This window comes from Vulpes vulpes, chromosome 8 (genome assembly GCF_048418805.1).
Source record: "Vulpes vulpes isolate BD-2025 chromosome 8, VulVul3, whole genome shotgun sequence".
In the NCBI taxonomy this organism is placed as follows: domain Eukaryota; kingdom Metazoa; phylum Chordata; class Mammalia; order Carnivora; family Canidae; genus Vulpes; species Vulpes vulpes.
The window spans coordinates 58,060,486-58,121,433 of NC_132787.1; the positions used below are offsets into that span (position 1 = coordinate 58,060,486).

Genomic DNA, 60,948 nt, shown 5'->3' on the forward strand with positions numbered 1-60,948 from the left:
ACTGAGCCACCCAGGTGCCCTGTGATTTGGACTCTCATCATAAAAAAGCCATTGCTTTTTTACAAATAAGGCACATGAAACGCAGAGAGAATAAATCATTTGCCTAAGGTCACACCACTCTCAGGTGGGAGAACCGGGGTTCGAGTCCAGATCCATCAGCTCTGAATGCCATGCCCATTCTTCTGTACCTGTATATTTTTTTTTTTTAGATTTCATTTATTTATTCATTAGAGACACAGGCAGAGGGAGAAGCAGGCTTCTCACAGGGAGCCTGATGTGGGACTCGATCCCGGAGCCTCCAGGATCATGCCCTGAGCCAAAGGCAGATGCTCAACTGCTGAGCCACCCAGGTGTCCCTGTACCTCTATGTTCTAAACTAAGGTCTCTGCCCCTCTGTGACACCAACAGAGAAAATGGTTCATTCATTTACCAAATGTTGATTAAGCATCTGTTGTGATGGAGGCAATGTTGTAGATCAAGGGTTGTCAAACTTTCCTAGAAAAGACCAGAGGGTAAATATTGATGGCTTCATGGGCTATATGGTCACTTGTGATGATTCAACTCGGCCATTGTCGTGTGAAAGCAGTTGTTGACAATACATGGCTATATTCCAATAAGACCTTGTTTACAAAAACAGGCTAAGGCCAGACTGAGCTCATGAGCTGTGCCCCAGTGCTGGGCACGGGCTTACAGTGCCGAAAAAGGAAACCGGCAAAAATCCTTGTCTGTGTGAACCTTACATTCTAGAAAGGGGTAACACTTGTGTTTCCTGGCCTGTTTATCATGTAAAAACTGTCTCGAAGGTCCTGAGACCTTAGGGGGAACGTCACCCAGTGCTGTCCTCATGGGCAGCTCGCCTTGCACCTCTCCTGGCAGATGGTCCTATTTTCTGTCTGAGTGCATCCGGGGCCAGGGGAGCCCACCCTTCCCTGCTCCCTGTCCCTTGCAGAGACCCTCCTATTTGCCTCCTGTCAGTCTGATCCCTTCATTCCTTTAGGTGAAACCCTCATGGGCCCTCTAACAGCTCCACACAGGAGAAATAACTTACAGGTGACATGAGAAGCTCTGTCCCCACCACTCAGGTAGAATCACTAGGACACAGTGCTGGCAGCTACCAAGATGGTCACCGCAGTCATACACGAACAATGAGAAACTGTGAAACCATTTCTGAAAGCCACAGAGAGAGAGCCAGTCAGGTGCCGAGACTGTGGGAGGTAGAAGACAGGGCAATTGAGACAGCAGTTGGGAAGGCTGGTTCTAGTCTCTCTTCCACTACGTGACCTCAGGCGAGTCACTTCTCCTGGGTCTCAGCTTCCTCATCTGCAATATGGAACCTGGCTGAGGTCCTCTGAGTAGTGGTGATTCTAGAATTCTTGAACAGATAGCTCTCAGTAGACATCCTTACCACCTCACTCCTGGGTCTATCCTAGAAGGCCACTAACCCAGATGGCACTTCTCTTCCAGCAGTCTGCAAGATCTGCCCTTATGTCCACTCTATGTTTGACTCTATTATTCTCTCTCAAGAGCTGCTTTGCATTCCCTGAGCACGTGTTAAAGTCTATGTTACCTACGACCACCAATGGCTTCCACCAATTACACTTTTCTGTTTTGCTCCACATCTGTGAGCAGAATGTTGTTTTGGGGTCTCAGATCAGCAGTTTGTAAACTCATGATACTAAACCAGACCTCTCTCCTTCTGTCCCCACCACTTGGCTCTCAAGAGGTAACTAACTCTATTGGCTTCCAGACCTTCTACAGGGACCAATGGGCCTCCAGGGCCACCCAACGTGGCTTGAGACTCCCCTTCTATCCCAGGGTCCCAGGTTCAGACAAGAACTCCCTGGTTCCTGGCACCCAGACCTTTGGAAGTTAAATTGTCATCTGTCCTGTTGTCTGATCAAGCAGCTCAGCAGCCCTTGACTTTATTTTTTTTAATAAATTTATTTTTTATTGGTGTTCAATTTGCCAACATACAGAATAACACCCAGTGCTCATCCTGCCCTTGACTTTAAACAACAACCACAAAACAAAACTGAGGCCTCTTGGTCAGGTTTCTTGAGCTCAGCAGGTGATATGCAAATTCTGGGAAATATTGTGAAATGGGTCCATTTCCCTTCCTGTGAAAAGCTGCTTATAACAATCTGCATAAAGAAAATGAATATGGTGTCTGGCATTTGGGTAAACAAACCTGCCAGATGGGCAGGCCATCCAGCCATTGTCACGAGTTGTGTGACAGCAATCAGGTGAGCAGCCGAGTTAGGGGCTGCTGGTGGGAAGCTCCAGTCTGCCTGGAAAACAAACCTGGTGAGGGAAGAGGGAACAGTGCTTAGAGCAGTAGCATATTTGTTGTGTCAGTTCATGGAACAATTATTTATTCTTCTTAAGCCTCTTATAATTATTTCCAGAAGAGTCAGTAAATCCTAGTAAAGTGCTCAGGTTCTGGAGTCGGACCACTGTGGGTTTTTCTTTTGGCCCTGCTGTTTATTCATGGTATGCCCTGGGCCAGGACTCTTAATCTCCTAAAGCTTCTGTTTTCTTCTATAGAGATGGGGATGATGATACCTACTTCCCTGGAACTGATGTAACAGAATAGTGTCCAACATATGGCTATTAATATTACTATTTTCACTGGTTGTTCCAAAATATTAACCCAGCTGCTTAACATATAACAAGCCTTTAATAAATGTCATATGATTAAGTCATAACCTATGGGTGAGATGGTCCAGTTATTGCTTACAAAATCCCTGGTGGGAGATGAAAGATGTTATTTGCTGAATTTCCATCACTCAGCAAACCTTTATGCTCTCTGGGTTACCTCCAACGCTTCTGGAAGTTCAGAGTGTCGGAAAACATGTCATGTTTAGAATTCGGTAGAGAATATTCACACAGAAGGAGTCTCAGAGACAGTTTTTTGAGTTAACCCAAAGTCACACGGCAGGTGAATGGTAGAGCTGGGATCAGGGGCCATTGGACTTATTTCCTTTAGGGAACACGCTTTCACTGTTGCTGTACACCTCACCTCACTGAGTACCTGGGCCACATGACTAATCCACTCAGGCTGTTGGTGCCAAAGCCACAGTGACCTTTGTTTAGAAGTCAGGGCTAGAACAGAGCTAGGAGGGAGCTGGGGCAAGATGGCACATTGTTCAAGAAAATGGGAGAGACAGGTCCATAGGCCTTTCTCAACTTGACCTCCTCACCCCATTCCCCACACGCTACCCTTGGTCCCCCCTCCTCCTACAGCACCTGCTTCTATGTACAGATGTCTGGGGACCTCAGAATCCTGAGTCGTCCAATCCATATGCTGTAGACTTTCCCTTCATGGAAGAACAAAGTCCTATGAAATTGCCAGGGAATCGCTTTAAGGGCAGCTTTGAAAATTTAACTAACTCTATTATTTTTGCACCTTTGGCCTTAAACATTTTCCACTCTATCGTAACCAGCTGTCCCTTCTCCCTCTCTTGAGTGGTTATCCTCCCTGGAAATCCATTTGTACCTAGGGATTCTTTGCCAGCATCATCCAGTTCTCGGGGCAGCTTCTAACCTCCCCCAGCTCCTCCTGGGTGGTACCACTGGGTAGGGGTTTTGTCACTAGGTAACTGCTGTAGGACAAATAAACTACAGACGCCTTTTCTCCTCTAAGACTCAGCAACCTTGCTAGGGCCGTCCTGGATGGGCCTGTGGACAGAAGCAAGAACAGCCCAACAGAAGCAAAGGAGACCCAGAAAGACACTACTCAATTTGGGGGTCAGTTTTCTAGCACTGGGATCAATTATTCCTGACAGGGCACCTGGGTGGCTCAGTGGTTGGGTGTCTGCCTTTGGCTCAGGGTGTGATTCCAGGGCCCTGGGATCGAGTCCCACATCGGGCTCCCTGCATGGAGCCTGCTTCTCCCTCTGCCTATGTCTCTGTCTCTCTCTCTGTGTTCTCTCATGGAAAAAGAAAAAGAAAAAGAAAATTATTCCTGACAAAGAGCTACTATTGGAGAAGCAGGTCTCTTTGGTTGAATATCCAGCTTTGTAAGCAGTGCTGTCCTCTTCTTATGTATGAACTCTAGTGTTAGTCATTAAAAGGCTTAAGAGGATTTTTTCCACAATTTTCCAGACCAGACTCTTCCCCCCAGTATGCATCTTTCCAACATGGATTGAAAGCCTTACATGTAAGGAGCACCGTGCTGAGAGCAGAGGCCAGAGACAGTGAAGTATGGTTTGGTCCTGATGATCTCTTCCAACTGCTCCCTCCCAAACAGATGAATTTCAAGGCAGTGGAGAAGTACAGGGATAGATGTGTGCATGAGGCACTGTGCAGGACCCCAGAAGGGCACTAGACTCACCTGGGAATGGGGTATGGGGGTAATGCCCTAAAGAGCACGGTAAGTGGAGGAAGGGGAACACAGGAGGCAGAGGGGCCTGCTAGCCCGTGGAGGATGTGCAGGGAGTGGCCTGGGCGCAGCAGTGCTGGAGCAGGAGGCTGGAGCGGGAGGCCGGGAGGAGGCTGACAGACAAGGCAGGTCTTAGAGAGTCCTGTCAGCTACTTTGAGACAAAAGGCACACTCGTTGATTTATCCTGTAATTTATTATAATTTAAATATTTATATTTAAAAATATTTATTTTGGGGCACCTGGGTGTCTCAGTCAGTGAAGCATCTGCCTTCAACTCAAGTCATGATCCCAAGGTCCTGGATCCAGCCCCTCAGGATCGGGCTCCCTGCTGAACCGGGGGTCCGCTTCTCCCTCTCCCTCTGCCCCTCCCTCTGCTTGTGCTCTCTCTCTCTGTCAAATAAATAAATAAAATCTTAAAATTGATTTATTAGAATAATTTATAATATCTATGCAGCGAAAGACAGAATACATTTCTTTCTCTCTCTTTTTTTTTAAGAGTTTGAGCATGCATGCGTGCACATACATGCATGTGCAAGGTGGGCTGTAGGCAGATGGAGAGAGAAAGAATCTGAATCCGGCTCCAGATTCTGTGCTGAGTGGGGAGTGTGATTCAGGGTCCAATCTCATGACCCCGAGATGATGACCTGAGCTGAATCAAAAGTCAGATACCCAACCAACTGAGCCACCCAAATATAAAGATGTAGAATGAATCTAAAATTCTCTCTCCTTTCCCACCTCCCTGTGCCTGATCCTTCTCCACAAAGGAATTAAAAACGGATTACAAGGTATCTTTCCAAGGAAAACAATGCATACACTATAATATTTGAATATATATATATATGCGTACACTTTCTCATTAACACCAATGATTTTGTACAATGTTTATTGTTCTGCACTTTGATTCTTTTTTAAAAATATTTATTTATTTATTTGAGAGAAAGATGGAGAGAGAGCATGAGGAAGGGGAGAGGCAGGAGGAGAAGGAGAAGCAGGCTCCCCACGGAGCAGAGAGCTCCATGCGAGGCTGGATCCCAGGACCCTGAGATCATGACCTGAACTGAAGGCAGATGCTTCACCAACAGAGCCCCCCAGGCACCCCTGCACTTTGATGTTTTTAGGTGTTTTTTTTTTTTTCATCTTATATCTTAGCAACCTCCCTGAATCCAGATATGCAGCTGTAAGACATTGGCTTTACCAGCTGTAGATTTCTCCAATCATGTACTTAAAGTCCACTCTGCTGGCAGAGTTGCATTGTTTTTGTCTATCACAAACATTGCTATAATGAACATTTTGGTTGTGTCCATTCCACAAATACTTATTGAGCATTTCTGTACGCTAGGCACAGTTCTAGGAACCCAGGATATGCTAGTGACAGACGTGGGTGTTCTTTGTTCCCAAAGTCAATGGGAAAATTGCTGGACTAAAGTAAATGTGCAGTTTTAGTTTTGATAAATATTTTCAGAATGTCTGCTAAAATTGCTGCAGGGGCACCTGCGTGGCTCTGTGGGTTAAGTATCTGACTCTTGGTTTTGGCTCAGGTCATGATCTCAGGGTTATGAGTTTGAGCCCCCTGTCAGGCTCCTTGCTCAGAGAAGAGTCTGTTGGAGATTCTCTCTCCCTCTGCCCGTTCCCTCACTCATTCTCTCTGTCTCTCTGTCTCTCTGTCTCACTGTCTCTCTCTCTCTCTCTCTAATGAATCAATAAATTGTTATAAATAAATAAATGAATAAAATGGTTGCAGAAATCAATATGCCGTCTCAAACCTATGCAAATTGTCAGCTTTTCCACCTTGGCTGACATGGACTGAATGTTCTCAAACTTTAAAAATGTTGTCAATCTGATGTGTGAAAAATGCCTTGCACGTGAGGAGTGAAACCAAGCATTTTTTTCTTGCTTACTGACCACTTGTATATTTTTTTCTGTGACCCACACACTCCTGTTTATTGGGCGTTTCTTCCATGGAATGATGATCTACAGATTTGTACTTGTTCCTTGGAAACTAAGGACCTTTGTCCCTCATCGTGTGTTTCAAGTATCTTTTCCAGGCAATCTTTTGTCTTTGGGGTATTTTTTGCAACACTTCCTGGTGGAGTTCAAGTTGAGTCTTGAAGGATGAGTAATAATAATCACTGACTACTCATGTCCAGGGCTCAAGTGCCAAGCATGCTTCAAAGTGTTTACTATGTATCAACTCATTTAATTTTTACAGGTGAGATTATTATGATATAGAAGCACAGAATTCAGTCTGTCCAGGTCCTCAGAGCTGCTGAGGGGCACAGACAGGACGAAGAGCTGTTTGCCAGGCACCCTAGGAGAGGCTGCAAAGGCATGGAGCTGTGAGAGAATCCAAACTATCAGGGGAAGTCCAAGGAAATATGTTTTGTATACAGATAGGCTGTTTGTGAAGAATAGGGGAGATAAAACTGGAGCAGCCCCCGGGCACACTGCATGCCTTCCTGACAGCTATGCTGCCCTCTGTTCTCTACCTGGGGTGGAGGCTCCTTGAACTCAGGAGCCATGTGCAGACCGTGTCCAGGCAGATGGGAGCCAATGCAGATGCCCATCATTGTGCCTGTTACAGGGTGGTGTGAGGTGAGGTATTTTACAGGCCAAAAGGTCACAGGCTCCCTCCAAAAGTAGATACAAGTGATTTTGGATGATCTGTCCTCCTGTCATTAACATACTTACGCCCTTCCACCATGGAGGCAACACTGAGCCCTATGGGATGGGTAGAAGATTCTGGAATAACCACATATGCATTCGGTTCCTTTCTAACAGTGCTCAGCTCACTTCCAACTTGGCATGGCTTGACAGCCTTCCCATAGGCTTCTTGTTGTTGGGGCAGGAACTGTAGAAATATTGGCTTCAGAAGCAGTATAGTAAGGGAGAAAGCATCCTGGATAAGGAGCCTAATGTTGCAAAATTGCAACATCTTCCAGTCCTGAGGATGGCGGGCCCTGCCCTCCTGCCCCTCTGCTCATGGCAGACGTGGTTAATCAATCATGCACTCTTGCCTTCTGAACTCGGATATAGCCTCAGACTCCTCAAAATGGTGGCCCCCGGGAGCCTGCCCTGTTAATTGTGCTTGGTTCCTCAAATGTAACATATTCATTATCCTCAACCTGATGGTTTAAAGCAGCCTATCTCGAGTCAGACATGCCTGGGTTTAAATTCTGGCTATGTGACCCTGAGCAGCTGCCTCTGCCTCTCTCAGCCACCGCTCCACCCTCATGACATTCCCCACAGAGTGTGTAAAAAGTCAAATATGGATAGTATGCCTTGAGAGCTCCTTGAAAAATGCAAAAATCCAGGTCTAGTGTCAAATCTGAGAAGTGACTTAAAATCTCTGGACCACTTCTAGTTTCCTTCCAAGAGAAATCAGAGGAAAAGATTAGACCATCTCTGGAGTTGCTTCCAATTCACTTAGTGGGACTGGGCTATTTTCCCCTCACCCATTCACTGATTCCTTCGGAGACTTTTTCCTGAGTGCTACGTTGGGTTGGGCAGGCACTGTTCTAGGCTCTGAGGCAGAGGCCTGTCTTCTAGAAGCTTATATTCTAGCCAGTGGAAGTACCATAAAGAAAATTCAGAGTGGGTGACTAGAGAGGGATTGCCTGGAGCAGATCCCTGGGCCGTGATTCTCTCGAGAAAGGAACCTGTCAAGAGAGCCAAGGCTTGGGGGTCAGCCCTTTGCCCAATGAAAACACTTGGGAAATATAAGATTGAATGGCTGCCAGTCCTTCCCCCCACCGCGCCCCTCCCCCCTCCAAGCCATCTGGGAGTCAGAACTTCTCTGGAGAGGACCTTGGGTGGCCCTATTAATTCAGAATTGGACACGACCATATCACACACATATGTCCAGCATCCTTTCCCCTTGTTAGACTCTTCTTTGAAATGGGGTAGTCTGCCTGGCTTCCAACTGTGAAGCCACGGGCTTCTGCTCACTCATGTTGCTCAGGAGCCAAAGAGGCTATGGCTCTTTGGCTGGGAAGGGGTAGAGATCCTTTAGGTTCATCCTACTGTCCCTCCCCTTAGGTGGCCAAGCATCACAATGAGCAATGGGCATGCCAAGTGCTGTCTTCTTCAGACATTGTCTCTGTGACAGCAAGGTGGTTTTCTCCCCCACCTAGCCATATCAGTAACTTAGTGCACTGTTCTAAGCTAGCAGCATGTTCTGCTACCAAGAATTAGGAGCCCATCAGAAGAGATGGAATAGAAGACAGGAGGACCCAGTCCAGAGACAGCTGGGTCATATTGCTGTGTTGCACAATGCAAGGGGTCACCATTTGTCATGTATTCTATTGAAATGGCTTCTGCTGGGGTTGGGTGTCATGACGGCCCTGGGATGGCCTTGAGAATGTGAAGGAATGAAAAGACAGGGGTGGAGAGGAAACTTCTTTGATCATATAATTACCCCAATTTTTATAAGGGGTATGCGTGTTTGTGTGGGTCCGGGAAGGGGAGTGAGGTAGGGAACTGGGGTGGGCCAATGCTCAGACCCTGAATCCATTTACATGAAAATTTGCAAGAAAAGAAATGGGAAAGAGCCTCCTGGATCCTAATATTCAGGGCTTACAGAAAACAAGGGAGAGGAGAGTTATGGTTTCCAATTTAGAAGTCTGCATGATGTGAGGCAGTCTCCTCAGGGCACTGCTGACAACAGGAGACCGCAAAGCACTTTTCTGGCTGTGGGCAGCTGTCATAAAGACTTCAGAGGGGGCCACTGCAGGCACCTGACAGGAAGGACTTCCAGCCCTGACAGGAGGCCTGGCAGGAGGGGCTTAAAAATGCCACCAAGATTATCAAACCACAAATAACCAAAGTGAGGAGAAAAGAGAAGGCACAGATTTTCATCCGAATTGGCCAAGCATCCTGAGGGAGCTTCGGATTGCTGGAGGGGAGGGTACTTGCAAGCAGTCTGTAGGCAAGCAGGGCCAAGGGACAAAATTCAAACATGAAAGGGAGTCTGATCTGGGAACCCAGAGAGAGCAAGCATTAATGGGTTCATAGCAGGACTCTTTATACTTATTGAGTATCTATCATATGCCAGGAACCATTTTAAGCAACTTAGCTTGGTTATCTCATTCAGGTTCTACATAAACTCTGTGAAGCTAGGGTCCCTGTTTTTAACAGATTAGAAAATCAAGGTGCAGGTGGGTTAAGCAACTTGCCCAGAGCTTCTCAGCTAAGCAAGAGTGAGCTCTTGCTCAATAAATACGAGATAACTGAATGGATAAAAGAATGAGAAACAGGAGCAATTGGGTGTCTCAGTTGGTTAAGCGTCTGCCTTTGGCTCAGGTCATGATCTCAGGGTCCTGAAATCAGCCCGAGTCAGGCTCCCCGCTCAGTGGGGAGTCTGTCTCCCTCTTCCTTGGGCCCTCCCCACTTCATGCTTGTTTTTCTCAAATAAATAAATAAAATCTTTAAAAAAATGAGAAACAAATTTCTCTTCCACATGAAATATTTTAAGAAGGTACTAGATCCTTGGGCATGGCTTATCAGTATTTTGTTCATCATGGTATTTGACAAAATCTTTTAAACTCTTATAAAGAAGGTAGAAACTGAAGGTGAGACAAAGTATAGTCCGTGGGATTTGTTGACCAATGAATATGTCCCTAAGAAGGCCTCCAATGGCATTCTCCTTCCATGCCTCTCTTTGGTCGAATGTTCTTTTAATTTCAGATTCAGAATGACCTTAACTGGGACAGTTGAGAGAAGTGTGGAAGGACAGAATGAGAATTCCCAGAAGTGATTGGGACAACCAATCAAACGAACTGGGTGATTGAATAAGGATGAAAGTAAAGCCCTGCCCCTGAGGCTCAATAAGTTAACTGCCCTGTTAAAATCTGGGAGTAGACTCCCCAGAGGCTTTGATGAAGCCCTGAGGATAGGAGAGGACTCCACCCTTGATCTGAATTGCCCGTAGGCCTGGCTCCTTAAGTCCTGAGGGTAATCTGGGGTTGCATGGACAAATGTACAGTAACTAAGAAGGAGATCCTGTAGTATTTCACACTGGTGGGACCCCAATGGGAGTAGGTTGGTTTTAAGCACATTTTCTGAGGGACACTGAGCATGCCCAGACAAGCGGGTTTAGGACAATCTTTGCAAACCATTTCACATTCCGAATTTACAAGGCTGCTGGGGATGCTTACCAGAGAAGCCTGAAATCTGGGGACATATGGAATATCCATCTACAGTCATTTGAAGAACTTATCCAATGAACTCCAAAAGGTCAATGGGGTAAAAATTGTAGTGGGGCAGACCTTCGTCATGTGGAGACTTACCATGAAGATTTTTGTCTTTGAAATATCTGAGTTATGCAATGGCTTTTGGTCTCAATTTCTTCTTCTGTGAAGCAGGTTCAATAATAGTAACTCTTTTAACAGGATGTTATAGAAAGAAACTGAAACGTGCATATAAAGTGCACAGCCCAGTGCCTGATACACAGGGACCATTAGAAAGCTGGTATTTATCTTACTTTATAATGATTTATACTCAGAGCTGCCCTATAGTGGAACAGAATGCTGTTAGGGCAGTGGAACACAGTCAGAGGCTGTGAGCACGCCTCTTCCCAGTGATCAGGCCTAAGTGTTCACACAGGTGGTATGCAAGGGATGCAAGGGATTCCATCACTGCACTAGTGTCGGTGGTCTCCAACGTCTCCTTTCTCCCACCTTCACTTCAAGGAACCAGTCTCATTCATCCTCAGCCTGAGTCTCAGTCTCCATGATTTGGGTAAGTCTGACCCCACCTCCCAGACCCAGAGGATGGTGTGAGATCAAGGCTTGGTCAGTGTGTCCCTTCCCTGGTCATGGTGATCTGTTCAGGGACATGCCTGTGACCCAAGCCAGCCCAACGACAGCTTCAGAACGGGGCTGAAGCTGCTGCAAGAAAGAAGGCTTCTTGCTAACCATAAGCCTGGAGATCTTGGTGGCATTATTTGAGAAAGAGATCAAGAGAGAGAAAAGGGAATTTGAGAGATGGAGAGAAACAAATTCCTAAGAACACTCTGTTAACCACATCCAGCTATTCCCAAAACCCTCTTGGATAGTTAAGGTACTTTTGTCAATAAATCCTCCTTTTCCTCCAAGTCACTGTGAGTTGAGGATTGGCCCCCTCAGGAACCATAAGAGGAATGGCCAAGCCTCTGGAGGAACCAGAGGAGGAATGGTTCCCCTCGTCCAGAGGATAGTAAGTAACCTACCAGAAACTGGGAGAGATCACAAAGTCCTTTGGGCAATTCCAGTTGAAACAACAACCCCGCTATGAGCACACCTCCATGGGACACCTCAAGTGAGAGGCACCCAGCTGCACCCCATCATTCCATAGGACCACGAGAGACAATAATGAATCATTGCAGATAGCTACACTTGGTAACTGAATCACACATCCAACGGCGGCACCTCTGGGAAAATCCTAGCAAACACTGTAAAAACCTCCAGCCAAGGTGAACTCTCACTTTGTTTCTGGGCTACTCGGCAGCTAGAGCACAGTGACTCTACCTGCAGACCTTTATAACCCTTTGTCTAGTCTTTTCCTTATCAGTGCTTAGGATGACAGCCCTTCTTAAATTCTGGAGGATTGATTTCTTTCTTGTCCCTCATCCAGTTCACCTCCCTCTTATTCACCCAATCTGTGCGCACACATACCTTCAGGGTGGCTTGTAGTAATAAGGGGTCCTATTCCAACGTCCGGTCAATTCTTTTCACCTTATTTCAGGGAGGAATTCAATCAGGAAAACTCTTTTGGCCTTTGGAGTAGCTGTTATTTACAGAAGTTACTGATTAGATAAAATCTTTAAAGTTGAAATGTATGTACCCGTGGGCTTAGGAATCCTGCTGATAAGCATTTATTCTGTGGACATTCACAAAGGATGTTAATTGGAGCATTTTTGCCACTGGGGTGGGGGGAGGGAAGAACAAATTGTCCGTCTATAGGGACTGGTTGAGTAAATTATGGTACCTCTAAGTGTGGGATCTGTGAAGTCAGATTTTTTTTTTAAGAGATAAATCTCTGTGTTGATCTGGAAAGAGCTGTGGGGTACATTACAAAGTGGAAACAACACTCCTACCACATTGCATAACTCTGGTGGGCACCATGAACGTTCTGTGCTATGGGAATGCAGTCCTTGCTCGGAGCACCCAAGAATGCAGCGGGGTTGGTGTCCCAAAGAGTTGTGCTATCTTGAGGCTCTTTGGGTGTTAAAAACATGTAAGCGCCGATGGATATGTAGTTTTGTACGGTAAACATTCTTCCCCTGAGAGAGAAGCAAAAGAAAGTTCTCAAAGTGGTTGCCTTTGGAGAGAGAAAAATAAGCAGGGGGTGGGGGCAGGTGAGAGTTTTCGCTTTTATTTTGGACCTTTTTGGACACGTATATTATCTCATCCAACGCTTGTATTCATTGATCATCTAGATGCTCCCTGAGGGTGGCAGAGAGGGGCCGATGGGCTACGTTTGTTTTAGTCTTCAAACTTCTCTATGCTAATTTTTCAAGCCCTACCATGTGTCCCTTCTCCCTGAAGACACTGCCAGGCCTGACCCTGCACCAAGCCTAGTTTTTGGAGATTATCCAACACAAGGAATCCAGCTGTCTCATGCAAAGCATAACATTGCTCCCGTGTTCTGCTTGTTTCTGCTGGAGAAAGAAGCCCCGAGATCCTCGGGTGAGCATATATTTTTGCCCCCACCTCCACCCATTGGCAGCCAGTGGGATGTGGGACTGGGGTGGCAGGTGGGCCGATGCCCCCCCACTCCTCGTCGGGTGGCCCCCATCACCAGCCATCAGGCTCCTCCTCCATGCGGCTTCCCGAATGCCAACTCCCAGGGCTGATTGGAAGAGGGAGATGAGTCAGCAGATTCGCCTGATTCCAGGCTGGCCCGGTGCCAGCGTGATGCCCTGCCCGGGCTCAACGGCCTGGCGCCAGCAACAACCAGCAAGGTGGGGTCAGAGCCTCCTCTCGGGTTCTAGAAATGAGCTCTTCTGCTTTGGTGGCCCTGGAAGCCAGACCCCCCGGGGAAGGGGAGCTGGGGGAGGGGTTCTGGTCTGGAGGAAGGGCTGCCTCCTCCCCAGCACCTCAGGGAGAGGGAAGGGACTGGGTCTATGGCCTGAGGAGCCCAGACTGCCCATCTGATGCCACCCTCCAGGCAGAGGCTGCTCTGATCTGGCCCCTGTGCAGCCTGCAGGACACAAGGGCCGCCTCTTCCCATACATCTCTCAGCAACACCCTCTGTTCTCATCCCCCTGCCTCTTCTTGGCCGAGGGCCACAGCTACCCACAAGCCCAACAACTGGAAGAATTAAACAATCACTCAGGTACATTGACGAAGTGGGAGACGTCCTTGCTGCCCGTCCTGACTCACTGTCTCTTTAAAGCTCCCTCTCCAGACAGAACATAAAGACTCCTAACTCTGGGAAACGAACTAGGGGTGGTGGAAGGGGAGGAGGGGGGGGGTGGAGGGGAATGGGTGACCGGCACTGAGGCGGACACTTGACGGGATGAGCACTGGGTGTTTCTCTGTATGTTGGTAAATTGAACACCAATAAAAATTAATTTAAAAAAAAAAATAAAGCTCCCTCTCCAGAAAGTCAGTCGGGCTGAGGCACCTGCCCTCTCAAACCCTGTCCTCAAGCCCCTAGCACCTGTCCAATTAAATGTGCTCTGCATTCTAGGCTTTTCACAAATCAGCCAGAGAAATGACTGGAAGGAATGCTCTCCATTCTGGGCATCCCTTGAGTTCAGTTCTTGGGTTCTGGCTGCCCGAGGGAAATGCTGTCTTCTCCCAATGTTCATGATCTGACCTTCCCGAGTCGTGGCAGGGGAGGTCCCCATGGCTTCCCTTGCTTTGAATTGAGGGAGGCTCTTTTTCAGAGGCAGGGAAGTGTTCTTTGTCCTTTGGGGCAAAGCCTCAAAGACTTTAGATACTGGGGATCCCCTCCGTTGACAGAACAACGTGGAACATCACAACTCCTGGGTTCGAGACAATTCACAGATTGAGTGCTCAGATAGACCGAGCTTGCCACCCCCATGGATGCAACATGACCCAGCCCTCTGGTTCACTCACAATGGGGGCTCTGTGCCAACATGGCAGAGAGATGGCGAGTCCCTACCTGCGGCACATACCAGTCCTGCCCTGATCCTAATTCCCATGAAAGCCTGTCAAATAGTATTGACAAAGGAAGCTGAATGAAGCTGCGAACCCTTTCCCAAGGCTCCAAAATTCAGGACCTTTTAGCCAAAGGCCCAGCTCAGTCGTCCCTCCCCGTGTTGGTAGACCTCACTGGAGGAAGACCACTGTCCTTGGGGGTTGCGTGGGCCCTGGACTCGGAGCCTTTCTCCACTCATGACAATATGGCTGGAGGAGCTCACGGGGGCCACTGCCCCCCTGAAACACCCTCCTCTGGGTAATGGTAGCAACAGCTGTTGCCATTTAGGAAAGCACCTTGCATGCCTGGTCCTTTGTCCCGTGGTTATGGTGATGAGGCTAGAAGGTCTCTGGGGCCCCCACTCTGGCCAAACCATTATCAAAATCAATTTTCAAATAGAGGCAACTCTCCCATTTTTCAGAGACTAATGGTTTAATCTGCACATTCTCCTCCTCCTCCTCCTCCTCAATCTTTCTCTCCCTCCTCTTCGCCCTCTGCCCTTAGGCTCTCCTCATGGATACACCCACTGGTGTGGGAAGAGGTAGAGAACTCCAGAGCTATCAGTGTCAGGGCCTGTGAGATCCCAGTAAAGAGTTTGTTTAAGCAGAAGGTTGAGCGGAATACGGATTTTAAGTAACCTTGCTAAGCTCCTTCCCACTTACTGTGGGTAAGAGACAGCTACCTAGCGTTCTTTGAGCTCCTCTGCTAAGTCTTGCCAGGAGAAGAAATAGAAGGATTGAAATTCAACCCCTTGGAGTCAGGTCCCAGGCCAAGACTGGCCAGGTTGAGAAGGCAGGTGTGCCCCATGCTGCCCCGTCTTGCAGACCCAGGACATACATGTGTATTTACCCAGAACCTGGTAGATGGGAGAAAATGGGTTTTTAAGATAAATGAAGCACTCAGTTTTCCTCTCTTGAGTGGCTTGAGTTTTATATGCCCAAATCGAATAAAATCACAAAAAAAAAAAAAAAAAAGAAAAAAGAAAAGAAAAGAAAGAAAGAAAAGAAGAGAAGAGAAGAGAAAACTCATTTTAAAAAAAGTTGAATTCGGGCAGCCCAGGTGGCTCAGCAGTTTAGCACTGCCTTCAGCCCAGGGCGTGATCCTGGAGACCCAGGATGGAGTCCCACATCGGGCTCCCTGAATGGGGCCTACTCCCTCTGCTCATGTCTGCCTCTCTCCCTCTCTCTCTCTCTCTCTCTCTCTGTGTGTGTCTCTCTCTGTCTTTCATGAATAAATAAATAAAATCTTTTAAAATTAAAAAAAAAAGTTGAATTCACATACAGTAGCAATTGCCATGTCTTTCCTAGCACACAAGAGGACTTTTAAGGCTTAGTATGCTGTGTTGCATTTCCAGAAAACCAATACCATAATTTCTCTCTCTCTTTTTTTTTTAAGATTTTATTTATTTATTCATGAGAGACACAGAGAGAGAGAGAGGCAGAGACACCGGCAGAGGAAGAAGCAGGCTCCCTGCGGGGATCCCAATGTGGGACTTGATCCCAGAACCCCGGGATCACACCCTGAGCCGAAAGCAGACGCTCAACCACTGAGTCACCCAGGCGTCCCCATAACTCCTCCTTGTATTATCAATAATAACAAGTGCTAACATCTTGATATGTAAGTGCCTGACTTTATGTCTATATGAAAATATCTTTTTAATCTTTCTAACTCCATGAGGTAGAAACTACTGTTATTCTTGCTTGCAGAAAATGAGACAAAGGTTAAGTCACTTGTTCTAGCTTGCTCAGCAGCGTAGGGACAGAAGATGTTGTCTTATTCAATTTTCAGACCCCACCGTCTTTGATCTTTAGTGTGATCCGTGCCACATGATTTAGCCTTTTCTCTGGACCGCAACTACAACAACCCCAACAGTCAAAACCCCAGTCATGAAATTGAGGATCCCCAGCGCAACTCCCACCTCTCCATTGGCCTCCTGAGTCCCAGAAGACTAGCCTGAGTGCTCCTCTCTGCTAGACCATCCCTACCATTTAGCAGTGAATTGTATGGTTTTTGGATTTGTTCTCTCAAGTATCATTAGGTCTTTATAATTTACCTTTTCTTGTGATATATTATCTCCTCAGAGTAAGAGTCTTGGGGGATGAGATGGTATCATACTCTATCCAGATTGTAATTTGTCACTGTTCCTAGATGATTCTGGGCACAGAGTAAGCCTGTAATACATACTTTCTGATTCTTTAGTTGATTGATTAAGGTGTAGAAAGCATGTGGAGTATACCTCTTGTGTATGTCTCACAGTGTTTAACACAGCCCTATGCATATAGTAGATATTCAACATTTTTGTTGACTGAGGGTCAAACTACTGGGAAGAAAGAGTGGATGAATCCCAAGGTTACCAAGCAAGATGTCATCCCCTACTTTTCACATAGCCTCAAACCTACAGCTGGTGGGTAGTTTTGTGATGGGCAAGCAAGGGTCTGAGCTCATACAGGCCAGGTCCTAGGAACAACTGAGAGCTAGGATGGGGTATCTCAGCCAGCAGCCCCCAGGAGCAGTCTGTGGAACTTAGTCCCGACGCCAGGCTCTGGCCATGTTAAGCCTTTGTCTTTGGGCAAATGACAGCAACCCCTCCAGCCCATTACTTTCCAATTGTTCCTGGACCTGAGCTGGTTCCGGTTGGATAAATCTGCCTCAGAACAGAGAGAGGGCTCCCTAGGAATCTGTGGGAATGTGGGGGAGTGGGCAAGATAAGAGAACAGCAGGATTAAAAGATTTCACAGAGAAAACACTCCTTTACACGGGACGATGCCCGTGTAAACCAGCAGGCTGGTTTTAGAGCACTGATAGATCAGGATTTCTAGAGCCCAGCAACGAGAGAGTTTATATTTACCTAAACTTCTACAAACTATTGAGGCTGCTAGTCTGCCTGTCTTGTGGGAGCCTGGGGCCATGCCAGGGTTCCCACCCATCCTGCCAGGTCTCTGCCCACAGACTCCACTGCATACCTGTTTCCATTGCAAGTTGTGAAAATCTCTATTCACAGGAAGGCTGATAGGTGAGACAGACCTCCACAAGAGGGTGGGTGGGAGGGAGCCTCAGCCCAAGTCTCACCCCATCCCAGCCCACTCCAAGGCACATGCCCTTGCACACAGCAGCATCCCTTCTGCCCACAGATGTGGGTACTATCTTTGCCTCAGTTGCAAGGCAAGGGCCACCACGTGCACTCTGCAGGCCCCTTCTTGCTCCATCTTTAGGAGCCTGGGCTCAGCACTTAGGACCTCATCTGCCCTTGTTCACCACTGCCTGCACATCACAGGTCCTCCATAAAGATGTGTCAAATAAAGGATTTAACAACATGTCTATTAAGCTGTGCAGCATCGTGGCTGGCCTGGCAGTTGTATACATCTGGTGGGCAAGGGGGAGAGTGGGGGAACACAGTAGGAAGGGAATCCACATGCTTGATGCTCATCAGTTCTCAGAGTGAGTTAGGGGTTGGCTCTCCCAGCTTCCTACCTGGGTTATAAAAAAAAAAAAAAAAAAAACTAGGCCCAGGAAGGCACTGCATGCTCAGATGCAGCCTCCACCAGCCTCTTCTTAAGCCCTGGAATTACTTCCCTTGGCACTCAAGGTCCTTCAGACCCTCGCTGACCTAACTCTCCAGGTCAAATTCCCATGCCACACAGCCTCTACACTACGTTCGGGTACTCTTTGTATTTGGTAATTCCCTCTTCCCATCTTCCTTTGACAAACTTCTCACTTTGGAGTCCAGAGTCATCACCTCTTCCGGGGAGTCTTCCCAGGATGCCCCTAGGCAGGCTTAGAGGTGACTGTCCTTGAGTCTCACAGTGCTCTGTGCTTTCCTCTGTCATGTACTTAGTGTTTGCATTTGTACCATATTTGGGTTACCTGGCTTTCTCTTCTCCTTCCCGGGTGATCTTCTAGAGGAAGGACCTTGTCCCTTACCCCTCCTACATTGCCTGCCTGCTGCAGAGCAGATGTTCCAGGAATGTTGTTGAATGATGGTCACTACTCTTTATTTAAACCTGGCACTTTGAAAAAGCTCTTTCCGGGGCACCTGGGTGGCTTGGGTGGTTTAGCCTCTGACTCTTGATTTCAGCTCAGGTTGTGATCTCAGGGTCTGAGATCGAAACCAGCGGGGGCATGGAGCCTGCTTCGTGAGAATCTCAAAGAGATTCTCTCGCTCTCCCTCTCCCTCTGCCTCGCCCCCCTGCCCAAGCACGCTCTCTTTCAAAAATAAAAGCCCTTTCCTTATATTAACTCATTTAATACTTACAACAACACTCCTGAGAAGTAGATGATTGAGATGGTTATTACTTCAAAGTATTTTTATAGTCATCATGAGTCTCCCGTTCGATAGGAGAGGTGATGTAAGCACAAACTATCGAGGGGCAGAGCCCAGCGTAGAAGGAACACGCACAGCCATCTCGCTGACCTCTTCCTGCTGGCCAGAACCTCTGTAAGCTCATTCTTGCCTCCTCAGGAATGTTCCCCTTGTCTACAGCCTTTCAAAATTACAACTGTCTCCAGACTCAGTCACATTTTCCATGACACTTCCTCTGCCCTCTGGCCCAAACGGCTCGCTTCTGATCTCCCACGGCATTAAAACCAGCATGTAACACATACTCTGATTTCTCTTATTGTGCCGTAAACTTGCATTCTCCCCGACACGGAGGACACTATGTGCTCCTTTGGGCCAGCCTCTGAGTCTTATACTCTCATTTTCCCTCCCCTGTGCTCCGCAGATTGTTAGGAGCTCGGGAGGTGCTGAGCCCGAGAAGTGCTAGGCGGATAGAGGTGCAGGGGGATACTTTCTGACACCTTAAATGACGGAACACCTAGGAGTTCCATCTCTTCTTGGCAGATGATTGTTGCCACTTGCTGTCCCCATAATGGCAGCATGGGCTGGTGCCCCTCCACTGCTAGATGTGGGGGTGGCTCCGATCCGGGGGGCGGGGGGCACAGACTGGGGCTTGGGATGTTTCAGGGTCATGTGAGGCTCTTTGTCCATCATCTGCAGGTCAGACCTGTTGACAGGTCTCTGGGCAACTGGAGTTTTCTTTCTCTTACTGATTACTTTCTCCTTTGAGTTTCTTTCCTGAGCCCTGCAGAGAGGGGTTCATGCAATAGAAGTTGAGCTGAACGAGGAAGAGATAAATAAAACTCAAAGGAGCACCCTGGAAACAGGCCCATGGATCAGCTGGGGAATGGCATTGCGAGTGGCACCTCTGCCTTTCTGGGGACATCTTTGTGATGAGCCGCCAGCTCCATGGGACCCTGTACAGCCCTGTCTGAATGAACCTGTTGGATGACCCCAGGATGAGAGCTGAGGATCATGTACTCTGTGCATGACTTGAGCAAGCCACTTTCTCCCTTTACCTGAGAAATGAAATAATAATGTCTAGACTGCCCTCCCTCACGGGGGATCGTTGTGTGGATTAAATGAGCAAAGTACTTGGGAGTACTCAGTGGACCATAAGTCATCATAGCCATTCATTCATTCATTTCCATACTCACTCAATAAATATTTGTTGAGCACTCACCATGCACCAGACACTGAGTTTAGCCCAATGGGAGTGTATGATGGAGGGCATTGTACCAACAGAAGTGGTTCCTGATCTCAGGAAGCCCACGGTCCGGGGGTGGGGGGGGACGGTTTTCAGCGAAGCACACTATGGTGAAGCGTGTTTCCACGGGCCGCTCTGGCACAGGAACGGGTCACATGACACATTTTGTTGCTGTTGTAACCTAGCCACTGGTTCTCAAATTTTGAATTGCAAGAGTCACCTGGGCCGCATCCCCAGGGAGTCTGATTTCCTAGGTCTCAAATTTCCCTTCCAGAAATTTACACTTTTAACATGCTCCTCTGCCTCACTGTCCAAGTGATTCTCATGCAACTGACCTGTGGCCAAATTTTAAGTCAGAGTGACCTAAGGTTAGTGCAGGGCCTTAATTAGAGACTGGTGCCTCCTGAAGTCTCAGTGACAGTTCCTGCATTTTTTTAGCTAATTCTGCTCCAGACCATTCCTGAAGCTTGTTGGATGAGCCACTGGATTTTCTTCTTTGCTTAAGCTACTTTGCATTGGGTTTCCATCACTTAAAAACAAACCCGTTCCTGCCTAATTCAGGTCCCTCTGATCTCTGTGAGCTACCCTCATGATGTCTGCTGGCTCTGCGGTAAATACAGGCTTGGCGGGGGTGAAGTCATGATTTACTGTTTGAAATAACAGTTAGCATCATTACCATCCCAAGCCTTGCACCCTCCTCTCCACTCATAGCCCCCCGCATTCATCTGCAACCCGTACAGTGCACCAAACATGAATGCCAGCAACCAGTCTCGAAATACAATTTTCTGACCAAACAACACTGGTATTTACAACCATGGCTAAATAAAATGATTTGGGTTGGATGATTACTTTGTATCACCAAGCCACACAGCGTGGGAACCGGGTGTTTGCATACTGGAGTCACACCATCCAGATTCAGGTCCTGGCCTTGCTGGCTCTGTGATGGAGGACTAGAGTCGCCTCACTTCTCAGAGCCTCGATTTTTCCATATACAAAATGAGCACAATGGACAGGACTTACCTCATCGAGCGGTTGCAAGGACTAAATGCACCGTTGTGCATAAAGAACTGAGAATGGGTTCTGGCACACGATCAGGGCTCAATAAATACTACCTCTTATTATATGGGTTTAAATGTGCTTACGGTAGCAGTCCCTCCAGAGGGTTTCCCCAGCTTGATCACCTTGTATCCACATTTGAAAATCTTGTTCGTGACTCCTCTTCCCTTTCCCCCCTAACGAAGACAGTTTTTCCATTTAAATCTACCATTTACCTCTTGTCTCCTAGGGCTTTGGCCTCTTTCACTTCTCCCTAATTTACCAATTCAGTGCCCTCTCTTTTCATGAGCTCCAGAGTCTCTGTGATGCCCCTTCCCTAACTTCAAGACTCTGCTTTGAGCCTCTGTCACTGTGTATGTCTGCAGAGACCCCAGGGAAGCTCCAGACACACTGTGTCCCCAGTGCCTGGCGCACACCATCGTGACAGCTAAAGCTATGTGCCCAGCACCAGCTAGCTGATTACAGAACACATGCCATTTGGACCTGGTCCCCTGAACTCTGCGTCCCTCACTTGTAAATTGAGGATAAGAACACCTACTTAATTAGATTGCTGGAAAAATTGAAGGTGATGATAGGTACAAAGTCCAGATTAATGCTTAATAGCATTTCATATTATAATTACTATGATTATCTTCAAGTAAATAGAAGAGAAAAGAAAACAAATGAAAGATCTATAATTTCACACATACATGCATCCTGTTTTGTCTGCAGATTCTAGAAGGTGAGGTCAGAACTCGGCCAACAAAACTGACCACAGTCCACCAGCACCAGTTTGGAATGATGAGGACCTCACTCATGTGCCGATCCTGACCAGAAGAACCTGTTACTGGTCACTACCATCGCTACCCTTTTTCTCCATCACTTTTGTTGTCGTTTAGTTTCTGTATCATTTATTTCTGCTCTAGTCTTTATTAGCTTGCTCCATAATGTTAACTCAGTCTGTCTGTCTGTTTCTCTGGTAAAATACACACAACACTGAAATTATCCTTAGCCATTTGTAAGCATATAGTTCAGTTGTGTTAACTGCATTCACATGGTTGTGACATCAATCAAGAGAACTCTTTTCATCCTGCAAAACTAAAGCTCTGTATCAATTAAGCCATTCCCTATTCTTTCCCGCCCCAGCCCCTGCTAACCACCATTCTACTTGACTGATCAAGGTACATCCTATAAGGGGAATCATACAATATTTGTCTTTTTGTAACTGGCGTATTGCTTGGCATATGTCCTCTACATTTATCTTTGCTGTAGCATGTGTCAGAATTTCTTTCCTTTTTATATTCCATTGTATGCATATGCCACATTTTGTTTATCCATTCATCATCAACAGTTGGGTTACTTCTACCTTTTGACTGTCATGACTACTGCTACTATGAATATGGGTGTACAAATCGTTCAAGACCCTGATTTCAGGGGCACCTGGGTGGCTCAGTGGTTGAGCATCTGCCTGTAGCTCAGGTTGTGATCCTGGGGTCCTGGGATCGAGTCTCACATCGAGCTCCCCACAGGGAGCCTGCTTCTTCCTCTGCCTGTGTCTCTGCCTTTTTCTTTGTGTCTCTCATGAAAAAATAAATAAAATATTTTTTTAAAAAAGGCCCTGATTTCAATTCTTTTGGGTATACAGGTATGCCCCACTTTTTCAAACCTCATATTAGGCCACTTTGTTTTTACAAAAGACCTACATTAGTACCTGTTTTTGCTAACCCAAAGAAATCCAAAGAGGATTTTTGCTTTTCTTTAAATGACTTTTTAAATTTATATTTATTTATTTTTAAAATATTTTATTTATTTATTTATTTGAGCGGGGGGGGGGGGTGCATAAGCAGGAGGAAGGGCAGAGGGAGAAGCAGACTTCCTGCTAAAGAGTCCAATGTGGGGTTTGATCCCAGGACCCTGGGATCATGACCTGAGCTGAAGAAAGACACTTAACCAACTGAGCCACCCAGGTGCTCCAAGCATTTTTACTTTTTTTAAAAAAAGATTTTATTTATTCATTCATGAGAGACACATAGAGAGGCAGAGACACAGGCAGAGGGAGAAGCAGGCTCTCTGCAAGGAGCCTGATGTGGGACTCGATCCCAGTACCCTGGGATCACAACCCGAGCCAAAGCCAGACACTCAACCACTGAGCTACCCAGGCATCCCAGGTGTTTGCTTTTATGAAAAAAGGTAAAGAGGAATAAAAGCATTCAGTGTTTGTTTTACAATAAGCCTTTATAGATGCAGGTGACCTGCAAGGAGCAGGGGTGGCCCCTTGGAGCTCCTTCCCAGGGAACTACACTCAGCATCTCAGCATCAAGCTGCCATAGCCATGAGCATCTGTGATTTGTTTTGATTTATTTTGTGCATTGTTAGCAAGATGTATCTGAAGTCATCAGAGGAGCCTAAGAGAGGTTACTTTTTGGATCTGGGAATGCTACAAAATTTTCCATATAAATTAATGGTAACTACCTCTTTGCTTTCTGCCATTTCAGCTTAAGAAAGTTTTTATAGGAACACATCTTTCGGGTAGCAGGGAAACATGCATACCCAGAAGCAGAATTGCTGGGTCATGCGGTAATTCTATGTTGAATGTTCTGATGAACTGCCATGCCATTTTCCATGATGGCTGTACACTTCACATTTTCACCAACTGTGCACACAGGTTCCAATGTCTCCACATCCTCGTCAATACTTCTTTCCTGCTTTTCTGAGGAAGCCTTCCTTGTGGGTGTGAGGTAATCCATAACTCTGTTTTATCCCTGGCCTCAGGGGTTCTCTGACCTAGGACAGGCCTCAGAGGCAGACTTTCCAACACCCACTAAGGGAAGTGGGCCGAGTTCTAACAGAGGGAGCACGGGCACCCTCCATTTAACCACTCATCAGAATTACCCTAAAATACGAGTGCTTTCACTGCACAGTTGAGAAAACAAACTCAGAACAGTAAAGCCATCTGCCCAAGAGCACACAGCTAGAAAACTGGTATTTGAACTGGGCCCCACAACATGCAGGTGTGGGCAAATTACTGTGTACATCAATACCCACACTGTACTCTCTGAGTCCAAGGTGAGAACACTCCCTCTCTGATTCTCTTGAAGCAATACAACCCTTGGCTTCTGCTCTGCTGCCCCTCCCTCAGCCGCTCAGGGGCCTGCTAGGCTAGGGGAAGAGGAAACAAAGCAGACCGCATTTATTATTTAACCACACGCCTAGGTGCACCTGCTGTGGCATTGTATGCTGTTCACGATTCCAGTAAAGTAGGTAGCAGTTCCAAGCATTAGAAGATTTACAGGAGTTTCCTTCCATTCCAAAACTCAGAGAGGGAGAGGCAAGAGTCAACCAGCTGGGGTCCCTTTAAGTAAGGGAGAGAATCATTAAAAAATGCATTGGGCTTGGCTTGGCCTGATCTATGTGCAAACAGCAGCAGTTTCAAGATCTTTCCCCTGGCAGTAGCTGGGCGGAGTCCCTGTTTGGTACAGAGGGACAAAGTGGGAGGTAAGGCACGGTAAGGCTACCCTGGATCCCAGCCGGAGAGGACTGGTCCTGCCTGACCGAGGCTTGCAGAGGCAGCCAGCCTGTTTTACTTGAAGTCCTTGTCCTAGCACAGGTATCTTAACTGCCCCCCCGAGGGATTACTAGTCAATGGAGACACAGCCCTAGTAGAAAGAGGTGGAAACCTTTTAAAGGTGAGCAGAACATGTACTCCAGTGTTCGCCTCAGAACCACAGGCCAGTAATACTTGACTGTCCCTTGCCTGTTATGCTCTCAAGGGACTTCAGAAGTGACTTCCATACTATGATATGGTCTTGGAGAAACCAGAGGGTAGTCCAGTGAGAGGTATGCCCTCAAGGAAGATTATGAGAGAGGCCAAGAAGTGCTTGCAAGCCCAGCTCCCAACAGCAACATGGAGCGTGGGAGGGATGGGGGTCAGGGATTGAGGTGGGGGAGATGGGCAGCAAAGGAGAGCCTGAGGCTTTGACTGGAAGAGAACCCAATGAACCATTATTGGTGAGGTCCATAGCCAACATGGCTTGCACAAAAATTGTGCAGATATGACAACCCATGGACTGGAAAATGACATGGTGGAAATGCAGAACTCTGTTGGGGATGTAGAGAAGTTTGTCATGAGACTCTGCACAAGAGAAATGACAGGATATGTGGTTGGTTATGAAGGGGTTAAAGGTATGAGAAGGGACTGGGCATAGCTCTGACTGAGCAATAAAATATCTATTAAAATCTCTGTGCAGGGCTCATGGGAATTTTAAAAGTGAATGTAACCCTCAAGGATGTACAAAAAAGTCCTTTCTCCATATTCAGAGCTGTGTATGAGGGGTGTGTGTGTGTGTTTGGCAGAGAGCTCAGAGTCTGGCCTCAGAAAGCTTGGGTTCAAGTCCAGTCTCACACTTACATTGTGAGCTTGTGCAAGTGGCTTACCTCCAGCCGGTCTCAAATTTTAGTCCGTAAAATGGAGTGTAGCAGTCTTTGTTGTAAAGCACTGGACACACTTGTACACCACACACTACTTGGCCTAGAGTGCACACTCAGGAAAAGTTGGCTATTGTTAATTAATTAATTTCAAACCAGGGCTAATAAAAAAATAAAAACAGAGGAACATCTACCATGTACAAGACTCTGGGCCAAATTACATCTATGAATTCATAACATTTAGTCCTTATGACTACTAGCCTGGCAGCTCTTATCCCCATTACAAATGAGAAAGGGCATCCCAGCAAGAGGGCTGGCCTTGCCACTGCACCAAGATCGAAATGAACTGCTGGGGAAATGACCATGGATGCATCCCTTTGAACTGGCTTAGAGTCAACATTTGCTTGAGGAAGTATAGTAAGAGCCATACTTCAGGATTTATCATTCCTCAGCTGGTTAAATGGGGTAGAATGGGATTGCTCTCTTAAGTCAAGTGGCTTCCTCCATTTCGTTCACAACTGCACTGAGGCCCAAATTTCCTCAGATGTGCTTTCTGCTGCATCCTACAGAGGCTCCCCAGATCACCCAGCACCTCCAGGGGTTCTGTGGGAGGCAACGAACACCAGGGGTTAATGCAGAGGGGAAGGAGTAGGAGGCAGGGCCATGGTATGAGAGCAACCCTTCATGTAAGAATTAGCTCTCGAAAAGCGGAGCCAGATGGACCAAAGGAAGAGAGAAAAAGGCACAAGCATCTCACTTTCAAGATGTTTTCACACAGGCTTGGGCTTCTTCATGTTCATCTATGGTTTCAGACTTGCTGAATCAATAGGATCTCCATCCTGGAAAGCCCATAAGGGCCAATTGGTCCAGCCGCACCATACAACTGGTGGCAGGTGACTCGCCCAGTGCCACACACACAGCGAACTGGCACCAAAGTCCAGACGAAAACCTTAGTTTCCTCATTCCCAGGGCAGTGCTATTTCCATCTCCTCATCTGGCTTCCACATTGCTCATTTTCCAGTTCTCTCCTGTAAGACTTTTGTCCCTGGCCCCAGAGCGACAGGCCCTTTGGACAGGAGCCAAGGGTTCAAGGGGCAGCAGGGGAGATTGCACCCTGGGGGATGGGCCACCCTGCAAGTTGGTTTTGTACCAAATGGAATCAGAGCATTAACATGTTGAGTGTGCCTCTGTGCTGTCTAAACCAGCCCTGAGTACTAACCAGGAAGCTTAGAGAGAGCTAAAAATAACTGGCTAATCACCACCAGGAAGAATTAACAAGGACTCGGAAGAAAGGAAAATGTCTTAATATTCCATCTCCTTACAGCTGGGCTCTAGCTGTGGCAAGTCCCCTCCTGGCTTCTGTAGGGCAGATAATTAGGCAATAAGGAAGCTCCTGCTCTTAGGGGCACTGGGAGGGAGCCTGCCCCAGCCTGTAGGAGGATAAACGGATCAGGGTTATTTGGGGTGAGGTGTTGGAAAACAATGAACACAGAAGAAATGCAATGCAACAGGAGGCAGGTTTGGAAGAATCAAACTGTTGTACAGTTTACACCCCTTCTCTTTCGAGAAAGCGACATCCTTAATCAAGGGGAAACATCATTATATCCTGCCTCGCAGACCCTCTGAAAGGCTTCCCTGAAGCCTTTCTGAAAGCACCTGGTTCAGCACTGGAGTGCCATAGATATGGTACCACAATGAATTGAGGTCTTCCCAGCAAAATTACCTTCTTTGAGCAAGGACCAATGTGAACCCACAATAAACTAAATGCTGTGATGGAGAACCAGGAGGGCCTGACTAGAATGATTTGTTCATAGAACCTGAAAGAGTAGGAATAGGGAACAATTATTGCAATTTGGAATTCGGAGAGGTCAGTTCAAAAGAAATTTAAAAAAAGAAATATTTTGTAGAGGACAGGGTAATACTTGAAGAGCTTACTTCCTCCAAAAGATTTAATGGATTTAAGTAAATAAATAAAAATTGGTTTAAAAGGTTCATGAACACACATTCTTTTCAAGTGTACATGAAACATTCTCCAGGATAGATCACATGTGAGGCCAGAAAACCAGTCTCAGTAAATTGAAGAAAAGTGAAATCCTATCAAGCATCTTTTCCAAACACAATGGTATGGAACTAGAAATCAATTGCAAGAAAAAGCTGGAATAAACCCATATACATAGAAGCTAAACAACATGCTACTAAACAATCAATGTAGCAACAAAGAAACCAAAGATTACAAAAAAAAAAAAAAAAGTACATGGAGACAAATGAAAATGGAAACACCATGGTCCAAATCTTTGGGACACAACAAAAGCAGATCTAAGAGGAAAGTTTATAGTGATACAGATCTAACTCAAGAAACAATAAAAATCTCAAATAAACAATGCAACATTATACCTAAAGGGACTAGAAAAAAGAAGAGCAAACAAAACTCAATGCTAGTAGAAGGAAGGAAATAATAATAACCAGAGCAGAAATAAATAGAGAAAAAAATGGAAAAGATCAGTGAAACTAAGAGCTGTTTTTTTTGAAAGGATAAATAAAACTGATAAGCCTTTAGTCAGATTCAAGAGAAAAAGAAAGAGGACTCAAATAAATAAATCAGAAATAAAAAAGGAAAAACAACTGACACCATAGAAGTATAAAGAATTATAACCAAATACTGTGAAAAATTATGTCAATAAATTGACATAAAGTCCTAGAAATATACAATCTTCCAAAGATGAATTAGGAAGAAATAGAAAATTTGAACTAGTATTGATTACTAGTAACAACATTGAATTGATAATCAAAACAAATAAAAGTCCAGGACCAAATAGCTTTACAGGTTAATTCAACCACTTAAGAAAGAGTTAATACCTATTCTCAAACTATTCCAAAACATTAAAGCGGAAGGAGAGCTTCCAAATTCATTCTATGAGGATAGTATTACCCTGATACCAAAACCAGAAAAAGATACAAGAAAGACTGCAGACCAATATCCCTGATGAACAAAAATGCTAAAATCCTCAAGAAAAATTTAGTTAACTGAATTTGATAATACATTAAAAGAATCATTCACTGGGTACCTGGGTGGCTCGGTGGTTGAGCATCTTCCTTTGACTCAGGTCATGATCCCAGGGTCCTGGGATTAGTTCCTCATCAGGCAACCTGTGGGGAACCTGCTTCTCGCTCTGCCTTTGTTTCTGCCTCTCTCTCTCTGTGGGTCTCTCCTGAATAAATAAATAAATAATCTTAAAAAAAAAAAAAACATTCACCACAATTAAGTAGGATTTATTCCAGGGCTGCAAGGGTGGTATATTCACAAATCAACCAATGTGATATATCACATTAAAATGAAAAAGAATAGAAACTGTATGATCATCTTGATACGGAAAAAGCATTTGACAGAATACAACATCCATTTATGGTAAAAAAAAAAAACTCTCAACAATGTGGAGTTAGAGGAAATATACTTTAACATGATAAAGGACATAAATGAAAGAATTCATAGTTAACATCATCCCCAATGGGGAAAAACTAAAAGCTGTTTCTCTAAAGTCAAGAACAAGACAAGGATGGCCGCTCTCACCATTTTTACTCACCATAATACTGAAAGTCCTAGCCACAGCAGTCACACAAGAAAAAGAATAGACATCGAAATTGGTAAGAAATAAATAAAACTTTCACTATTTGCAGATGACATGATACTACACATAGAAGGTCCTAAAGACTAAATCAAAAAACTATTAGAACCAATAAATGAATTCAGTAAATGTACAGAATGCAAAATCATATCTAAAACAATCTGTTGTGCTTCTATAGACTAATAATGAAACAACAGGAGGAGAAATTAAGAAAACAATCCCATTTACAATTGTACCAAAAAGAATAAAATACCTAGGAATAAATTTAACCAAGGAAGTGAGAGACTTACATTCTGAAAACTATAAGATACAGATGAAAGAAATTGAAGATGACATAAACAAATGGAAAGATATACTGTGCTCATAGATTGGAAGAATTAATGCTGTTAAAATGTCCATACTATTCAAAGCAATCTATGGATTCAGTGCAATCTCTATAAAAATACCAATAGCATTTTTCATAGAACTAGAGTAAGTAATCTTAAAATTTGTATAGAATCACAAAAGACCTTGAAAAGCCAACGCAGTCTTGAGAAAGAACAAAGCCAAACATATTACAATCCTAGATTTTGAGATTTACCACAAAGCTGTGGTAATCAAAACAGTACGATACTAGCACAAAAACAGACACATAGATCAATGGGATCGGATAGAGAGCTCAGAAATAAACCTGCACTTATATGCTCAATTAATCTGTGAGAAAGAAGACAAGATTATACAATGGGGGGAGGACAGTCTTAATAAACAGTATCGTGAAAACTGGACCACTTTTTTGTGCCATACACAAAAATAAACTTAAAATGGATTAAAGACCTAAGTGTGAGACAGGAATCATAAACCTCCTAAAAGAAAACATAGGCAGTAATTTCTTGGACATCACCCTTAGCAACATATTTACAGATATATCTCCTCAGGCAGAGAAAACAAAAGCAAAATTAAGCTATTGAGACTATACCAAAATAAAAGGCTTTTGCACAGCAAAGGAAATGACCAACAAAACAAAGGCAAACTACTGAATGGGTGAAGATATTTGCATATCACATATCTGATATGGGTTAAAATCCAAAATATATAAAGAACTTATACAGCCCAACAGCAAAAAAAAAAAAAAGATTTAAAAATGGCCAATGAACAAATGAAAAGATATTCAACATCACTCATCATCAGAGAAATGTAACTCAAAGCCACAATGATATATCGTTTCATGCCTGTCAGAATGGCTAATATAAAAAACACAAGAAATTACAAGTGTTGGCAAGGATGTGGAGAGAAGGGAACCCTCATGCGCTGCTGATGAAAATGTAAATTGGTGCAGTTACTATGGAAAGCAGTATAGAGGTTCTACAAAAAATTAAAAGTAGAAATGCCATATAAACCAGTAATTCCACTACTGGGTATTTACCCAAAGGAAATGATAACACTGGTTTGAAAAGATGCACTCCTAAGTTTATTACAGAATTATTTATAAATAGCCAAGGTATGGAAGAAACCCAAGTATCCATTGACAGATGAATGGATAAAGAAGATGTGGTGTGTGTATACACACACACACACACACACACACACACCATGGAATATTATTCAACCATGAAAAAGAATGAAATCTTGCCATTTGCAACAACATGAATGGACCTAGGGGGTATTGTGCTACGTGAAATAAGTCAGAAAGACAAGTACCAGGTGGTTTTACTTTTATGTGGGATCTAAAAAAATAAGACAAATGAACCAACAAACAGATTCTCAAATTCAGAGAACAAACTGGCTGGTTGCCAGAGGGGACGGGGGTGGGGAGGTGGGAAAAATAGGTGAAGAGGATTAAAAAAATTATAAATGACAAGTACATTATTAAAAAGAGCTGCAGTGAGGAGCTGTTTGGTAGCACACCCAGACCACTGGATTCACTACTATTGGCAACATGCTCATGATGCTTCCCCAGTCCATGTGCTTGGCGCAGGCAGGTATTGTGCCTGCTGGGAGTAAAAATAAGAGGAAGAGCAATGTGAAAAAAGAATGTGGATTAAAAAAAAGAAGAAGAATGGTGGACTTTGGTTGTGTAAGATGGGTTCAAGTCCTACTCCACCAATTTTTAGCTGGATCTTAGCTTGACTCAGACAGCTATGTTTAACTTGATTCTCCAGGTCTTTATTTTCTCACCTGCAGATAAGGATGATAGGAGTATCATTTTCTCTGTAAGGAGAATCAAACCACCTCACCAATGTGAAAACACTTCATCCTAAAGTACAACACAGATATGAATAACTGTTAAGCTCTGGAAAGAGACAGACATGAATCAGCCCAATCTTTCTGATGCACAGATTAAGACAAAGAAGTATTCAACTTCTCAGCACCTGCACCTGTTCCCCAAGGCAGTCGTTCTTGATTAGGTGAATCTCATCATCCTACTTCTGCTGTTTGTCCTGGTGTGGAGTTCTAGTGGCTGCATCCACCACTGCCATTGCCTTGGGGGAAGGATACTATTGGTGAGTTGCAAGGGGGCCAATTTCTGGAAGTCATAAAGTCTCTGTGTTGGCTTCCCACAGCCAGAGGGGCGCCATCCTGCTGCCTGAGTCACACTGTGGTCCCCAGGGAGGAGAGAATAGTCTTCACTGAGACGGGGAGACTTCAGAGGATCCTGCATGGGATGCTAGGGAAAGGCAAATCAGAAGTTTCAAAAAATCCATTGGTCTGATGTTGTTCCCATTCCAAACCGATAGACTTTTATTGTATTATTATTATTATTTTTTACTTTGGGGGCTCTTTATCTGGTATTACTTAAAACTTCTAAACAGCAAGATGGTTTTGAAAGAAGAAAGAATAAAATTTAGAAAACTGAGTTAAAATGGCAGCTGTGCCACTTATTGGTTACATGACATTATCAAGTCATTGAACTGCTCTGAGCTTCATCTGGTAAAGAGGAGAGAGGCTTGCCCTGCTGCCTCACAGGGCTGCTATGGGAGTCATTTGTGAAAAAAGTATAAGAAACAAAGTTATAAACTGGATTATCTCATCAAATGTGAACTTAAGTCATTTGAACTGTTAGGTAGATGATTCTCAGTAATAACTTGCATTAGAATAACACTTGATTTGGTCATTTATTAAGGTATAAATTGATGAATGTGTCCCTTATAATGTACAGTTGTGAGACTTTTTTAAAAAGATTTTATTTGATAGAGTGAGAGAGAAAGAGCACAAGCAGGGGGAGTGGCAGCAGTGGGAGAGGGAAAAGCAGACTCCCTGCTGAGCAGAGAGCCCGATGCGGGGCTCCATCCCAGGACCCTGAGATCATGACCCGAGCTGAAGGAAAACACTTAGCCAACTGAGCCACGCAGGCACCCCTAGTTGTGAGTTTTGACAAACACATCCAGTTGTGTAAGCACCAGCACACGGAAGATATAAAACAGTCCTACCACCGCCATTCCCTGATGCTTCTTTGTGGTCAGGGATTCTTCACATCCCCAAGAGGTGGCAATCACTGCTTCAATCACCCCCTGGCAATTACTGATCTGTTTTTTGCCCCTACATGTTTTACTTTTTTCCAGAATGTCATACAAATGGAATAACACAACATGAAGCCTTTGGAGTCAGGCTTCTTTCACGTATCATAATGCACTGAGATTTACCTAGCTTATTTCCTATATTCAGTAATTCATTTCTTTTTATTGCTGAGTAAGTAGCATTTCATTCCATGGGTGTATGTCATAGTTTCTTCATCTTTTTGGATTTTTTCCACAATTAAACCACTATTAACATTTGTATACAGATTTTTGTGTGAACATAACTTTTTATTTGTCTTGGGCAAATACCTAGGAGTGGGATTGCTACATCATATGGTAGGTGTTTGTCTAACTGTATGACATTGACAGAGACTGGTTTTTGTTGTTTTGTTTTTCTGGGTTTTGGGGGGTTGTTTTTGTTGTTGTTAGAGAGGGAGAGGGAGAGCGAGGCAGGGTACAGAAGGAGAGGGAGAGAGAGAAAGTTAAGCAGACTCTACACCCAACACAGAGCCTGACATGGAGCTCCATCTCACAACCCTGAGATCATGACCTGAGTCGAAATCAAGAGTTGGATACTTAGCTGACTGAGTCATCCAGGCGCCCCCAACAGACTGTTTTCTTAAGTGGCTATGGAATTTTGCATTCTAGCACAGCACTTTAAAAAAAAAAAAACCTTTAAAAAAATATTCCTCTAAGCCCTCATGTACCACATTTTATTTTATCCCCCAGGTAGCTCTGTGTAATAAAGAGGGTAAATCACTACCCTTGTGTAACAGGTGTAACAGAGATGTGAGGGCTAAGGGGAGAAATCACTATGGCAGAGGCTGCTACAGTCCCCAGTAGATCTCCTCTCCCTTTCTTCCTTTTAGTGACCACTCCTGCTTCCTGCTGAGTTTTGGCTGAGCAGGTGGTACCCATCAAGAAACTACATTCCCCAGCTTCCCTTGTATCTAAGAGGTCATGTGACTAGACTCTGGCCAGTGGGATATGAGCAGGGATCATATGTGCAAACTCCAATTCTGGAAGGCTGAATTTACTTCCTCTTTGCCTTCTCTTTTCCCTTTTCTGCTGGCTGGAATGCAGCTGTGGACTTGTGGCTGAAGATGGGACAAAAATGGAAGAAACCCAGGTGCTTGATTGAGGTTATGGAACAGGGCTGACCCAACAGGCAGGGGCCACTCAGACTGTTAATGTGTCCCTTCCTTCCCCCATGGTAGTTTTGGGTTCTCTTTGCCATCACAGTGTGGTGTTTATCCTAGTTACTACAGTCACATGTCAGGTAAGTGGGAGCATGTTACATTGGTCTGCTCCGCCTCTTCCATCTGGTATAGAAAATTAAGAAGAAAATCAACCTGCTGAAAGCAAGATATTATCCTCTGAGGATCACCTCTTCTGATTTTCCAGACCCCTGAGGAGCTGAGTCTGCTGCTACATGAGAATCATTTATTTTGTTCATGGAGGACTTCATGTGAACAGCAAGAAATGAAGTAGTTAGAGACAGGATGGTAACTGAAAGACTCTGGAGGTCCAACTAAGGCAGTTGGACTTCATGGATTAAGCAAGAGGTGGAAAACACTTGCAGAGGGAACCGAGAAGATAGAGTCATGTCTGGCAGTTGTGTAGTGAGAAGATTGGAGGGGAAGAGTCCAGGGTAGGAGGCCCTCTTGGGAGGAGACATGAGGACTTTTGGAATGTACAGGTAGAGGTTGGGCAGCTGCCAGCACATCATGTGGGGAGAAAAGAAGCCAGCGATGAAGGGGAAGCATATGGGATGGACTTAGGCTACAGGAAAACTGAAACAGATTGCTGAGGAACCCTCTCCCAGAGCCACCTGCAGTACTCACCCCTGTCTACTCCCTTTCTTGCATTCCTAGCTAGCACCTCTTCACTTGTTGGCAACACCTTGTTTGTTTAGTCTTCAAATCATGTGTCAAGAGCCAAATAGGCCTGGCTTATCCTCCACAGTAGCACAACATGCCCAGTCCAGAACCCTGAATCCCAGAGCAGCAGATGAAGGAGGTGGGGAAGGCTTTAATGCCATAGGTAACAAGGAGCCACTGTAGGTTTTGGAGGAAGGGCGTATCTTATTGAAAATAATACTGGAGCCAATAGTGTAAGCCCCACCAACAACGAATAATCCTACACAGAAAGTGATTAGACTTATTCAAGTTATTAATTAATTTGATTTGTCTAGGACCTAAATGTAGTCTTGAAGATGGGATATAAAGCTGCTTGGGGTCTATGGACAAAGGTCAATGATAAAGAATAATGTATTTAAGAAGAGAAGGGGGCACAGGGATTAACTTCTATGCCCTTATTTTGAATTACATAATTTTAGAACACAATGGGATCTTCAAAAGCATGAAAGGCTGAAGATAAGGACGAATGGAAGAGTCTTGACTGAAAGGACCAACTCTACCACCAACTTGGCTCTGTGGCCTTACACCAGTCATTTACCCTCTCTGAGCTCCAGAGGGGCCAACCATACCTGATGATCCCTACAGCTGCTAACTTTTGCACCACGTAGTACAATTCAATAGCATCTACACCAAATGTGAACGTGTCACCTATATCATTGATGGTGAGTTAGTGGGCTTGCAAATAAGAAAGAAAAATGCACCAATTTGTGGATCTACGTTTCTCTAACAAGCTACACATGCCCCCAAGAGTGTCAGTGGTGCCCCAAGGGGTATAAGGAGCCACAGGGCGAACAAGGAATGTTTTCCTGAGATTTCAATTACATTTGCCAGTCAGTGGTTTCAAATATATTTATATAATATTCAAAATAAATATATCATGGAGAAGAATATAATATTCTAATATGTTTTAAAAAATAGAACATAAAACTTCAAAAAAACTCTGAGCATAAGGAGAGCTGTTTGGAACTGTGTGTCTCTCTGTGTGCATGCTGAAGGAGATGGGATAAGGTTATAAAAGCAAGACAAAATGGAAAGAGGAGGGTGAAAACCAGAGAGGCAGGAGAGAGCCTGAAGGAAGGGAGTGAGAAAATGAGAACCAGCACAGGTTTGACGTTTCTGCAGTCATAGGAAGCACACAGCCATTAATGAGAGAAGCCTTGGGTTCAACTTCCACATCTGCCGTTGCTGGGATTGGAGCTGGCTTGGGAGACCACCAGGATCTATAAGCTCTAGAGATTTTCTTTTTTTTCTCAAGTTCAAGGTTACTTCTTCCTCCCCTCTGGGCCCTTTTGGATACAGAAGTGTTTATTACCTTGGCAGAATGAAACATTAGCTGTTCTTCAAAATGTCTTTCTGCTCATGGAGCCCGGCCCTGCCTATTTACCCTGTAAGGTGCTTTCCCCAGGGAAATCAGCCTTGGTTGCAAGTCTGCAGGCCTCTGGGAGGTGTAATTTGCTAAAGGAGTTCAAATAAATACACCACCCAGAGCAGAGCCGTGCCCAAGGTTGAAAAGAATCCACCTGCCAAATGGCCCGGCTCCTCCCAAGTGGCAGTGAAACAGAAAAGCCCCAACAATAGGAGGAACACAGAGCTTTGCCCCAGCATTTAGAGGCTTGTGGAAAGACAGACTCTCCTTTTATGTTGTTATTCAGCAGCTGATGGGGAGGGAAAGGCCAAGCAGGGCCTTCTGAACCTGGCTTCCAGTTTGTCACTGGCATGTCCTGGCTGCGGCCCCAGGCAAGCAAGTGGGCAGGGCAGGGGCACTTGGGCGGTCCTGGCCCTGGAGTCAGCATCCCTCTACTAGTGTCCAGTGACTCTCTAGAGCACATTTTCCAGAGCCTTTTCTGTGCAGGCACGAGGCTGGGGCCTGGAACACAAATGCACATAAGAATCCGCATTGCCCTTGAGAAGGTCGCAGGGTGGAGCAGACACACAACCAGTAATTTTGGCACAGAGTGATGAGTTTCACATGAAGGGAAGTCAGGAAACTGTGAGGAGCACCTGTGCCCACATTCACACCAGTGTGAATGGAACGTTGCAGGTTGGAAGGATCCCAAGGGAAAACAAGAAGACCTGTGTCACCCAAGGGTGGGATGTGATGTCATAGTTGTGACACCCGAGCTACACAGTTTACTTTCTTCTCAATTTCTCCTTCTACTCTGACCTTTGGACAAAAGACATGGATTGAAAGCAGGGGAAGGGTAGGAGGGAAGAGTTCTTCTCCAGGCCTTGGATCTGAGTCCCTGGTTGCCAATAGAGCAGGGCCTTTGTCACAGAGGACAGTGCCCTCAGGAGCTCAGAGGGGCAGCTGACTGTATGGCAGAAGGTGAGGGACCACACAGGGTTCCACAGCAGAGGTGGGGGCAGAGCGTTGGCAGAGGCCCACAGTTCCATGGAAGGCCTAGAGGGCATTCTCACTTCCTTCTCGACTTCCAGCCAACCAACAAAGTGGAAAATTATTTACTTTCCCTCCCTCCCTCATTGCTTCTTTTCTCAAACATATTGGTGGTTTTATATCTTCTGGGTGTAGCAGAATTGGAACATTCTGTCTTGGCAAGACATTCCTTCTTAGAGAGCATTCAGAAAGAACTTCCCTTTCTGGCTTAGAGCAAACTGAGCTTCAGGTAGACACTATTACTGTCCAGGTGCTTTCTAGTGGCTACTGTCTTTGGAGGGAAGCTGGACCACAGAAAATTAGCGAGGAATCTGTAGTTGCTGATCCTGCAGGAGGCAGGCAAGGGACTTGACAAGACTGGCTAAGATAGAGTTATTTGCAGGTTCTTATTGAAAGCTAATTGCACACATCAGATTTCTACATGCAGGAGTGTGAAAGCATAGACATAATGCTTCATCAAAATGGAGAAAAAAATGCAACAGTGGGCATGTCATTTATCTTCATTTCTCTTCTTTCATGTCCAGGAGATAGGGACTAGATCCCAGAGGATGAGCCTTAAAACCTATCAGTGGTTCCCTCCAACTTCCAAAATAAATTTCAACTCCCCCACTCCCCTACTTCCCCTTGATTCCCCCCACCGCCAGCATTGCCTAATGGTCTGCTACTCATTTCCAAAGGGGAAAAATGGTATCCAAAACCAAGCAGCAAGCAAACTGTATTTTGCATCTTTGTGGCTCAAATGTAACAAATCATCAGGGACTACTGTTTAAAATGAGAACTTAAACCCCACTTTGAACTTCCCCTCACTCCCATGCTTCTGCTCATCCTCCTAGTTGACTATATTTCCTGATTACCTGTCAGTTGGCTGGGAATATATGGTTTTGCTATTCCAAATGCAGAGAGCAATGAATCTTTATCATTTGCTTCTTAAATGTGCCAGGTCTTTTTTTTCCTCCCCCTCTTTTGATGGATAGTCAGCACATGTAGCATCTTAGATTGTCCTGCTATAACTGCCCTTTGGTATAACTATGAACCTTAAAAATAAAACTGTCAGTTATTTACCAGAAAAATAGGTTTATTCAGGAATAGCAGAAAATTGCAATCTGGAACATGCAAACCATGTCAAAACCATAGGCAAGTCCAGAGAACAGAGGAGAGGAATGCTTTTTTATAGAGGAAAGTGGGGAGTTGGGAGCAATTGTTATAAGTAAAAAGTCCATTGGAGTAAACTAGGAGTTTGAAGTGTAGTGGCTTCTCATTGGCTGAGTTGTGACAATCTCTTATTGGCTGGGCTGTTGCCAGGCAAGGAGAAAATCTTCCTCCTGCTACGGTAATAAAGTAAGCTTCTTTCTGTTGGGAATGCAAATCACTCTCTTCCTGTAGGTCTGCACCTGCCTGGGAATGGCAGAGGATGAGATTGCCCCTTTCTGGCTTCCTGGATCTATTTTCTTTTCTTTTTTTTTTTTTATTTTTTAGGTTGATATTTATTTATTCATGAAAGACAGAGAGAGAGAGAGCAGTGACATAGGCAGAGAGAAGCATGCTCTCTGTAAGGAGCCTGATGTGGGACTCAATCCCAGGACTCCAGGATCACAACTAAAGGCAAAGGCAGACCCTTAACCATCGAGCCACTCAAGTACCCCTTGACTCCATTTTAAATAAGGTTTCCTTCAATCACTTTCACACGGTCAATATGCACTTGATAATGTTATGACCTTAGGAAATGATGGTGCAATCTTTCCCCTTTAAAACCTGACTACTTATGTAAGACACTTTCTCCTAACTATATATCCCTTCTCTGAAACAGCACACTCTTTTGTCACCTTGCTGGTTTCTTTGCTACCAAGACAATAAACTTTGACATATGCTCAAGATCAATTTGTCTAAGACATTTAATATTTTGACATTACCCTGCTCTCAGGGCCCAACTAACTGCAAAGGTTTTCTCAGCCTCCTTCTCCCCAAGCATTTCCAGATGCATAGAGGACAGGTAAGTGTCTAGTCCCTGCCCCCTTGACCCATCCCACTCCATCCTTTCTTTTTTAAGAATCTTCTTATGTCTGTTTGTTTTTCAGGACTCAGCTCAAAGCTATCTCTTTCTGAGAAGCCCTTCTTGAGTCATTCCCATTCCCACTCTCCCACAGCTCCTCTCACCACACCAGGTTAGGGGCTCCTCTGTGCTCCTGTGATCACATTGTTTACGTCCATAGCAACACTATAACAAAAAAAAAATTTTTTTTAAACTTGCCTAAATTTATAACCTAATCATGAAGCACAGGAAAAATATTTTTAGTTCACATTGATTTGAGAGCTTATTGTGCACCAGGTACCATTCTAAGAGCTTTCTACAAATGATCTTATTACAGTTTTGGAACAGCCCTGTAGTAGACACTCCTGCTGCATACCAAACAATCAGTTCCCTTCTTTATGGCTGACAGAGCTCTAATTTTGTTCAGATGTCTACAATTCAAAGAAAGCTATAACCCACTACTGTGGGTTGAAACCAACTACTGTGATCCTATTTCTCTTAGATTGATTGGTTTCAGTATGGACATGTGAAAAAAATTCTACTCAGTGAGATATGAAAAGAAGTCTTATGAGTGGGGAGGTGCTTCTCAACAGTTTCTAGATGCCAGAAACTTTAGCAATCATTTTACAATTAGCAGGGGAATTAGCCTGGGAATAAGGAGACAGAGAATGTCAGAACCAAGAAATGGAAAATAATTATGCCTTGATAGTGTCACTGATTACTGAGGTAACCACTCCAGAAGTATCAGGACTTCTTTTTATGTGAGGAAATATAATTTATTTATTGTTTAAATTGAATTACTTGTAGTCAAAAGCATCTTAATCATTGTGAAATCCTTTAGAATGTCCTGTTATTATTTCCATTTTACAAATGAGATAATTGCAGCTCAAAGATGTTAAGATTAACTGCTTATAAAAAGTTAACCTGCCCCTAGGACTTTCTTCTCTGCTACATGTATTTTATTTTGCCCATAATGAAAACAACTGATTGACTAAACTGTTCCAGAGATGTTAGTATTCATTAATCAAGAAGTAAATGAAGGTCAGACTCACAATCTTACTTGCTTACACCAAGTTCCATCTCCATCCCATGCCCAGTGTAACTGCCCCTCCCAGCCACCCTTGCCTCAGTCCCAGTCCAGTGGACTCCCTCCCCCAGAAGACTGGCCCACCACTCTGCCAACCCTACATTTCCTGACTTGGGAGTTCTGCAGAACTTTGGTTCTGGTGGTGGTGGTGACAGGTCTCATTTCACAAACAAACTAAAGCACACCTAGTTAAAATGCATCATATTCAGGCCAGGGACTGAACACTTCCCTCAATAGGCAAAGAAAGCTTCCACAGATGACTGGCCTGGAGGATAAAGTGGCCAGGACATAATAGTAGAACATAAGCAGCACACATTGGAGCACTCTCTGAAGTGCCAAGCCTGGGAACAGGGGGCACTACATAGCATGGCACTAAAGGACCTCTTCTTTGCAAGGCCATTACCCTCAAGAACAAGAAACATAGCTGACGTTCCTAACAGAGAGAAACAGGCACAGAGACTTAGGCAAAATGCAAAGACAGAGAAATGTATCCCAAATGAAAGAACAAGACAAGACCATGGCCAGAGATCTCAGTGAAATAGTTGCAAGTAACATGCCTGACTGAGAATTTAAAATAATAATTATAAGGATACTCACTGGATTTGAGAAAAAAGTGGAAGACATGAATGAGACTCTTACCACAGAAATAAGGAATAACACAGCAGAGATAAAGAGCTCAATGAATGAAATAAGAAACACACTCGATAGAATGAACAGCAGGCTACAAGAAGCAGAGAAACAAATTAATGACCTAGAAGACAGAGTAATGGAAAGTAATCATGCTGAACAAAAGGGAGAACAAAAGAATTACACCAAATGAGCCTAGACTAGGGAAATCACTGACTCCATCAAATGTAATAATGTTTGACATTATAGGAGTCCCAGAAGGAGAAGAAAGGGGGGCAGAAAATTTATTTGAAGAAATAGCAGTGGAAAACTTCCCCAGTCTAGGGAAGGAAACAGATATCCAGATCCAGGAGGCACTGAGAACTCCCATCAAAACCAACAAAAGCAGATCCACACCAAAACATACTGTAATTAAATTGGCAAAATATAATGATAAAGAAAAATACAATTTTAAAAGCAGCAAGACAAACGATGACAGTAACTTACAAGAAAAACCCATAAGGCTAGCAGGGGGGTTCTCAGCAGACACCTTTAAAGCTAGAAGGGAGTGTGGTATGTTCAAAGTGCTGAATGGGAAAAATCTGCAGCCAAAAACCCTACCCAACAAGGCTATCATTCAGAATAGAAGGAGAGATAAAGAGTTTCTTAGGCAATCAAAAACTAAAAGAGTGGGATCCCTGGGTGGCGCAGCGGTTTAGCGCCTGCCTTTGGCCCAGGGCGCGATCCTGGAGACCCGGGATCAAATCCCACGTCGGGCTCCTAGTGCATGGAGCCTGCTTCTCCCTCTGCCTGTGTCTCTGCCTCTCTCTCTCTCTCTCTCTGTGACTATCATAAATAATAAATAAAAATTTAAAAATAAATAAATAAAATAAAATAAAAAACCTAAAAGAGTGCATGATCATGAAACCAGCCCTGCAAGAAATATTAAAGGGGAGTCTTGAGTAAAAAAGAGATCAAAAGTGACAGTATAAAAAAAAAAAAAGTGACAGTATAAAGGTAGGAAACACAAAACCAGTAAAAATGAATATTTCTGTAAAAATCAGTCAAGGAACTCACAAAATAAAAGGATATAAAATATAACAACATATACCTAACACATGGGGAAGAGACAAGTAAAGAATAGGTTCAAACTACAAACCTAATGGTAACTACAAATCAAAACCCACTAATAAACATATAAAGAATAAAGAGAAACAAATCCAAATATATGACTAAAGAAAATCAGCAAACCATGAAAGAGACAAAAACAAGAGTCAGAGAAAATCTTCAGAAACAACCACAAAACAAATAATAAAAGGACAGTAAGTACATATCTATCAATAATTACTTTGAATATAAATGGACTAAACATTCCAATCAAAAGACATAGGGTGACAGGATATACCAAACAAACAAACAAAAAACAAAACAAAACAAAACAAACAAACAAAAAAAACCAAGACCCATTCACATGCTGCCTACAAGAGACTCATTTTAGACCTAAAGACATCTGCAGATTGAAAGTGAAGGGATGGAGAAACATCTATCGCACAAATAGATGTCAAAAGAAAGCCTGAGCAGCAGTACTTATATTGAACAAAGTAGATTTTTTTGTGTGGGGTGGAACATGAGTCAGGGGTGGAGGGGCAGAGGAAAAGGGAGAGAGAGAATTTTAAGCAGGTTTCACATCCAGCACAGAACCCAACATGAGGCTCAACCTGATGACCCTGAGATCATGACTTCAGAGCCAAAATCAAGAGTTAGATGCTCAACTGACTGAGCCCCAAACACAGTAGATTTTAAAACAAAGACTGTAAAAGAGGAAAAAGAATGCCACTACATAATAATAAGGGGGACAATCCAACAAAAAGATACAATAATGGTAAATGATTATGCATCCAAGTACATAAAACAGTTAATAACAAACAAAGAAACTAATCAATAATAATACAATAATAGTAGGAGACTTTCACACCCACTTACATCGATGGGTAGATCATCTAAACGGAAAATCAACATGGGAACAGTGGCTTTGAATGACACACTGGAAGAGACGGATTTAACAGATATATTCAGAACATTCCATCCTAAAACAAGAGAATACCTATTCTTTTCAAGTGCACATGGAAGTGTCTCCAGAATGGATAACATGTAAGACCACAAAACAAGCCTCAAAAATTCAAAAAGATCAAAGTCACACCATGCATCTTTTCTGAACTCAATGCTATGAAACTAGAAATCAGCCACAAGAAAAAATCTGGGAAGACCACAAACACATGGAAATTAAATAACATGCTACTAAACAATGAATGGGTCAACCAGGAAATCAAAGAAGAAATTTAAAAAGTACATGGAAATGACTGAAAATTAAAACACACGAGTCCAAAACTTTGGGATGCAGCAAAAGTGGTACAAAGAGGGAAGTTTACAGCAATACAGGCCTACCTCAAGAAGCAAGAAAAACCTCAAATAAACAACCTAACCTTATACCTAAAGGAACTGGAAAAAAAATAAACCTAAAACCACCAGAAGGAAGGAAAGAAGGAAAGAATAAAGATTAGAGCAGAAATAAATGATATAGAAACTGAAAAAAACAATAGAACAGATCAATGAAACCAGGAGCTGGTTCTTTGAAAAAAATCCATAAAACTGATAAACCTCTATCCAGATTTATCCAAAAGAAAGGAGAAAGGACCCAAATAAATAAAATCCAAATGACAGAGGAGAAATAACAACTAACACCACAAAAATACACACAATTATATTATGAAAAAACAAAGGCAAACAACTTCGACAGCCTGAAAGAAATGGAAAATTTTCTATAAACATACAAACTACTAAAACTGAGGCAGGAAGAAATAGAAAACTTGAACAGACTGATAACCACCAAGAAATTGAATCAATAATTTTTAAAAAACTCCCAACAAACAAGTCCAGGACCAGATGGCTTCACAGGCAAATTCTACCAAATATTTAAAGAAGGTTAATACCTATTCTTCTCCAACTATTCCAAAAAATAGAAGAGAAAGGAAAAGTTACCATTCATTCTACTAGGCCAGCTCTCCTTGGTACCAAAACCAGTTAAAGACACCACAAAAAGAGAACTACAGGCCAATATCCCTGATGAACATGGATGCAAAAATTCTCAACAAAATACTAACAAACCGAATCTAACAATACATTTAAAAAAAAATCATTCACCATGAGCAAGTGGGATTTATTCCTGGGTATCAAGGGTGGTTCAATATTCACAAATCAATCAACATGATACATCACATCAATAAGAGAAAGGATATGAACCATATGATCATTTCAGTAGACATGGAAAAAGCATTTGACAAAGTATAATGTCCGTTCATGATATAAAAAAAAAAAAAAAAACCTCAACAAAGTAAGGATATAGCAAACATACCTCAATATCATAGAGGACATATACAAAAGACCCATAGTTAATATCATCCTCAATAGGGAAAAACTGAGAGCTTTTCCTCTCTGGTCAGGAACAAGACAGGGATGTCCACTCTCATGACTGTTATGCAACACAGTACTGGAAGTCCTCGCCTCAGCAATCAGACAACAAAAAGAAAGGGCATCCAAATCAGCAAGGAAGATGTCAATCTTTCACTGCTTGCATGCCATTTGCAGATGACATGATACTACATAAACCCTAAAGACGCCACCCAAAACCTGCTAGAACTGAGAAACCAAATCAGTAAAGTCGCAGGATACAAGATCAATGCATAGAAACCTGTTGCGGGAGGAGGGCGGGGGCCGGGGTAGTGCGGCCTGGTGGCCTGGGAGGCGAGCGGGCAGCGGAGCCTCGGCCTATGTGACTGGGCGGCGCCGGCGCGGCCTCCGTCTGGAGAGGATTCAAGATGACCAACGAGGAACCTCTTCCCAAAAAGGTTCGACTGAGTGAAACAAACTTCAAAGCTATGGCACGAGATGAGTTCATTCTAAGGTGGAAACAATATGAAGCATATGTCCAAGCTTTGGAGGGCAAGTACACAGATCTTAACTCTAATGATGTAACTGGGTTAAGGGAGTCTGAAGAAAAACTAAAGCAACAAGAGTCTGCTCACAGGGAAAACATCCTTGTAGTGCAACTAGCAACCAAGGAGCAAGGGATGCAAGAGTGTACTACTCAAATCCAGTACCTCAAGCAAGTCCAGCAGCCTAGCGTTGCCCAACTGAGATCAACAATAGTAGACCCAGCGATCAACTTGTTTTTCCTAAAAATGAAAGGTGAACTGGAACAGACTAAAGACAAACTGGAAGAAGCCCAAAATGAACTGAGTGCCTAGAAGTTTACGCCTGATAGGTAAACAAATCATACTCCCCAGTCAAGACTTCCCTGACAGTCCCACTACGAGAAAGCTGTGGTGGGACAGCCAAGTACTTGTTTCCACACCAAGACTCAGACTTTCTGAGCAAAAAAAAAAGCCACATTCTTATATTATCCAGCTGGTAATGGTTAATGTAAAACTTACCAGATGAACCTTGTGTTTCAGATTTTTTTTCTTCCCCCTTCCCTTGCTTCAGAGGCCTGATGGCGTTGGACTATTCCACAGAAGTGGCCACCTTCGAAAAATTCCCCTTCTAGAACATGTAGACACTTGAGAAATGTTTCTGTTTGAAGAAAATAGAAGGAGAAACAGAAGTCTTAAGTCTGTGGCGCACTGTGTCTTCAGACAGTTTGGAGGAATGAAAACCTAGAGATTTAAAATCATGAATTGAACATATAAAATTCTAGTAAAATGTAAAAATGGAATATGCATCACTCTTAACCTTGAGCATAGTGACTTAGAGACACTGTATCTCAGGTTTGCCAATAAGACTGTGGACTTCGTGATTGTTGTTGAACTTCTGGGTCAAAACTCAAATGAGGTGAATTTTGCCCTTAAAGGGTTTATTTGCTAAGAACCAATTTAATAGTCACGAGAGAATCAAATAATAGATGTCAGTACAAGTAGTTCATATATTTAGTTGAGGCTCTATATTGCTTGACTGAGCAATCAATGTGGTTTTAATCAATGGTTTGTTCTTTGAATGGTTGCTAATGCTGTAGATAATCTTACTGAGGACTGTACAAACAAACATAAAGGTGTGGTATCAAACTTCAGGTTAAAACTGTTTGAAGCATTATAAACATTCATTTCACTACTAGATTGTATAAGGATATTGGCTGTGATGAGACTCACTGTGTTATATTTTTCAGTAGTGAAATTAAATCCCCATTCCATTCAACAGGCACAAGTTGAAAGCGCATTGTCGTTGGTGTTAATGGGGGAATGTGTTTCCTTCATTGTATTTGGGCCTTTTGTATTGCACTCTCGATATTAAATTAAATGTGCCTTGAAGTAAAAAAAAAAAACAAAAAACCTGTTGCATTTCTATATACCAATAATGAAGCAATAGAAAGAGAAATTAAGACCATAACCCCATTTATAACTGCACCAAAAATAAGATACTAAGGAATAAGCCTAACCAAAAAAGTGAGAAACCTGTACTCTGAAAACTATAAAACGCTGATGTAAGAAACTGAAGATAACACAAAGAAATGGAAAGACACCCCATGCTCATGGCTTAGAAGAACAGATATTGTTAAAATGTCTATACTACCTAAATTAATCTACAGATTTAATGCTATCCCTATCAAAATACCAACAGCATTTTTCACAGAATTTACAACAAGCAATCCTAAAATTTGTATGAAACTACAAAAGACCCCGAATAGCCAAAGCAATCTTGAAAAGAAGAGCAAAACTGGAGGCATCATAATTCTGGACTTCAAGCTATATTACAAAGCTGTAGTAATCAAAACAGTATGGTGATGGAACAAAAATAGACACACAGATACACAGAATAGAATATAAAGCCCAGAAATAAATCCACAACTATATGGTCAATTAACCTTTGACAAAGCAGCAGAGAATATTTGATGGGAAAAAGTCTCTTCAACAAACGGTGTTGGGAAAACTGGATGGCAACGTGCAAAGGAAAGAGACTGGACCACTTTGTTACACCATACACAAAAATAAATTCAAAATGGATTAAAGACCTAAATGTGAGCCATGAAACCATAAAAATCCTAGATAAGAACACAGGCAGTAACCTCTTTGACATGGGCCATAGCAACTTTTTCTAGCTATGTCTCCTGAAGCAAGGGAAATAAAAGCAAAAATAAACTATTGGGAGGGACTACATCAAAATAAAAAGCTTCTGCACAACAAAGGAAACAATCAACAAAACTAAAAGGCAGCCTATAGAATGGGAGAAGATATCTGCAAAGAACATATCCAGTAAAGGGCTAGTATCCAAAATATATAAAGAACTTATAAAACTCAACACCCAAAAAGCAAATAATCCAATTACATACTCCACATAACATGCAGAAGACATGAACAGACATTTCTTCAAAGAAAAAATACAGATATCAACAGACACACGCAAAGATGCTCATCATCACTTACCATCAGGGAAATATAAATCAAAACTACAATGACATAATACCTCACACCTGTCAGAATGGCTACGATCAAAGACAAAAAAAAAAGATGTTAGCGACTACGTGGAGAAAAAAGAATGCTCACGCACTCTTAGTGGGAATGCAAACTGATGCGGCCCCTGGTGAAAACGGTATGGAGGTACCTCACAAAGTTAAGAATAGAACTGTGATCCAGCAATCACACAACTGGGTATTTACCCAAAGAATGCAAAAATACGAATTCAAAGGGATACATGAACCCTTATGTTTATAGCAGCATTATTTAGAATCACCAAGATATGGAAGCAGCCCAAGTGTCTATCGATTGAAGAATGGATAAAGATGTGGTATGTGGCGCGCACGCGCGCGTGTGTGTGTGTGTGTGTGTGTATGCTTCTGCTGCCTTGTTTATATATATATACATATATATACACACATATACATATATATATACACACACACAAAGAAATATTATTCAGCCATAAAAATGAAATCTTGCCATTTGCAATAACAAAGATGGATCTAAAGAATATAATGTTAAGTAAAATAAGTTAGAATGATTTCACTCATATGTGAAATTTAAGAAACAAAACAAACGAAGGGGAAAAAGAGAGAGAAACAAATCAAGGAACAGATTCTTAATGATTGAGAACTGGTGGTTATCAGAGAGGAGGGGAGTACAGGGGTGCATTAAGTAGGTGATGGGGTTTAAGGGGTGCATTTGTCATGATGAGCCCTGATGATGTATGGAATTGTTGAATCACTATATCATACACCTGACACTAACATAATACTGTATGTTAGATAACTGAAATTAAGATTACGATTTTTACTTCTTTTTTTTTAATGAGGTCAGAAGGCATACTTTCCCTTTCTTCTCAAACATATATTGCAAGTATCACAGAAAGTCCTAATAACATATGCAACACCACCTGGTTTCAAAATAAAGAGAGCACACACAAGAATGGTGAGTACTAAAGATCCACATGGATCAAACCAGGAGCAATGCTTCAGGATGCCGGAACCTACCCAGTCCATTATTCGCCCTGCCCCCTGCACTTCTAAGTATTTGCCCTGTGGAGTCCACTGCTCTTTGTCAGATTGAAATTCCAGTAGCTCTCTTCCCACATTCCAGGTTAATAGTTGCCTCTTATCCCAAGATGTATAGTCCATACATAGAAATCCAGGCACCTTCAAATAGATTTGCTAAGCTTAGCCATGTTTCAAGTGGCATCTCTACAAGCCACATTCCAGCTCAAATTCTGTACAGAAAGTTGCTAGCAAGGAACTCTCACCCCTTCTGGACTTGCTTTGCTACTGAAGCTCTGGTCACCAGGCTCCTCTGCCTTCGCTCTTGGCTTCTTCCTTCTCCTCCTTCTCCTTCTCCTTCCCCTCCCCCCCCCTCACCCCGCCTTCCCCCTCCCCCTTCCTTCTTCTTCTTCTTCTCCTTCTTCTTCTTCTTTCTTTTTATAAACCAGCAATGCACTTTTAATTAAGGAGCTATGGCTGTGCAGAGTGCAAGCATCTCCTTCAAGCCAGCATCCATCCTCTTGCTCCCACTGGGCTCAAGCAATGGGGGCAGAGCGCTGAGTGGACCAAGGCCCCTTCTGGGTCAGGGAGAGCAGAGAGGTGGTCAATGTGGGGCAGGGATGGTTGTGGTGGCTGCAGATGGAGGGAGGGATATCTTCACACAGGGGAAAAAAATCTCCATGACAGACACAGGGTCTCTAAAAATAGTCCTGCTGGGAGCCTAATGGCCCTTGCCATAATTGCTGAAGTCAGGAGAGGGGGTGTCTGGAGTTTGCTCAAGTGGCTGAGTGGGAAGGAGGTGCCACCAACTTGGAGGAGGACCTGGAGCCAGGCCGGCTATGGAACAGGTGAGGGACCAGCACTGTGGCTGGGGGAAAGAGAGACGGGGGCACAGAGAGCCCAGCAGGTGGGGGAGCTGACACATGGTTCCCTTACCAATCACATGGCAATCCACCATTGTTAGTTTCTGTGGTGTCCTCACAATCATGGGTGGAGTACTTCTGCAGCTCTGATGACTTGGAGCTGCAGCAACAGGTGCAGAACTCTCCTCCGGGGCCAGATTCCTTTATCCCCTCCCTCTGTCTCCTTGATGTATCTATATTGTGAGTGCTCGATTCTATCCCTCTCAAAACTGTGTTGTGACCTTGGACTTTGAATGGGGCTTCATCCCTTAGCATCAGAAAAGAGCCTGATACATAGAGTGGCCTGCAGAGAGGGTTTTCAAGGCTATCCCCAGAGCGAGCCTAGGAACTGCTAGAGCATTGGGTGAGCCCAGCTTTTTTAAAGACTTTGTATCCTGCTTGTTCTGGCTGCACATTGGGTATGGACACACCGCTATGGACATCAAAAGTTCAGCCAGTCTGGAAACTGACCAGGACTCTGCAAATTACGTATATAAATACTGGATCTGCTCCTATGCTTCCCACGTCAGGGTCCTGAGTAGGGTACTTGGAGCCTCCATTTGCCTCCAAATTTTCTGGAACCGAGTGGCTTTTTTCCCTGTCGTTTCAGGGTGCTGGGGGCAGGGTGAGGAGGAGGGGAGGTGGGGGGGGGGAGAACCAATGGCAGAAGCCACACCTGAGAAGCAAGATGCATGGTTGAAGAACCCAGCTCTCTTCTCTCTGTTGGCAAGTGCAACCAGGACATGTTTGTCTGCACCGTCTTGCTCTGCACACTGTCCCGCAAATGTGCCTGGAACAACCGCTGAGCGTGCCAAATTTTCTAAACGGGTGTTGGGAGTACTTAACTGGTGAGGGAGCCCATGGTCCGAAGACTGCTGAACACCTGCTCCAGCACCCCTGACAACTGATAAGGAACAAGAGCTGCTGCGCATGCGCTTCCCCTTCCCTCTCCTCGCGTGCCCAGGGGGAACCGGTCCACTAGGGGCAGGTACAGCCTTGGCTCTACCCCAGGGTCTCAAACCCACAGAGAGTAAGTGCAGTACAGACACACCCTGCCCAGCAAGAGGCTCAGAGTAGCCCTGGTGTGGACAAAAACCCGACTTCGGAGCAGCCAGGATGGCTCAGCGGTTTAGCGCCGCCTTCAGCCTGGGGCGTGATCCTGGAGACCCGGGATTGAATCCCACGTCGGGCTCCCTACATGGAGCCTGCTTCTCCCTCTGTGTGTGTCTCTCATGAATAAATAAATAAAATCTTAAAAAAAAAAGAAAAACACGACTTTGGGCTTCAAAAAGAGTATACAAAACCTCTATGGAGAAAATGACCGAAGTTTACCGAAAGACTTAAAAGAAGCCCCAAGTTAAGTTAAATTAATTAAGTTAAATATGGCAAGTTCATGAACTGTGATTATTGTAAAATTTCCAATCCTCCCCAAACCATTAATTGAACTTAATAAAGAACAAAAAATGGAACTCGAGTTACCAGATATCAATGCTTGACACGACATAAGATTCCAAAGCATTGAGTAGATTAATGCTTCTTAAACTTTACTGCTCATAGGAATCTCCTGGGGGATCTTGTTTTGTTTTTTTAAAGATTTTATTTATTCATGAGACACACACACACACACAGAGAGAGAGAGAGAGAGAGAGAGAGAGAGAGAGAGAGAGAGAGAGGCAGAGGGAGAAGGAGGCTCCCTGTAGGGAGCACCGATGTGGGAGCTGATCCCAGGACCCTGGGGATCACACCCTGAGCCAAAGCAGTCAACCACTGAGCCACCATGGTGCCCCCTGGGGGATCTTATTAACCGCAGGCCCTAACTGAGAAAATACAGGATGCAGCTTGAGATTCTGCATTCCGAACAAGCTACCAGGTGATGCTGATGCTGCTGGTCCTCAGACTATACTTTTGAGAAGCAAAGGAATAAATAATTGAAAGAAGAGAAAAGAGAGCCCAAAAACAAACCCATGCATTTATGATAGCTTGCTATACAGGAAAGATGGCATAGCAGATTATAGGGAAAGTGAACTATTTAATAAACTAAGCTGATCCATGGTCCTTGCAAGAGGGTCATAAGAATGTCAAAATGAGGGACAGATTTGAAGATACTTTGTGGTTGCTTGGAAGATAGAGGAAGGGGGTCACAAGCCAAGAAATGGGTGCTAGAAGCCAGAAAAGGCAAGGAAACTAATTTCTCCCTTAGAGCCCGAAGAAGGAATACAGCCCTGCCTACACATTGATTTTAGCCAAGCAAAACCCATTTCTGACCTTCTGACCTTATAAGATAATAAATTTGTTATGTTAAGCCACTAAGATTGTGGTAATTTGTTACAGGAGCATCAGGACACAAATGCATCATGTAACAAAGGACACCATATAACAAAGTGAAAAGATAAGCTACAGACTGGGAGATTTTTGCAAAACATACAGTGTACAGGATTAAGATACAAGAATATAAGATGAACTACGTCAATAAAATAGGACAAGCGGCCCACTAGAAAAACAAACAAAAGATACACATAGAATTCGAAGAGGAGAAAGCCTCAGTGGCCAAGAGTAATAAGATGCACAGGCTCGCCAATAACTCTTGGAAATGCAAATTAGAAAAATTAGATACCATTGTACACGCATAAAAATTTTAACATTTTGATAATGCCAAGTGTTGATGAGAATGTGGAACAATGGGAACTCTCATTAAAAAATGCTGACAGGAGTGCATATTTTTGCAATGACTTTGGAGAGAGCAATTTGGCAAAACTTAGTAAACTTGAAGGCACTTGTACTCTGATTCAGTAATTGCACCTGTAGGTATTTCATTAGAGACATTATCACATGTGAGTACTTGGAGAAACCTGGCATACTGTTCATTAAGGCATTTTTGTAATAATAAACAATTGGAAACGATCTAAATATCCTTCAATGGGCAAATGGATAGATTATGGTATATTTCCACAATGGAATAGACATAGCAATTAAATTGAATGAATCAGCACTTCCTCTCTTCCCTAACTATATACATAATTATGCCTTAGGTTGTTTTCCTATGTCTGGTGTCTTCTCCATTTCTGTACACTTGGAAGACCTTTGAAAATCTGGCCATGTCTTTACTTTTGTTAAAAATTCTGTAGTGGGTTTTTAAAAAATTGTTTTTTGGGGGGGTATAATTGATATACCATAAACTGCAGATATTTAAATTATATAATGGATTTAGTTTTAACACATGCATAAATATCACCATGAACAATGGAGTGAACATAGTAGCCATCATCCCCAAATGTTTCCTTGTGGGTTTTTTTTTATATTTTATTTATTTATTTATTCACGAGAGATACACAGAGAGAGACAGAGACATAGGCAGCGGGAGAAGCAGCCTCCCTGTGGGGATCCCAATTCAGGACTCAATCCCAGGACCCTGGGATCATGCCCTGAGCCAAAGGACGATGCTCAACCATGGAGCCACCCAGATGCCCCTCCTTATGTCCTTTTGTAGTATCTCTGCCCCCTTCCTCCAATCTCTTCCATCCCCAAGGACCCATTGATCTGCTTTCTGTCACTATAGATCCATTTGCATTTCCAGAGTTTTATTAAATAGAATCATATGGTATATTATTTTCTTTTTATTCTTGCTTCTTTCATCCAGCATAATTATTTTAAGATTCATGCATGTTGCTGTGTAGTTCATTCTTTTTGATTGCTCAGTAGGATTCCATTGTATGGATATAGTACAATATGTTTATCCATTCGCCTGTTGGACATCTGGGTTGTTTCCAATTTTTGACTATTACAAATAAAGCTGCTGTGAACATTGTGCACAACTCTTTATGTGGACATCTGGTTTCTTTTCTCTTAGGTAAATTCATAGAAATGGAATGGTTAGATTAAATGGCAGACATATGTTTAACTTTTTAAGAAACCGCCATAGTGGTTGCACCATTTTACATTCCCTTAGCAGGCTTCAGTGAGCTTTAAGAATAAGATCTGGGGCACTCATTAGGCATTGGAAAAGGGCCTTTGCAGATGTAATTAACTTAAGGATCTCGAGATGAGATCATTCTGAATTTAGAGTGGGGCCCAAGTCTAAGAGAAATGCAGACGGAACCAGTGACAGAGACCAAGACAGAGGCAGAGTGGAGTTATGTTGCCCAACATAAGTAATGCCTGGAGCTCCCAGAACCTAAACCCTGCGCACTGGGCCATAGACTTGTGCCCTTGCCTTCCCCACTGTACTCTCACCCATGCACCTCACCTGCCCTCTCAGCTGTCCTCTATCTTCTTTCCCACATTTTCCCATCTGTACCATGCCCTCTTACCTGTGCTCCATCTTCTCACCTATGTTCTGTCCTTTCACCACCTCTCCAGAGTATGTATCTCTTTTGCAGGGTTCAGGAAGGGTGAAACTGTTGGAGCGTAGTTAATCTCTACTGAATTCATGGTAATGACATTATGGACCCCACTGGAATGTAAGCTCTCTGAGAGGGCAGGGAACCAACATATTAAACATTTAAACTCCTAAAACCTGCAAGGCACGTCTATCTACTCTAGCCCATCAAATTCTGATGAGAACCTCGTGAGTAGATATTTTTACCTCTATTTCACAGAATACTAAGCTCAAAGAGCTTATTGCTTGCCCAGTGTCTCACAGGAGGGACTCACACAGAGCTCCAGCTGGCCCCCAACTCCAAGGTTTCTGTGTCATGGCCCTGGGGAAGCAACTGCATCAGACCCTCCATGCACTTCCTAGCTCATTTCCTCCAAGATGATAAGTGCTGGATAAATGTTTGCAGGATGCTGAAAGTAGTTTATCCTCAGCCAGCAGGTCCATTAAACAGTCTTCGTATTCATTTTCCATTAGAGCTTCTTCTCCCTGAAGCTTAAAATAGGATTGGAAATTTGCTGTGTTTGACCTATTTTTACCCATTAGCATAACTTATCAGACTAGAGAACTGCGAAGCTCCTGGATAAAGATATGAAGGACCCCCAGGAATCTCAGAGTGGGAAGGCAGAGAGAACTGCGAAGGCCATGGGGGCCCATGGAGAGAAGGGAGGAAGACTGGCAGTGGCCCAGAAATCGAGACAGGAGAAAAGACAAACTTTCACAGAGGAGTGAAAAGAGCTCCTAGACTCAGACTCTAGCCCTGCCACCCACCATCAGGGAACCTGGGGCAAATGATGCACCGCCTGCATCTCGGCTTATTCCTCTGAAAACTCTCAGAGGCTAACAACCTCATCAGGGTGATGGCATTAATTCTAACAAGATGATGTGTGTGAATGCTGCTTGTAAAGAACCAAAAGAGTGAGATATTTACAGTGTTCTATGTGACATGGCTTTTTCTTCCTTGCTTTGGATTCAATCTCTTAGTCTGCAAGACAGGATGTAATGAAATTGCTCTAAGTGCTTTGAGGCAGGGACCATCTTTACCTGCTCCCATCCCCTAGGACCTAGAATGGTACTTTGCATAGGACAGGTGCTCAGAGACATCTACTCGAATGAATGAGTTAAGCTCATAACTGTTCAGGCCATAACCCTGTGCAACTATTACTATCATGCTCCCTGATCTCCTCTTGAGGGTCCTCAAGTGCTAGCCTGTCCAGCAGCAGTCACTGGGGGATTACAGTAATAGGTAAGAGCAGCTAGTAGGAATGGGGCAGAATCCAGTTTAGCCACATGAGGAAGAGGTCCCTGAATCATTTCTTTGCTGGCCACCAAAGATCCAGGGTTGGTGTGGGAACAGCTAGGCACAAGAATGAAACTAGTGATCTGAGGATAAACAAGGGGTAGGCATCATACAATTAGATAAAAGCAAAAGCAACAAAAATAAATAATAATGGATAAATAATAAAAATCAAATGACCTTTTTAAAACACATAATACACACACACGTACCCAAATTGTACTTATAGTTCCTTTAGTTGGTGATAGAGAGTAAGATTGTGTTTGATGTTGGAGGCTTAAAATAAAATGTTTCCTGTGTGTATGTGTGTGTTCTTTCTCCAGATTCCAGCAAACATCGTGCTATGTTTCCATCCATAGGTGGTAGTACATATACTGCTCATTTCCAATTGCAACCCTTGATGACTTCTGGCAGGAAAATCACCGCTCTTGGTCGAGAGAGTGATTTGTTACCATCAAAAGAAAAATTGAGGTGGATTCTTACAATTGGTTGAATAATAGCCCCCCAAGAGATATGTCTACATCCCAATCCCTAGAACTTGTGAGTGCTACCTGATTTGGAAAAAGAATGTCTACGGATTTAATTGTCTTCAAGAGAATCTTTTTTTTTTTTTTTTTTAAATCTTCCCCAGCTCCCTCCCTCATCTTTTTCAGGTCTTTCCCCAGCACTTCCTGTCCCCTTCCTGTTTTTCTCCCCCTCCCATTAACTATCTCCATCTGACAAGCTATATAAATATTTTTTTTAAATTTTTTTTTATTTATTTATGATAGTCACAGAGAGAGAGAGAGAGGCAGAGACACAGGCAGAGGGAGAAGCAGGCTCCATGCACCGGGAGCCCGACGTGGGATTCGATCCCGGGTCTCCAGGATCGCGCCCTGAGCCAAAGGCAGGCGCCAAACCGTTGCGCCACCCAGGGATCCCTCTTCAAGAGAATCTTGACATGAGATCATCCTGGATCATTCAGTGGGCCCTAAGTCAGATGACCAAGATTCTTTTTTTTTTTTTTTTTTTTAAGATTTTATTTATTTATTCATAGAGACACAGACAGCTAGAGAGAGAGGGCAGAGACACAGGCAGAGGGAGAAGCAGGCTCCACGCAGGGAGCCTGACGTGGGACTCGATCCCAGGTCTCCAGGATCACGCCCTGGGCTGCAGGCGGCACTAAACCGCTGCGCCACCGGGGCTGCCCGAGATGACCAAGATTCTTATAATGGAAAGGCAGAGAGAAATTTGAGACAGAGGATGAGAAGACACCAAGAGGAGAAGGTGACATGAAGACAGAGGCGGAGTTGGGAATGATATGACTACAAGCCAAGGAGTGCCAAGGATTGTCTATAGTCACCAGGAGCTAGGAGAGAGGTATGGGAAGGATTCTGTCCCAGGGCCTCAAAAGGAAGCGTGGCCCTGCTAACACCATATTTTCAGACTTCTGCCTCAAGACAGTGAGAGAAGAAATTTCTACTGTTCTAAGTCATCTCGTTTGGGGTAATTTGTTACAGTGTGGCTATGAAATGAATAGAATTCTGAGATGCTATCTTTTCACAAATATTCCACATGAAAATTATGAACACCCAAATCATCAGTCCAAATTCCAGTGATATGAAGTCCCCATGGAGGGCCTAGCCAGATTCTCTGGGCTCAACAATCTCTCAGAGTACTACCCAGTGAGTCCCTAGACAAGAACCATCCATTACTGGGCTTAAGAGTTTACAGAGCACTTTAAAAATTTATCTATCTATCTATCTATCTATCTATCTATCTATCTATCATCTATCATCTATCTATCTTAGAGAAAGAGAGAGTCAGAGAGAGAGCAGAGTGCCCAGGCAGGAGGGGCAGATGGAGAGGGAGACAGAGTCTCAAGCAGCTGAGCCCCACACCCCAGCTTTTAATGATGTTTAGCACTATTTCTCATCTACCCAAGTTCACAGGCTCTAGGGCTTAGGAGAGAGTCTTAAGATGTGCCTGAAATCCTCTCAGGGAGGTATGTTGATTCTGGTTCTGGCAGCTGTCTTTGAGCACTGTGCTCACACCAGAGTGTATCAGCACTATGAAGGACTAGATAATTGTGTGCTGAGTGGTTAGATCTAGTATGTATTTCTGATGAGACCTGCCTGGACAAACGGTGAATGGGACACCCTTGTGTTCTTCTAATTTCCTCCAATCTCCCTTCAAAAACTTCACTACTCTGAAGCATTCAGGGTCTCTTTGTAAGTCTGATCTTCCCTCTGCAGGGCTCATTCTGCTGCCCCTCTCACTGCTTCCACAAAATGAATCCCCTCATGTCTGTTGGTCTAGGCCTTTCTCCAATGCTAAGGGACAATATCATTAATGTGTTAATTAGGTCAGGAGTTTGAAAAAATCTCTCATGATGGAGACCAGATGGAGAAAGGTGGGTTGGACAGTATATCCGTGGGTGGATTCATAGTTGGCTGAAGGCTCTTACACAGAAAAAAAAAAAAAAATCTTGGCCTTCTGAAGAGAGGTTTATTTGCCCTTGGCCCAATCCTAGTCAACATTTTAACCAAGGATTTGAATAAAGCCAAAGAGGCAAGTTTAATTTGCAAATGACCCAACCCTAAGCAATGTAGAACACATTGGTTTACACATTCATTGTTTTTTTAAAAAATATGAAATGATGAATCGCAATGAATAAATCAGAATCTGTGTAGCTTCTTTTAGTTGGTTTCAGAAAATAATCCACAAAAGTAAAAGATAGGTTAAATCACTTCTTTGAAGAGAAGATTTAGTGGTTCTAGTTTATTTTAAGCTCAATATGAGTCAACAGTCTGAGAAGAAGTTTTTAAAAGGACATAAATTTAGGTTGCATTTCTAGAATGTGCGGGTCCAGATCCAGATCACCATTCTGGTATGTTCTGCACTGCCAGAACCTGGCTGCAATTATGAACGTGGTTCTGGATATCATGGTCAAAGAGAGACATTGCTCATTGGTGGGCACCCAGTGAGACAAGTCACTTGGGTGATGATGAGTTTAACCCCATAGGCTTGTCACATGAGCAAAATTGCTTTTTAGTCCAGAGAAGAAAAGACTCAGGGGCATATGTTACCTATTTTCACATACCTGAAGAGCCATCCACTTAGGAGGGGTGGGAGTATAGGTTTTTGGGGGTAGGTTGACATCCTGTGCAGCTTCAGAGAGTGAAAAAGAGACACAGGAAAATCTGAAAGGACCAGAATTCATTTTATTTCTAAGAACCAGAGGTGTACAGCAATAGGGTGGTCTCCCTTGTGAGAAGGTGATACTCCCATCCTTGGAAATATTCAAGCAAAACTATCATTGCAGTGATCACCAAGGTGGGCCAGACTGGAGTCACCAGCTGGTTGGGGTCCTCTTCCACCTTCACCAATCAGGGTATATCTCCTTAAAAGCCACATGGTTGATCAAAAAGGATGGCTCTTCCAGATGCAAGGCGGCCACTCTTGGTTAGAGTCCTAAGTGGCATTGTCACTGGTTACAACCTCTAAATAAGCTCTCAAAATCCATTTCAATGAATCTCTTGGATAATATGTTACTTGTAGATAGTATTTTATTAGGATTAGTTTGATTTCAGGTGAAAAATGCCCAACTCACACAGGCTTATGGGGGGAATAAAGGAGTTTTTTTTCATGTAACAAATATAATTTGTTCCTTTGATTCTGGAAGACAGAAGTGAAGCTGCTCTCAGAAACAACAGGTCAGAGCCTCCCTCTCCACCTCTGAACTCTGCTTCCTCTGTTCAGAACCCAGCGCTGTGAAGAATTCCAGGCAGCCTTCATTCCAGCTAGTAACCCAATAAAACAAAGGGACAAGCTCTTCCTAGGGAAGAACTTTGATTGGCTTGGCATGGGTCATGTGTTCACTCCTTGGGCCAATCACTGTGGCTAGACCTGGGTCACTTTCTCACTCCTTTGGCCCAGGTGGAAGGGCTATGATCAGCAGTCAGAATCGCAGGATAGATAATGGGAGGAAGCTGCCAGGCAGATAAAACAAGAGCCACCCATTACTGGGCTTAAGAGCTTACAGAGCACTTTTATTTATTATTTATTTATTTATTTATTTATTTATTTATTTATTTATTTATTTATTTATTTATTTTAGAGAAAGAGAGAGAGCGAGAGACTGAGCGCCCAGGCAGGAGAGGCAAAGGGAGAGGGAGAAAGAGTCTTAAGCAGACTCCACACTCAGTGCTAGCCTGACTAGGAGCTTGAGCCCACCACCCAAGCAGAAACCAGGAGTCCCACACTCAACCACATGTGCCACCCAGGCACTATCCCCCCTCCCCGCCCCCAGTACTTTTGCACACATGATTTCATTTAATTCTCACTATTAATCCTGTGAGGAATGTGGAGCACATACATATTTGTTCTTCATCGTATGATGCGATTTCACCTTACAGAGGCAGTTTGCCCCATAGTAGACAAAAATACTTTGAATTTCCTAAGAAACCTTGTCACAAGAAGGATAGATTGATTGAATGTCCTTTATTGTCATCTGATACTGCCCTTGCACATTGCCAGCTGAAGCTATTTCAATAACTCCTGATAGTAGAAAATCCTTTTTGAGTTTTCTGATAGCAGGTCCCTGGGGAGCAGCTTGATTCCCGAACAAAAAGTAGATCAGTAGCATGGCCATCACTAGACTTCCTAGGGACCCACCTTTAGAAGCATAGGTTCTCCCTCTCTTCCCCAAACTCTTCCCTGGCTCTTTCTCGATCAGGAAAGTCAGACACCATTAGGAAACTTCAACAGGTGTTATTTCAAGCAGAACTGCACTTGGCACCAGGCCATTTACTTATTCGTGCATTCATTTTTATTTATTCTTTTGTTTATCCATGCAGCCATTCATTCACATACACAAAAATTGTGTAGAGCACCTGTATGCTGATTAGTGATTAGGCAAAGCAATTTTAATAAAGGGTTCTCAAAATAGAATAGCTTAAGAAAAATTGTGATTTAGTTGTCTCTCATTAAGTGTCTGGAATGAGCTGTCCAGCGGGTGGGGTGGGGGGAAGGGGATGAGGGTTTGCTAGGGACTCAGTTTCCTTCCATCTTGTTGCTCTGCCATCCTGAGGGTATAGTTCTTTTCTACATCGTGGGAAGGGAGAAGCACAAAGGGGCAAGCTACTCCATGGTTAGGAATGTGAAGTGGAACCTCACCTCACTTCTGCTTGTACCCATTTGACAAAAACCATCTATGGCCAAGCCTAGCTGCAAAAGAATCAGGGAATGTAGCTCTAGCTGGTTAGGCGGCCACATACTCAGCCAAGATTTACTCCCAGGAAGAATAGGAGAAGGGGTTATTGGGACAATGGTCTGCCACAACCTGCTCTGGCTACAGTGCGCTGTGTGGGGTGGAATGGCATGAGCCTTACTCTCAGGGTGCTTGTAAACTGTCAGGAAAAGGGGATCCCTGGATGGCTCAGCAGTTTAGCACCTGCCTTTGGCCCAGGGCGCGATCCTGGAGTCCCGGGATGGAGTCCCACGTCGGGCTCCCAGCATGGAGCCTGCTTCTCCCTCCTCCTGTGTCTCTGCCCCCCCCCATGTCTATCATGAATAAATAAATAAATAAATATTTTTAAAAAATAAATAAATAAACTGTCAGGAAAGGAATGCCTTGTTTCCCAGCAGTAACACAAGGTGATATGGAAAAAAGGTCAGGGGAGTGGGGCAAAGAGCATAGAAAGTTCACAGGAGGAAGGATGACTTGGACTTGAGATGCTTAGAACAGGTTCCTGAAGCAGGTGGCATTAGAGCTGGTTGGCCTTGGCTTGAAAGATGGGTATGAACCTGAACCCGACAATGGGTGAGGACAGCAGGCAAGACAAAGAGCAGTTACAGTTGTCAAGCAAGGGGCAGATTCTCCCGTGAATGTCAGATTCTTCAGATTCTCCCGGACGGTTCTGAACACATCCCGACCCATGAGCCATTTGTGTACCCACCTGCATTAGCATCTGCGAGCTCCCAGTCCTCCTTGGTCCTTCCTGGAAGACAGAATGCCATCCAGGTGTCTAGGACAGTTTTCCAAGTATGGCTAGGCAGTGTTCACTGGAGCCATCTTCCATCCTTTTGGAGCAAGAGAGGCTGTGAGGCCTAAAGAGACAAGCCAGGCTGTGAGTCAGAGCCGGGAGACCTAGAGTCTAATAACTTAGTAATTGCAAACATTTTCAGAGCTTTGCTGTT

The 60,948-nt window shown here is 43.9% G+C and overlaps 1 protein-coding gene across 1 annotated transcript; it reads left to right on the forward strand.

The window, feature by feature from the left end:
- The first annotated feature begins 44,499 nt into the window (after window positions 1-44,499).
- LOC112916836 (pre-mRNA-splicing regulator WTAP-like) lies at window positions 44,500-45,129 on the forward strand. Its single transcript, XM_072766796.1, has one exon. It carries the CDS (start codon window positions 44,557-44,559, stop codon window positions 44,983-44,985), a length of 429 nt encoding a protein of 142 aa, XP_072622897.1. The 5' UTR covers window positions 44,500-44,556; the 3' UTR covers window positions 44,986-45,129.
- The last annotated feature ends 15,819 nt before the right edge of the window (window positions 45,130-60,948 follow it).

Bases quoted from the DNA above. Each gene is read 5' to 3' on its own strand.
- LOC112916836 (XM_072766796.1), top strand. From the start codon at position 44,557: ATGACCAACGAGGAACCTCTTCCCAAAAAGGTTCGACTGAGTGAAACA.